Here is a 64,636-nt window from a genome sequence, read left to right as displayed (position 1 = left end):
ACTGTTTCTCGCCCTCTGTTTCAGCCCCTGTGTTTCAGCCCCTCTGTTTCTGCCCCTCTGTTTCAGCCCCTCTGTTTCTCGCCCTCTGTTTCAGCCCCTCTGTTTCAGCCCCTCTGTTTCAGCTCCTCTGTTTCAGCCCCTCTGTTTCAGCCCCTCTGTTTCTCGCTCTCTGTTTCTCGCCCTCTGTTTCTCGCCCTCTGTTTCAGCCCCTCTGTTTCTCGCCCTCTGTTTCAGCCCCTCTGTTTCAGCCCCTCTGTTTCAGCCCCTCTGTTTCAGCCCCTGTGTTTCTCGCCCTCTGTTTCTCGCCCTCTGTTTCTCGCCCTCAGTTTCTCGATGTCTGTTTCTCGCCCTCTGTTTCAGCCCCTCTGTTTGTCGCCCACTGTTTCAGCCCCTCTGTTTCTCGCCATCTGTTTCAGCCCCTCTGTTTCAGCCTCTCTGTTTCTCGCCCTCTGTTTCAGCCCCTCTGTTTCAGCCCCTCTGTTTCAGCCCCTCTGTTTCAGCCCCTCTGTTTCAGCACCTCTGTTTCTCGCCCTTTGTTTCTCGCGCTCTGTTTCAGCCCCTCTGTTTCTCGCCCTCTGTTTCAGCCCCTCTGTTTCAGCCCCTCTGTTTCTCGCCCTCTGTTTCAGCCCCTCAGTTTCATCCCCTCTGTTTCTCGCCCTCAGTTTCAGCCCCTCTGTTTCAGCCCCTCTGTTTCAGCCACTCTGTTTCAGCCCCTCTGTTTCTCGCCCTCTGTTTCAGCCCCTCTGTTTCAGCCCCTCTGTTTCAGCCCCTCTGCTTCAGCCCCACTGTTTCTCGCCCTCTGTTTCTCGCCCTCTGTTTCTCGCTCTCTGTTTCTCGCCCTCTGTTTCTCGCCCTCTGTTTCAGCCCCTCTGTTTCAGCCCCTCTGTTTCAGCCCCTCTGTTTCAGCCCCTCTGTTTCAGCCCCTCTGTATCAGCCCCTCTGTTTCACGCCAACGGTTTCTCGCCCTCTGTTTCTCGCCCACTGTTTCTCGCTCTCTTTTTCTCGCCCTCTGTTTCTCGCCCTCTGTTTCAGCCCCTCTGTTTCAGCACCTCTGTTTCAGCCCCTCTGTTTCAGCCCCTCTGTTTCAGCCCCTCTGTTTCTCGCCCTCTGTTTCAGCCCCTCTGTTTCAGCCCCTCTGTTTCAGCTCCTCTGTTTCAGCCCCTCTGTTTCAGCCCCTCTGTCTCTCGCCCTCTGTTTCTCGCCCTCGGTTTCAGCCCCTCTGTTTCTCGCCCTCTGTTTCAGCCCCTCTGTTTCTCGCACTCTGCTTCAGTCCCTCTGTTTCAGCCCCTCTGTTTCAGCCCCTCTGTTTCAGCCCTTCTGTTTCAGCCCCTCTGTTTCAGCCCCTCTGTTTCTCGCCCTCTGTTTCAGCCCCTCTGTTTCAGCCCATCTGTTTCAGCCCCTCTGTTTCAGCCCCTCTGTTTCAACCCCTCTGTTTCAGCCCCTCTGTTTCTCGCTCTCTGTTTCAGCCCCTCTGTTTCAGCCCCTCTGTTTAGGCCCTCTGTTTCAGCCACTCTGTTTCAGCCCCTCTGTTTCTCGCCCTCTGTTTCTCGCCCTCTGTTTCAGCCCCTCTGTTTCAGCCCCGCTGTTTCAGCCCCTCTGTTTCTCGCCCTCTGTTTCTCGCCCTCTGTTTCTCGCCCTCTGTTTCTCGCTCTCTGTTTCTCGCCCTCTGTTTCTCGCCCTCTGTTTCAGCCCCTCTGTTTGAGCCCCTCTGTTTCAGCCCCTCTGTTTCAGCCCCTCTGTTTCAGCCGCTCTGTTTCTCGCCCTCGGTTTCTAGCTCTCTGTTTCTCGCCCTCTGTTTCTCGCCCTCTGTTTCTCGCCCTCTGTTTCTCGCTCTCTGTTTCTCGCCCTCTGTTTCTCGCCCTCTGTTTCAGCCCCTCTGTTTCAGCCCCTCTGTTTCAGCCCCGCTGTTCCAGCCCCTCTGTTTCTCGCCCTCTGTTTCAGCCCCTCTGTTTCTCGCCCTCTGTTTCAGCCCCTCTGTTTCAGCCCCTCTGTATCAGCACCTCTGTTTCAGCCCCTCTGTTTCTCGCCCTCTGTATCTCGCCCTATGTTTCAGCCCCTCTGTTTCAGCCCCTCTGTTTCAGCTCCTCTGTTCCAGCCCCTCTGTTTCTCGCCCTCGGTTTCTCGCCCTCTGTTTCTCGCCCTCTGTTTCTCGCTCTCAGTTTCTCGCCCTCTGTTTCAGCCCCTCTGTTTCAGCCCCTCTGTTTCAGCCCCTGTGTTTCTCGCCCTCTGTTTCAGCCCCTCTGTTTCAGCCGCTCTGTTTCAGCCCCTCTGTCTCTCGCCCTCTGTTTCAGCCCCTCTGTTCCTCGTCCTCTGCTTCAGTCCCTCTGTTTCAGCCCCTCTGTTTCAGCCCCTCTGTTTCAGCCCTTCTGTTTCAGCCCCTCTGTTTCAGCCCCTCTGTTTCTCGCCCTCTGTTTCTCGCCCTCTGTTTCTCGCCCTCTGTTTCTCGATGTCTGTTTCTCGCCCGCTGTTTCAGCCCCTCTGTTTCTCGCCCACTGTTTCAGCCCCTCTGTTTCTCGCCATCTGTTTCAGCCCCTGTGTTTCAGCCCCACTGTTTCTCGTCCTCTGTTTCAGCCCCTCTGTTTCAACCCCTCTGTTTCAGCCCCTCTGTTTCAGCCCCTCTGTTTCAGCACCTCTGTTTCTCGCCCTTTGTTTCTCCCCCTCTGTTTCAGCCCCTCTGTTTCTCGCCCTCTGTTTCATCCCCTCTGTTTCTCGCCCTCTGTTTCAGCCCTTGTGTTTCAGCCCCTCTGTATCAGCCCCTCTGTTTCAGCCCCTCTGTCTCTCGCCCTCTGTTTCTCGCCCTCGGTTTCAGCCCCTCTGTTTCTCGCCCTCTGTTTCAGCCCCTCTGTTTCTCGCCCTCTGCTTCAGTCCCTCTGTTTCAGCCCCTCTGTTTCAGCCCCTCTGTCTCTCGCCCTCTGTTTCTCGCCCTCGGTTTCAGCCCCTCTGTTTCTCGCCCTCTGTTTCAGCCCCTCTATTTCAGCCCCTCTGTTTCAGCCCCTCTGTTTCAGCCCCTGTGTTTCTCGCCCTCAGTTTCAGCCCCTCTGTTTCAGCACCTCTGTTTCAGCTCCTCTGTTTCAGCCCCTCTGTTTCAGCCCCTCTGTCTCTCGCCCTCTGTTTCTCGCCCATGGTTTCAGCCCCTCTGTTTCTCGCCCTCTGTTTCAGCCCCTCTGTTTCTCGCCCTCTGCTTCAGTCCCTCTGTTTCAGCCCCTCTGTTTCAGCCCCTCTGTTTCAGCCCTTCTGTTTCAGCCCCTCTGTTTCAGCCCCTCTGTTTCTCGCCCTCTGTTTCTCGCCCTCTGTTTCTCGCCCTCTGTTTCTCGATGTCTGTTTCTCGCCCTCTGTTTCAGCCCCTCTGTTTCTCGCCCACTGTTTCAGTCCCTCTGTTTCTCACCATCTGTTTCAGCCCCTCTGTTTCAGCCCCTCTGTTTCACGCCCTCTGTTTCAGCCCCTCTGTTTCAGCCCCTCTGTTTCATCCCCTCTGTTTCTCGCCCTCTGTTTCAGCCCCTCTGTTTCAGCCCCTCTGTTTCAGCCACTCTGTTTCAGCCCCTCTGTTTCTAGCCCTCTGTTTCTCGCCCTCTGTTTAAGCCCCTCTGTTTCAGCCCCGCTGTTTCAGCCCCACTGTTTCTCGCCCTCTGTTTCTCGCCCTCTGTTTCTCGCCCTCTGTTTCTCGCTCTCTGTTTCTCGCCCTCTGTTTTTCGCCCTCTGTTTCAGCCCCTCTGTTTCAGCCCCTCTGTTTCAGCCCCTCTGTTTCTCGTCCTCGGTTTCTCGCCCTCTGTTTCTCGCCCTCTGTTTCTCGCTCTCTGTTTCTCGCCATCTGTTTCTCGCCCTCTGTTTCAGCCCCTCTGTTTCAGCCCCTCTGTTTCAGCCCCTCTGTTTCTCGCCCTCTGTTTCAGCCCCTCTGTTTCAGCCCCTCTGTTTCAGCCCCTCTGTTTCAGCCCCTCTATTTCAGCCCCTCTGTTTCTCGCCCTCTGTTTCAGCCCCTCTGTTTCATCCCGTCTGTTTCTCGCCCTCTGTTTCAGCCCCTCTGTTTCAGCCCCTCTGTTTCAGCCACTCTGTTTCAGCCCCTCTGTTTCTAGCCCTCTGTTTCTCGCCCTCTGTTTAAGCCCCTCTGTTTCAGCCCCGCTGTTTCAGCCCCACTGTTTCTCGCCCTCTGTTTCTCGCCCTCTGTTTCTCGCCCTCTGTTTCTCGCTCTCTGTTTCTCGCCCTCTGTTTTTCGCCCTCTGTTTCAGCCCCTCTGTTTCAGCCCCTCTGTTTCAGCCCCTCTGTTTCTCGTCCTCGGTTTCTCGCCCTCTGTTTCTCGCCCTCTGTTTCTCGCACTCTGTTTCTCGCCATCTGTTTCTCGCCCTCTGTTTCAGCCCCTCTGTTTCAGCCCCTCTGTTTCAGCCCCTCTGTTTCTCGCCCTCTGTATCTCGCTCACTGTTTCTCGCCCTCTGTTTCAGCCCCTGTGTTTCAGCCCCTCTGTTTCAGCCCCTCTGTTTCAGCCCCTCTGTTTCTCGCGCTCTGTTTCAGCCCCTCTGTTTCAGCCCCTCTGTTTCAGCTCCTCTGTTTCAGCCCCTCTGTTTCAGCCCCTCTGTTTCTCGCTCTCTGTTTCTCGCCCTCTGTTTCTCGCCCTCTGTTTCAGCCCCTCTGTTTCTCGCCCTCTGTTTCAGCCCCTCTGTTTCAGCCCCTCTGTTTCAGCCCCTCTGTTTCAGCCCCTGTGTTTCTCGCCCTCTGTTTCTCGCCCTCTGTTTCTCGCCCTCAGTTTCTCGATGTCTGTTTCTCGCCCTCTGTTTCAGCCCCTCTGTTTGTCGCCCACTGTTTCAGCCCCTCTGTTTCTCGCCATCTGTTTCAGCCCCTCTGTTTCAGCCTCTCTGTTTCTCGCCCTCTGTTTCAGCCCCTCTGTTTCAGCCCCTCTGTTTCAGCCCCTCTGTTTCAGCCCCTCTGTTTCAGCACCTCTGTTTCTCGCCCTTTGTTTCTCGCGCTCTGTTTCAGCCCCTCTGTTTCAGTCCCTCTGTTTCAGCCCCTCTGTTTCAGCCCCTCTGTTTCTCGCCCTCTGTTTCAGCCCCTCAGTTTCATCCCCTCTGTTTCTCGCCCTCAGTTTCAGCCCCTCTGTTTCAGCCCCTCTGTTTCAGCCACTCTGTTTCAGCCCCTCTGTTTCTCGCCCTCTGTTTCAGCCCCTCTGTTTCAGCCCCTCTGTTTCAGCCCCTCTGCTTCAGCCCCTCTGTTTCTCGCCCTCTGTTTCTCGCCCTCTGTTTCTCGCTCTCTGTTTCTCGCCCTCTGTTTCTCGCCCTCTGTTTCAGCCCCTCTGTTTCAGCCCCTCTGTTTCAGCCCCTCTGTTTCAGCCCCTCTGTTTCAGCCCCTCTGTATCAGCCCCTCTGTTTCACGCCAACGGTTTCTCGCCCTCTGTTTCTCGCCCACTGTTTCTCGCTCTCTTTTTCTCGCCCTCTGTTTCTCGCCCTCTGTTTCAGCCCCTCTGTTTCAGCCCCTCTGTTTCAGCCCCTCTGTTTCAGCCCCTCTGTTTCTCGCCCTCTGTTTCAGCCCCTCTGTTTCAGCCCCTCTGTTTCAGCTCCTCTGTTTCAGCCCCTCTGTTTCAGCCCCTCTGTCTCTCGCCCTCTGTTTCTCGCCCTCGGTTTCAGCCCCTCTGATTCTCGCCCTCTGTTTCAGCCCCTCTGTTTCTCGCACTCTGCTTCAGTCCCTCTGTTTCAGCCCCTCTGTTTCAGCCCCTCTGTTTCAGCCCTTCTGTTTCAGCCCCTCTGTTTCAGCCCCTCTGTTTCTCGCCCTCTGTTTCAGCCCCTCTGTTTCAGCCCATCTGTTTCAGCCCCTCTGTTTCAGCCCCTCTGTTTCAACCCCTCTGTTTCAGCCCCTCTGTTTCTCGCTCTCTGTTTCAGCCCCTCTGTTTCAGCCCCTCTGTTTAGGCCCTCTGTTTCAGCCACTCTGTTTCAGCCCCTCTGTTTCTCGCACTCTGTTTCTCGCCCTCTGTTTCAGCCCCTCTGTTTCAGCCCCGCTGTTTCAGCCCCTCTGTTTCTCGCCCTCTGTTTCTCGCCCTCTGTTTCTCGCCCTCTGTTTCTCGCTCTCTGTTTCTCGCCCTCTGTTTCTCGCCCTCTGTTTCAGCCCCTCTGTTTGAGCCCCTCTGTTTCAGCCCCTCTGTTTCAGCCCCTCTGTTTCAGCCCCTCTGTTTCTCGCCCTCGGTTTCTAGCTCTCTGTTTCTCGCCCTCTGTTTCTCGCCCTCTGTTTCTCGCCCTCTGTTTCTCGCTCTCTGTTTCTCGCCCTCTGTTTCTCGCCCTCTGTTTCAGCCCCTCTGTTTCAGCCCCTCTGTTTCAGCCCCGCTGTTCCAGCCCCTCTGTTTCTCGCCCTCTGTTTCAGCCCCTCTGTTTCTCGCCCTCTGTTTCAGCCCCTCTGTTTCAGCCCCTCTGTATCAGCACCTCTGTTTCAGCCCCTCTGTTTCTCGCCCTCTGTATCTCGCCCTATGTTTCAGCCCCTCTGTTTCAGCCCCTCTGTTTCAGCCCCTCTGTTCCAGCCCCTCTGTTTCTCGCCCTCGGTTTCTCGCCCTCTGTTTCTCGCCCTCTGTTTCTCGCTCTCAGTTTCTCGCCCTCTGTTTCAGCCCCTCTGTTTCAGCCCCTCTGTTTCAGCCCCTGTGTTTCTCGCCCTCTGTTTCAGCCCCTCTGTTTCAGCCGCTCTGTTTCAGCTCCTCTGTTTCAGCCCCTCTGTTTCAGCCCCTCTGTCTCTCGCCCTCTGTTTCAGCCCCTCTGTTCCTCGTCCTCTGCTTCAGTCCCTCTGTTTCAGCCCCTCTGTTTCAGCCCCTCTGTTTCAGCCCTTCTGTTTCAGCCCCTCTGTTTCAGCCCCTCTGTTTCTCGCCCTCTGTTTCTCGCCCTCTGTTTCTCGCCCTCTGTTTCTCGATGTCTGTTTCTCGCCCTCTGTTTCAGCCCCTCTGTTTCTCGCCCACTGTTTCAGCCCCTCTGTTTCTCGCCATCTGTTTCAGCCCCTGTGTTTCAGCCCCACTGTTTCTCGTCCTCTGTTTCAGCCCCTCTGTTTCAGCCCCTCTGTTTCAGCCCCTCTGTTTCAGCCCCTCTGTTTCAGCACCTCTGTTTCTCGCCCTTTGTTTCTCCCCCTCTGTTTCAGCCCCTCTGTTTCTCGCCCTCTGTTTCATCCCCTCTGTTTCTCGCCCTCTGTTTCAGCCCTTGTGTTTCAGCCCCTCTGTATCAGCCCCTCTGTTTCAGCCCCTCTGTCTCTCGCCCTCTGTTTCTCGCCCTCGGTTTCAGCCCCTCTGTTTCTCGCCCTCTGTTTCAGCCCCTCTGTTTCTCGCCCTCTGCTTCAGTCCCTCTGTTTCAGCCCCTCTGTTTCAGCCCCTCTGTCTCTCGCCCTCTGTTTCTCGCCCTCGGTTTCAGCCCCTCTGTTTCTCGCCCTCTGTTTCAGCCCCTCTATTTCAGCCCCTCTGTTTCAGCCCCTCTGTTTCAGCCCCTGTGTTTCTCGCCCTCTGTTTCAGCCCCTCTGTTTCAGCACCTCTGTTTCAGCTCCTCTGTTTCAGCCCCTCTGTTTCAGCCCCTCTGTCTCTCGCCCTCTGTTTCTCGCCCATGGTTTCAGCCCCTCTGTTTCTCGCCCTCTGTTTCAGCCCCTCTGTTTCTCGCCCTCTGCTTCAGTCCCTCTGTTTCAGCCCCTCTGTTTCAGCCCCTCTGTTTCAGCCCTTCTGTTTCAGCCCCTCTGTTTCAGCCCCTCTGTTTCTCGCCCTCTGTTTCTCGCCCTCTGTTTCTCGCCCTCTGTTTCTCGATGTCTGTTTCTCGCCCTCTGTTTCAGCCCCTCTGTTTCTCGCCCACTGTTTCAGTCCCTCTGTTTCTCACCATCTGTTTCAGCCCCTCTGTTTCAGCCCCTCTGTTTCACGCCCTCTGTTTCAGCCCCTCTGTTTCAGCCCCTCTGTTTCAGCCCCACTGTTTCTCGCCCTCTGTTTCAGCCCCTCTGTTTCTCGCCCTCTGTTTCAGCCCCTCTGTTTCAGCCCCTCTGTTTCAGCCCCTCTGTTTCAGCCCCTCTATTTCAGCCCCTCTGTTTCTCGCCCTCTGTTTCAGCCCCTCTGTTTCATCCCCTCTGTTTCTCGCCCTCTGTTTCAGCCTCTCTGTTTCAGCCCCTCTGTTTCAGCCACTCTGTTTCAGCCCCTCTGTTTCTAGCCCTCTGTTTCTCGCCCTCTGTTTAAGCCCCTCTGTTTCAGCCCCGCTGTTTCAGCCCCACTGTTTCTCGCCCTCTGTTTCTCGCCCTCTGTTTCTCGCCCTCTGTTTCTCGCTCTCTGTTTCTCGCCCTCTGTTTTTCGCCCTCTGTTTCAGCCCCTCTGTTTCAGCCCCTCTGTTTCAGCCCCTCTGTTTCTCGTCCTCGGTTTCTCGCCCTCTGTTTCTCGCCCTCTGTTTCTCGCTCTCTGTTTCTCGCCATCTGTTTCTCGCCCTCTGTTTCAGCCCCTCTGTTTCAGCCCCTCTGTTTCAGCCCCTCTGTTTCTCGCCCTCTGTTTCTCGCTCACTGTTTCTCGCCCTCTGTTTCAGCCCCTGTGTTTCAGCCCCACTGTTTCAGCCCCTCTGTTTCAGCCCCTCTGTTTCTCGCCCTCTGTTTCAGCCCCTCTGTTTCAGCCCCTCTGTTTCAGCTCCTCTGTTTCAGCCCCTCTGTTTCAGCCCCTCTGTTTCTCGCTCTCTGTTTCTCGCCCTCTGTTTCTCGCCCTCTGTTTCAGCCCCTCTGTTTCTCGCCCTCTGTTTCAGCCCCTCTGTTTCAGCCCCTCTGTTTCAGCCCCTCTGTTTCAGCCCCTTTGTTTCTCGCCCTCTGTTTCTCGCCCTCTGTTTCGCGCCCTCAGTTTCTCGATGTCTGTTTCTCGCCCTCTGTTTCAGCCCCTCTGTTTGTCGCCCACTGTTTCAGCCCCTCTGTTTCTCGCCATCTGTTTCAGCCCCTCTGTTTCAGCTTCTCTGTTTCTCGCCCTCTGTTTCAGCCCCTCTGTTTCAGCCCCTCTGTTTCAGCCCCTCTGTTTCAGCCCCTCTGTTTCAGCACCTCTGTTTCTCGCCCTTTGTTTCTCGCGCTCTGTTTCAGCCCCTCTGTTTCAGTCCCTCTGTTTCAGCCCCTCTGTTTCAGCCCCTCTGTTTCAGCCCCTCTGTTTCTCGCCCTCTGTTTCAGCCCCTCAGTTTCATCCCCTCTGTTTCTCGCCCTCAGTTTCAGCCCCTCTGTGTCAGCCCCTCTGTTTCAGCCACTCTGTTTCAGCCCCTCTGTTTCTCGCCCTCTGTTTCAGCCCCTCTGTTTCAGCCCCTCTGTTTCAGCCCCTCTGTTTCAGCCCCTCTGTTTCTCGCCCTCTGTTCCTCGCCCTCTGTTTCTCGCTCTCTGTTTCTCGCCCTCTGTTTCTCGCCCTCTGTTTCAGCCCCTCTGTTTCAGCCCCTCTGTTTCAGCCCCTCTGTTTCAGCCCCTCTGTTTCAGCCCCTCTGTATCAGCCCCTCTGTTTCACGCCAACGGTTTCTATCCCTCTGTTTCTCGCCCACTGTTTCTCGCTCTCTTTTTCTCGCCTTCTGTTTCTCGCCCTCTGTTTCAGCCCCTCTGTTTCAGCCCCTCTGTTTCAGCCCCTCTGTTCCAGCCCCTCTGTTTCTCGCCCTCGGTTTCTCGCCCTCTGTTTCTCGCCCTCTGTTTCTCGCTCTCTGTTTCTCGCCCTCTGTTTCAGCCCCTCTGTTTCAGCCCCTCTGTTTCAGCCCCTGTGTTTCTCGCCCTCTATTTCAGCCCCTCTGTTTCAGCCGCTCTGTTTCAGCTCCTCTGTTTCAGCCCCTCTGTTTCAGCCCCTCTGTCTCTCGCCCTCTGTTTCTCGCCCTCGGTTTCAGCCCCTCTGTTTCTCGCCCTCTGTTTCAGCCCCTCTGTTCCTCGCCCTCTGCTTCAGTCCCTCTGTTTCAGCCCCTCTGTTTCAGTCCCTCTGTTTCAGCCCTTCTGTTTCAGCCCCTCTGTTTCAGCCCCTCTGTTTCTCGCCCTCTGTTTCTCGCCCTCTGTTTCTCGCCCTCTGTTTCTCGATGTCTGTTTCTCGCCCTCTGTTTCAGCCACTCTGTTTCTCGCCCACTGTTTCAGCCCCTCTGTTTCTCGCCATCTGTTTCAGCCCCTCTGTTTCAGCCCCACTGTTTCTCGTCCTCTGTTTCAGCCCCTCTGCTTCAGTCCCTCTGTTTCAGCCCCTCTGTTTCAGCCCCTCTGTTTCAGCACCTCTGTTTCACGCCCTTTGTTTCTCCCCCTCTGTTTCAGCCCCTCTGTTTCTCGCCCTCTGTTTCTCGCTCTCTGTTTCTCGCCCTCTGTTTCTCGCCCTCGGTTTCAGCCCCTCTGTTTCTCGCCCTCTGTTTCAGCCCCTCTGTTTCTCGCCCTCTGCTTCAGTCCCTCTGTTTCAGCCCCTCTGTTTCAGCCCCTCTGTCTCTCGCCCTCTGTTTCTCGCCCTCGGTTTCAGCCCCTCTGTTTCTCGCCCTCTGTTTCAGCCCCTCTGTTTCAGCCCCTCTGTTTCAGCCCCTCTGTTTCAGCCCCTGTGTTTCTCGCCCTCTGTTTCAGCCCCTCTGTTTCAGCACCTCTGTTTCAGCTCCTCTGTTTCAGCCCCTCTGTTTCAGCCCCTCTGTCTCTCGCCCTCTGTTTCTCGCCCTCGGTTTCAGCCCCTCTGTTTCTCGCCCTCTGTTTCAGCCCCTCTGTTTCTCGCCCTCTGCTTCAGTCCCTCTGTTTCAGCCCCTCTGTTTCAGCCCTTCTGTTTCAGCCCCTCTGTTTCAGCCCCTCTGTTTCTCGCCCTCTGTTTCTCGCCCTCTGTTTCAGCCCCTCTGTTTCTCGCCCACTGTTTCAGTCCCTCTGTTTCTCACCATCTGTTTCAGCCCCTCTGTTTCAGCCCCTCTGTTTCTCGCCCTCTGTTTCAGCCCCTCTGTTTCAGCCCCTCTGTTTCAGCCCCTCTGTTTCTCGCCCTCTGTTTCATCCCCTCTGTTTCTCGCCCTCTGTTTCAGCCCCTCTGTTTCAGCCCCTCTGTTTCAGCCCCTCTGTTTCAGCCCCTCTGTTTCAGCCCCTCTGTTTCATCCCCTCTGTTTCTCGCCCTCTGTTTCAGCCCCTCTGTTTCAGCCCCTCTGTTTCAGCCACTCTGTTTCAGCCCCTCTGTTTCAGCCCCTCTGTTTCAGCCCCGCTGTTCCAGCCCCTCTGTTTCTCGCCCTCTGTTTCAGCCCCTCTGTTTCTCGCCCTCTGTTTCAGCCCCTCTGTTTCAGCCCCTCTGTATCAGCACCTCTGTTTCAGCCCCTCTGTTTCTCGCCCTCTGTATCTCGCCCTATGTTTCAGCCCCTCTGTTTCAGCCCCTCTGTTTCAGCCCCTCTGTTCCAGCCCCTCTGTTTCTCGCCCTCGGTTTCTCGCCCTCTGTTTCTCGCCCTCTGTTTCTCGCTCTCAGTTTCTCGCCCTCTGTTTCAGCCCCTCTGTTTCAGCCCCTCTGTTTCAGCCCCTGTGTTTCTCGCCCTCTGTTTCAGCCCCTCTGTTTCAGCCGCTCTGTTTCAGCTCCTCTGTTTCAGCCCCTCTGTTTCAGCCCCTCTGTCTCTCGCCCTCTGTTTCAGCCCCTCTGTTCCTCGTCCTCTGCTTCAGTCCCTCTGTTTCAGCCCCTCTGTTTCAGCCCCTCTGTTTCAGCCCTTCTGTTTCAGCCCCTCTGTTTCAGCCCCTCTGTTTCTCGCCCTCTGTTTCTCGCCCTCTGTTTCTCGCCCTCTGTTTCTCGATGTCTGTTTCTCGCCCTCTGTTTCAGCCCCTCTGTTTCTCGCCCACTGTTTCAGCCCCTCTGTTTCTCGCCATCTGTTTCAGCCCCTGTGTTTCAGCCCCACTGTTTCTCGTCCTCTGTTTCAGCCCCTCTGTTTCAGCCCCTCTGTTTCAGCCCCTCTGTTTCAGCCCCTCTGTTTCAGCACCTCTGTTTCTCGCCCTTTGTTTCTCCCCCTCTGTTTCAGCCCCTCTGTTTCTCGCCCTCTGTTTCATCCCCTCTGTTTCTCGCCCTCTGTTTCAGCCCTTGTGTTTCAGCCCCTCTGTATCAGCCCCTCTGTTTCAGCCCCTCTGTCTCTCGCCCTCTGTTTCTCGCCCTCGGTTTCAGCCCCTCTGTTTCTCGCCCTCTGTTTCAGCCCCTCTGTTTCTCGCCCTCTGCTTCAGTCCCTCTGTTTCAGCCCCTCTGTTTCAGCCCCTCTGTCTCTCGCCCTCTGTTTCTCGCCCTCGGTTTCAGCCCCTCTGTTTCTCGCCCTCTGTTTCAGCCCCTCTATTTCAGCCCCTCTGTTTCAGCCCCTCTGTTTCAGCCCCTGTGTTTCTCGCCCTCAGTTTCAGCCCCTCTGTTTCAGCACCTCTGTTTCAGCTCCTCTGTTTCAGCCCCTCTGTTTCAGCCCCTCTGTCTCTCGCCCTCTGTTTCTCGCCCATGGTTTCAGCCCCTCTGTTTCTCGCCCTCTGTTTCAGCCCCTCTGTTTCTCGCCCTCTGCTTCAGTCCCTCTGTTTCAGCCCCTCTGTTTCAGCCCCTCTGTTTCAGCCCTTCTGTTTCAGCCCCTCTGTTTCAGCCCCTCTGTTTCTCGCCCTCTGTTTCTCGCCCTCTGTTTCTCGCCCTCTGTTTCTCGATGTCTGTTTCTCGCCCTCTGTTTCAGCCCCTCTGTTTCTCGCCCACTGTTTCAGTCCCTCTGTTTCTCACCATCTGTTTCAGCCCCTCTGTTTCAGCCCCTCTGTTTCACGCCCTCTGTTTCAGCCCCTCTGTTTCAGCCCCTCTGTTTCATCCCCTCTGTTTCTCGCCCTCTGTTTCAGCCCCTCTGTTTCAGCCCCTCTGTTTCAGCCACTCTGTTTCAGCCCCTCTGTTTCTAGCCCTCTGTTTCTCGCCCTCTGTTTAAGCCCCTCTGTTTCAGCCCCGCTGTTTCAGCCCCACTGTTTCTCGCCCTCTGTTTCTCGCCCTCTGTTTCTCGCCCTCTGTTTCTCGCTCTCTGTTTCTCGCCCTCTGTTTTTCGCCCTCTGTTTCAGCCCCTCTGTTTCAGCCCCTCTGTTTCAGCCCCTCTGTTTCTCGTCCTCGGTTTCTCGCCCTCTGTTTCTCGCCCTCTGTTTCTCGCTCTCTGTTTCTCGCCATCTGTTTCTCGCCCTCTGTTTCAGCCCCTCTGTTTCAGCCCCTCTGTTTCAGCCCCTCTGTTTCTCGCCCTCTGTTTCAGCCCCTCTGTTTCAGCCCCTCTGTTTCAGCCCCTCTGTTTCAGCCCCTCTATTTCAGCCCCTCTGTTTCTCGCCCTCTGTTTCAGCCCCTCTGTTTCATCCCGTCTGTTTCTCGCCCTCTGTTTCAGCCCCTCTGTTTCAGCCCCTCTGTTTCAGCCACTCTGTTTCAGCCCCTCTGTTTCTAGCCCTCTGTTTCTCGCCCTCTGTTTAAGCCCCTCTGTTTCAGCCCCGCTGTTTCAGCCCCACTGTTTCTCGCCCTCTGTTTCTCGCCCTCTGTTTCTCGCCCTCTGTTTCTCGCTCTCTGTTTCTCGCCCTCTGTTTTTCGCCCTCTGTTTCAGCCCCTCTGTTTCAGCCCCTCTGTTTCAGCCCCTCTGTTTCTCGTCCTCGGTTTCTCGCCCTCTGTTTCTCGCCCTCTGTTTCTCGCACTCTGTTTCTCGCCATCTGTTTCTCGCCCTCTGTTTCAGCCCCTCTGTTTCAGCCCCTCTGTTTCAGCCCCTCTGTTTCTCGCCCTCTGTTTCTCGCTCACTGTTTCTCGCCCTCTGTTTCAGCCCCTGTGTTTCAGCCCCTCTGTTTCAGCCCCTCTGTTTCAGCCCCTCTGTTTCTCGCGCTCTGTTTCAGCCCCTCTGTTTCAGCCCCTCTGTTTCAGCTCCTCTGTTTCAGCCCCTCTGTTTCAGCCCCTCTGTTTCTCGCTCTCTGTTTCTCGCCCTCTGTTTCTCGCCCTCTGTTTCAGCCCCTCTGTTTCTCGCCCTCTGTTTCAGCCCCTCTGTTTCAGCCCCTCTGTTTCAGCCCCTCTGTTTCAGCCCCTGTGTTTCTCGCCCTCTGTTTCTCGCCCTCTGTTTCTCGCCCTCAGTTTCTCGATGTCTGTTTCTCGCCCTCTGTTTCAGCCCCTCTGTTTGTCGCCCACTGTTTCAGCCCCTCTGTTTCTCGCCATCTGTTTCAGCCCCTCTGTTTCAGCCTCTCTGTTTCTCGCCCTCTGTTTCAGCCCCTCTGTTTCAGCCCCTCTGTTTCAGCCCCTCTGTTTCAGCCCCTCTGTTTCAGCACCTCTGTTTCTCGCCCTTTGTTTCTCGCGCTCTGTTTCAGCCCCTCTGTTTCAGTCCCTCTGTTTCAGCCCCTCTGTTTCAGCCCCTCTGTTTCTCGCCCTCTGTTTCAGCCCCTCAGTTTCATCCCCTCTGTTTCTCGCCCTCAGTTTCAGCCCCTCTGTTTCAGCCCCTCTGTTTCAGCCACTCTGTTTCAGCCCCTCTGTTTCTCGCCCTCTGTTTCAGCCCCTCTGTTTCAGCCCCTCTGTTTCAGCCCCTCTGCTTCAGCCCCTCTGTTTCTCGCCCTCTGTTTCTCGCCCTCTGTTTCTCGCTCTCTGTTTCTCGCCCTCTGTTTCTCGCCCTCTGTTTCAGCCCCTCTGTTTCAGCCCCTCTGTTTCAGCCCCTCTGTTTCAGCCCCTCTGTTTCAGCCCCTCTGTATCAGCCCCTCTGTTTCACGCCAACGGTTTCTCGCCCTCTGTTTCTCGCCCACTGTTTCTCGCTCTCTTTTTCTCGCCCTCTGTTTCTCGCCCTCTGTTTCAGCCCCTCTGTTTCAGCCCCTCTGTTTCAGCCCCTCTGTTTCAGCCCCTCTGTTTCAGCCCCTCTGTTTCTCGCCCTCTGTTTCAGCCCCTCTGTTTCAGCCCCTCTGTTTCAGCTCCTCTGTTTCAGCCCCTCTGTTTCAGCCCCTCTGTCTCTCGCCCTCTGTTTCTCGCCCTCGGTTTCAGCCCCTCTGTTTCTCGCCCTCTGTTTCAGCCCCTCTGTTTCTCGCACTCTGCTTCAGTCCCTCTGTTTCAGCCCCTCTGTTTCAGCCCCTCTGTTTCAGCCCTTCTGTTTCAGCCCCTCTGTTTCAGCCCCTCTGTTTCTCGCCCTCTGTTTCAGCCCCTCTGTTTCAGCCCATGTGTTTCAGCCCCTCTGTTTCAGCCCCTCTGTTTCAACCCCTCTGTTTCAGCCCCTCTGTTTCTCGCTCTCTGTTTCAGCCCCTCTGTTTCAGCCCCTCTGTTTAGGCCCTCTGTTTCAGCCACTCTGTTTCAGCCCCTCTGTTTCAGCCCCGCTGTTTCAGCCCCTCTGTTTCTCGCCCTCTGTTTCTCGCCCTCTGTTTCTCGCCCTCTGTTTCTCGCTCTCTGTTTCTCGCCCTCTGTTTCTCGCCCTCTGTTTCAGCCCCTCTGTTTGAGCCCCTCTGTTTCAGCCCCTCTGTTTCAGCCCCTCTGTTTCAGCCCCTCTGTTTCTCGCCCTCGGTTTCTAGCTCTCTGTTTCTCGCCCTCTGTTTCTCGCCCTCTGTTTCTCGCCCTCTGTTTCTCGCTCTCTGTTTCTCGCCCTCTGTTTCTCGCCCTCTGTTTCAGCCCCTCTGTTTCAGCCCCTCTGTTTCAGCCCCGCTGTTCCAGCCCCTCTGTTTCTCGCCCTCTGTTTCAGCCCCTCTGTTTCTCGCCCTCTGTTTCAGCCCCTCTGTTTCAGCCCCTCTGTATCAGCACCTCTGTTTCAGCCCCTCTGTTTCTCGCCCTCTGTATCTCGCCCTATGTTTCAGCCCCTCTGTTTCAGCCCCTCTGTTTCAGCCCCTCTGTTCCAGCCCCTCTGTTTCTCGCCCTCGGTTTCTCGCCCTCTGTTTCTCGCCCTCTGTTTCTCGCTCTCAGTTTCTCGCCCTCTGTTTCAGCCCCTCTGTTTCAGCCCCTCTGTTTCAGCCCCTGTGTTTCTCGCCCTCTGTTTCAGCCCCTCTGTTTCAGCCGCTCTGTTTCAGCTCCTCTGTTTCAGCCCCTCTGTTTCAGCCCCTCTGTCTCTCGCCCTCTGTTTCAGCCCCTCTGTTCCTCGTCCTCTGCTTCAGTCCCTCTGTTTCAGCCCCTATGTTTCAGCCCCTCTGTTTCAGCCCCTCTGTTTCAGCCCCTCTGTTCCAGCCCCTCTGTTTCTCGCCCTCGGTTTCTCGCCCTCTGTTTCTCGCCCTCTGTTTCTCGCTCTCAGTTTCTCGCCCTCTGTTTCAGCCCCTCTGTTTCAGCCCCTCTGTTTCAGCCCCTGTGTTTCTCGCCCTCTGTTTCAGCCCCTCTGTTTCAGCCGCTCTGTTTCAGCCCCTCTGTTTCAGCCCCTCTGTTTAGGCCCTCTGTTTCAGCCACTCTGTTTCAGCCCCTCTGTTTCTCGCCCTCTGTTTCTCGCCCTCTGTTTCAGCCCCTCTGTTTCAGCCCCGCTGTTTCAGCCCCTCTGTTTCTCGCCCTCTGTTTCTCGCCCTCTGTTTCTCGCCCTCTGTTTCTCGCTCTCTGTTTCTCGCCCTCTGTTTCTCGCCCTCTGTTTCAGCCCCTCTGTTTGAGCCCCTCTGTTTCAGCCCCTCTGTTTCAGCCCCTCTGTTTCAGCCGCTCTGTTTCTCGCCCTCGGTTTCTAGCTCTCTGTTTCTCGCCCTCTGTTTCTCGCCCTCTGTTTCTCGCCCTCTGTTTCTCGCTCTCTGTTTCTCGCCCTCTGTTTCTCGCCCTCTGTTTCAGCCCCTCTGTTTCAGCCCCTCTGTTTCAGCCCCGCTGTTCCAGCCCCTCTGTTTCTCGCCCTCTGTTTCAGCCCCTCTGTTTCTCGCCCTCTGTTTCAGCCCCTCTGTTTCAGCCCCTCTGTATCAGCACCTCTGTTTCAGCCCCTCTGTTTCTCGCCCTCTGTATCTCGCCCTATGTTTCAGCCCCTCTGTTTCAGCCCCTCTGTTTCAGCTCCTCTGTTCCAGCCCCTCTGTTTCTCGCCCTCGGTTTCTCGCCCTCTGTTTCTCGCCCTCTGTTTCTCGCTCTCAGTTTCTCGCCCTCTGTTTCAGCCCCTCTGTTTCAGCCCCTCTGTTTCAGCCCCTGTGTTTCTCGCCCTCTGTTTCAGCCCCTCTGTTTCAGCCGCTCTGTTTCAGCCCCTCTGTCTCTCGCCCTCTGTTTCAGCCCCTCTGTTCCTCGTCCTCTGCTTCAGTCCCTCTGTTTCAGCCCCTCTGTTTCAGCCCCTCTGTTTCAGCCCTTCTGTTTCAGCCCCTCTGTTTCAGCCCCTCTGTTTCTCGCCCTCTGTTTCTCGCCCTCTGTTTCTCGCCCTCTGTTTCTCGATGTCTGTTTCTCGCCCGCTGTTTCAGCCCCTCTGTTTCTCGCCCACTGTTTCAGCCCCTCTGTTTCTCGCCATCTGTTTCAGCCCCTGTGTTTCAGCCCCACTGTTTCTCGTCCTCTGTTTCAGCCCCTCTGTTTCAACCCCTCTGTTTCAGCCCCTCTGTTTCAGCCCCTCTGTTTCAGCACCTCTGTTTCTCGCCCTTTGTTTCTCCCCCTCTGTTTCAGCCCCTCTGTTTCTCGCCCTCTGTTTCATCCCCTCTGTTTCTCGCCCTCTGTTTCAGCCCTTGTGTTTCAGCCCCTCTGTATCAGCCCCTCTGTTTCAGCCCCTCTGTCTCTCGCCCTCTGTTTCTCGCCCTCGGTTTCAGCCCCTCTGTTTCTCGCCCTCTGTTTCAGCCCCTCTGTTTCTCGCCCTCTGCTTCAGTCCCTCTGTTTCAGCCCCTCTGTTTCAGCCCCTCTGTCTCTCGCCCTCTGTTTCTCGCCCTCGGTTTCAGCCCCTCTGTTTCTCGCCCTCTGTTTCAGCCCCTCTATTTCAGCCCCTCTGTTTCAGCCCCTCTGTTTCAGCCCCTGTGTTTCTCGCCCTCAGTTTCAGCCCCTCTGTTTCAGCACCTCTGTTTCAGCTCCTCTGTTTCAGCCCCTCTGTTTCAGCCCCTCTGTCTCTCGCCCTCTGTTTCTCGCCCATGGTTTCAGCCCCTCTGTTTCTCGCCCTCTGTTTCAGCCCCTCTGTTTCTCGCCCTCTGCTTCAGTCCCTCTGTTTCAGCCCCTCTGTTTCAGCCCCTCTGTTTCAGCCCTTCTGTTTCAGCCCCTCTGTTTCAGCCCCTCTGTTTCTCGCCCTCTGTTTCTCGCCCTCTGTTTCTCGCCCTCTGTTTCTCGATGTCTGTTTCTCGCCCTCTGTTTCAGCCCCTCTGTTTCTCGCCCACTGTTTCAGTCCCTCTGTTTCTCACCATCTGTTTCAGCCCCTCTGTTTCAGCCCCTCTGTTTCACGCCCTCTGTTTCAGCCCCTCTGTTTCAGCCCCTCTGTTTCATCCCCTCTGTTTCTCGCCCTCTGTTTCAGCCCCTCTGTTTCAGCCCCTCTGTTTCAGCCACTCTGTTTCAGCCCCTCTGTTTCTAGCCCTCTGTTTCTCGCCCTCTGTTTAAGCCCCTCTGTTTCAGCCCCGCTGTTTCAGCCCCACTGTTTCTCGCCCTCTGTTTCTCGCCCTCTGTTTCTCGCCCTCTGTTTCTCGCTCTCTGTTTCTCGCCCTCTGTTTTTCGCCCTCTGTTTCAGCCCCTCTGTTTCAGCACCTCTGTTTCAGCCCCTCTGTTTCTCGTCCTCGGTTTCTCGCCCTCTGTTTCTCGCCCTCTGTTTCTCGCTCTCTGTTTCTCGCCATCTGTTTCTCGCCCTCTGTTTCAGCCCCTCTGTTTCAGCCCCTCTGTTTCAGCCCCTCTGTTTCTCGCCCTCTGTTTCAGCCCCTCTGTTTCAGCCCCTCTGTTTCAGCCCCTCTGTTTCAGCCCCTCTATTTCAGCCCCTCTGTTTCTCGCCCTCTGTTTCAGCCCCTCTGTTTCATCCCGTCTGTTTCTCGCCCTCTGTTTCAGCCCCTCTGTTTCAGCCCCTCTGTTTCAGCCACTCTGTTTCAGCCCCTCTGTTTCTAGCCCTCTGTTTCTCGCCCTCTGTTTAAGCCCCTCTGTTTCAGCCCCGCTGTTTCAGCCCCACTGTTTCTCGCCCTCTGTTTCTCGCCCTCTGTTTCTCGCCCTCTGTTTCTCGCTCTCTGTTTCTCGCCCTCTGTTTTTCGCCCTCTGTTTCAGCCCCTCTGTTTCAGCCCCTCTGTTTCAGCCCCTCTGTTTCTCGTCCTCGGTTTCTCGCCATCTGTTTCTCGCCCTCTGTTTCTCGCACTCTGTTTCTCGCCATCTGTTTCTCGCCCTCTGTTTCAGCCCCTCTGTTTCAGCCCCTCTGTTTCAGCCCCTCTGTTTCTCGCCCTCTGTATCTCGCTCACTGTTTCTCGCCCTCTGTTTCAGCCCCTGTGTTTCAGCCCCTCTGTTTCAGCCCCTCTGTTTCAGCCCCTCTGTTTCTCGCGCTCTGTTTCAGCCCCTCTGTTTCAGCCCCTCTGTTTCAGCTCCTCTGTTTCAGCCCCTCTGTTTCAGCCCCTCTGTTTCTCGCTCTCTGTTTCTCGCCCTCTGTTTCTCGCCCTCTGTTTCAGCCCCTCTGTTTCTCGCCCTCTGTTTCAGCCCCTCTGTTTCAGCCCCTCTGTTTCAGCCCCTCTGTTTCAGCCCCTGTGTTTCTCGCCCTCTGTTTCTCGCCCTCTGTTTCTCGCCCTCAGTTTCTCGATGTCTGTTTCTCGCCCTCTGTTTCAGCCCCTCTGTTTGTCGCCCACTGTTTCAGCCCCTCTGTTTCTCGCCATCTGTTTCAGCCCCTCTGTTTCAGCCTCTCTGTTTCTCGCCCTCTGTTTCAGCCCCTCTGTTTCAGCCCCTCTGTTTCAGCCCCTCTGTTTCAGCCCCTCTGTTTCAGCACCTCTGTTTCTCGCCCTTTGTTTCTCGCGCTCTGTTTCAGCCCCTCTGTTTCAGTCCCTCTGTTTCAGCCCCTCTGTTTCAGCCCCTCTGTTTCTCGCCCTCTGTTTCAGCCCCTCAGTTTCATCCCCTCTGTTTCTCGCCCTCAGTTTCAGCCCCTCTGTTTCAGCCCCTCTGTTTCAGCCACTCTGTTTCAGCCCCTCTGTTTCTCGCCCTCTGTTTCAGCCCCTCTGTTTCAGCCCCTCTGTTTCAGCCCCTCTGCTTCAGCCCCTCTGTTTCTCGCCCTCTGTTTCTCGCCCTATGTTTCTCGCTCTCTGTTTCTCGCCCTCTGTTTCTCGCCCTCTGTTTCAGCCCCTCTGTTTCAGCCCCTCTGTTTCAGCCCCTCTGTTTCAGCCCCTCTGTTTCAGCCCCTCTGTATCAGCCCCTCTGTTTCACGCCAACGGTTTCTCGCCCTCTGTTTCTCGCCCACTGTTTCTCGCTCTCTTTTTCTCGCCCTCTGTTTCTCGCCCTCTGTTTCAGCCCCTCTGTTTCAGCCCCTCTGTTTCAGCCCCTCTGTTTCAGCCCCTCTGTTTCTCGCCCTCTGTTTCAGCCCCTCTGTTTCAGCCCCTCTGTTTCAGCTCCTCTGTTTCAGCCCCTCTGTTTCAGCCCCTCTGTCTCTCGCCCTCTGTTTCTCGCCCTCGGTTTCAGCCCCTCTGTTTCTCGCCCTCTGTTTCAGCCCCTCTGTTTCTCGCACTCTGCTTCAGTCCCTCTGTTTCAGCCCCTCTGTTTCAGCCCCTCTGTTTCAGCCCTTCTGTTTCAGCCCCTCTGTTTCAGCCCCTCTGTTTCTCGCCCTCTGTTTCAGCCCCTCTGTTTCAGCCCATCTGTTTCAGCCCCTCTGTTTCAGCCCCTCTGTTTCAACCCCTCTGTTTCAGCCCCTCTGTTTCTCGCTCTCTGTTTCAGCCCCTCTGTTTCAGCCCCTCTGTTTAGGCCCTCTGTTTCAGCCACTCTGTTTCAGCCCCTCTGTTTCTCGCACTCTGTTTCTCGCCCTCTGTTTCAGCCCCTCTGTTTCAGCCCCGCTGTTTCAGCCCCTCTGTTTCTCGCCCTCTGTTTCTCGCCCTCTGTTTCTCGCCCTCTGTTTCTCGCTCTCTGTTTCTCGCCCTCTGTTTCTCGCCCTCTGTTTCAGCCCCTCTGTTTGAGCCCCTCTGTTTCAGCCCCTCTGTTTCAGCCCCTCTGTTTCAGCCCCTCTGTTTCTCGCCCTCGGTTTCTAGCTCTCTGTTTCTCGCCCTCTGTTTCTCGCCCTCTGTTTCTCGCCCTCTGTTTCTCGCTCTCTGTTTCTCGCCCTCTGTTTCTCGCCCTCTGTTTCAGCCCCTCTGTTTCAGCCCCTCTGTTTCAGCCCCGCTGTTCCAGCCCCTCTGTTTCTCGCCCTCTGTTTCAGCCCCTCTGTTTCTCGCCCTCTGTTTCAGCCCCTCTGTTTCAGCCCCTCTGTATCAGCACCTCTGTTTCAGCCCCTCTGTTTCTCGCCCTCTGTATCTCGCCCTATGTTTCAGCCACTCTGTTTCAGCCCCTCTGTTTCTCGCACTCTGTTTCTCGCCCTCTGTTTCAGCCCCTCTGTTTCAGCCCCTGTGTTTCTCGCCCTCTGTTTCAGCCCCTCTGTTTCAGCCGCTCTGTTTCAGCTCCTCTGTTTCAGCCCCTCTGTTTCAGCCCCTCTGTCTCTCGCCCTCTGTTTCAGCCCCTCTGTTCCTCGTCCTCTGCTTCAGTCCCTCTGTTTCAGCCCCTCTGTTTCAGCCCCTCTGTTTCAGCCCTTCTGTTTCAGCCCCTCTGTTTCAGCCCCTCTGTTTCTCGCCCTCTGTTTCTCGCCCTCTGTTTCTCGCCCTCTGTTTCTCGATGTCTGTTTCTCGCCCTCTGTTTCAGCCCCTCTGTTTCTCGCCCACTGTTTCAGCCCCTCTGTTTCTCGCCATCTGTTTCAGCCCCTGTGTTTCAGCCCCACTGTTTCTCGTCCTCTGTTTCAGCCCCTCTGTTTCAGCCCCTCTGTTTCAGCCCCTCTGTTTCAGCCCCTCTGTTTCAGCACCTCTGTTTCTCGCCCTTTGTTTCTCCCCCTCTGTTTCAGCCCCTCTGTTTCTCGCCCTCTGTTTCATCCCCTCTGTTTCTCGCCCTCTGTTTCAGCCCTTGTGTTTCAGCCCCTCTGTATCAGCCCCTCTGTTTCAGCCCCTCTGTCTCTCGCCCTCTGTTTCTCGCCCTCGGTTTCAGCCCCTCTGTTTCTCGTCCTCTGTTTCAGCCCCTCTGTTTCTCGCCCTCTGCTTCAGTCCCTCTGTTTCAGCCCCTCTGTTTCAGCCCCTCTGTCTCTCGCCCTCTGTTTCTCGCCCTCGGTTTCAGCCCCTCTGTTTCTCGCCCTCTGTTTCAGCCCCTCTATTTCAGCCCCTCTGTTTCAGCCCCTCTGTTTCAGCCCCTGTGTTTCTCGCCCTCTGTTTCAGCCCCTCTGTTTCAGCACCTCTGTTTCAGCTCCTCTGTTTCAGCCCCTCTGTTTCAGCCCCTCTGTCTCTCGCCCTCTGTTTCTCGCCCATGGTTTCAGCCCCTCTGTTTCTCGCCCTCTGTTTCAGCCCCTCTGTTTCTCGCCCTCTGCTTCAGTCCCTCTGTTTCAGCCCCTCTGTTTCAGCCCCTCTGTTTCAGCCCTTCTGTTTCAGCCCCTCTGTTTCAGCCCCTCTGTTTCTCGCCCTCTGTTTCTCGCCCTCTGTTTCTCGCCCTCTGTTTCTCGATGTCTGTTTCTCGCCCTCTGTTTCAGCCCCTCTGTTTCTCGCCCACTGTTTCAGTCCCTCTGTTTCTCACCATCTGTTTCAGCCCCTCTGTTTCAGCCCCTCTGTTTCACGCCCTCTGTTTCAGCCCCTCTGTTTCAGCCCCTCTGTTTCAGCCCCACTGTTTCTCGCCCTCTGTTTCAGCCCCTCTGTTTCTCGCCCTCTGTTTCAGCCCCTCTGTTTCAGCCCCTCTGTTTCAGCCCCTCTGTTTCAGCCCCTCTATTTCAGCCCCTCTGTTTCTCGCCCTCTGTTTCAGCCCCTCTGTTTCATCCCCTCTGTTTCTCGCCCTCTGTTTCAGCCCCTCTGTTTCAGCCCCTCTGTTTCAGCCACTCTGTTTCAGCCCCTCTGTTTCTAGCCCTCTGTTTCTCGCCCTCTGTTTAAGCCCCTCTGTTTCAGCCCCGCTGTTTCAGCCCCACTGTTTCTCGCCCTCTGTTTCTCGCCCTCTGTTTCTCGCCCTCTGTTTCTCGCTCTCTGTTTCTCGCCCTCTGTTTTTCGCCCTCTGTTTCAGCCCCTCTGTTTCAGCCCCTCTGTTTCAGCCCCTCTGTTTCTCGTCCTCGGTTTCTCGCCCTCTGTTTCTCGCCCTCTGTTTCTCGCTCTCTGTTTCTCGCCATCTGTTTCTCGCCCTCTGTTTCAGCCCCTCTGTTTCAGCCCCTCTGTTTCAGCCCCTCTGTTTCTCGCCCTCTGTTTCTCGCTCACTGTTTCTCGCCCTCTGTTTCAGCCCCTGTGTTTCAGCCCCACTGTTTCAGCCCCTCTGTTTCAGCCCCTCTGTTTCTCGCCCTCTGTTTCAGCCCCTCTGTTTCAGCCCCTCTGTTTCAGCTCCTCTGTTTCAGCCCCTCTGTTTCAGCCCCTCTGTTTCTCGCTCTCTGTTTCTCGCCCTCTGTTTCTCGCCCTCTGTTTCAGCCCCTCTGTTTCTCGCCCTCTGTTTCAGCCCCTCTGTTTCAGCCCCTCTGTTTCAGCCCCTCTGTTTCAGCCCCTTTGTTTCTCGCCCTCTGTTTCTCGCCCTCTGTTTCGCGCCCTCAGTTTCTCGATGTCTGTTTCTCGCCCTCTGTTTCAGCCCCTCTGTTTGTCGCCCACTGTTTCAGCCCCTCTGTTTCTCGCCATCTGTTTCAGCCCCTCTGTTTCAGCTTCTCTGTTTCTCGCCCTCTGTTTCAGCCCCTCTGTTTCAGCCCCTCTGTTTCAGCCCCTCTGTTTCAGCCCCTCTGTTTCAGCACCTCTGTTTCTCGCCCTTTGTTTCTCGCGCTCTGTTTCAGCCCCTCTGTTTCAGTCCCTCTGTTTCAGCCCCTCTGTTTCAGCCCCTCTGTTTCAGCCCCTCTGTTTCTCGCCCTCTGTTTCAGCCCCTCAGTTTCATCCCCTCTGTTTCTCGCCCTCAGTTTCAGCCCCTCTGTGTCAGCCCCTCTGTTTCAGCCACTCTGTTTCAGCCCCTCTGTTTCTCGCCCTCTGTTTCAGCCCCTCTGTTTCAGCCCCTCTGTTTCAGCCCCTCTGTTTCAGCCCCTCTGTTTCTCGCCCTCTGTTCCTCGCCCTCTGTTTCTCGCTCTCTGTTTCTCGCCCTCTGTTTCTCGCCCTCTGTTTCAGCCCCTCTGTTTCAGCCCCTCTGTTTCAGCCCCTCTGTTTCAGCCCCTCTGTTTCAGCCCCTCTGTATCAGCCCCTCTGTTTCACGCCAACGGTTTCTATCCCTCTGTTTCTCGCCCACTGTTTCTCGCTCTCTTTTTCTCGCCTTCTGTTTCTCGCCCTCTGTTTCAGCCCCTCTGTTTCAGCCCCTCTGTTTCAGCCCCTCTGTTTCAGCCCCTCTGTTTCAGCCCCTCTGTTTCTCGCCCTCTGTTTCAGCCCCTCTGTTTCAGCCCCTCTGTTTCAGCTCCTCTGTTTCAGCCCCTCTGTTTCAGCCCCTCTGTCTCTCGCCCTCTGTTTCTCGCCCTCGGTTTCAGCCCCTCTGTTTCTCGCCCTCTGTTTCAGCCCCTCTGTTTCTCGCACTCTGCTTCAGTCCCTCTGTTTCAGCCCCTCTGTTTCAGCCCCTCTGTTTCAGCCCTTCTGTTTCAGCCCCTCTGTTTCAGCCCCTCTGTTTCTCGCCCTCTGTTTCAGCCCCTCTGTTTCAGCCCATCTGTTTCAGCCCCTCTGTTTCAGCCCCTCTGTTTCAACCCCTCTGTTTCAGCCCCTCTGTTTCTCGCTCTCTGTTTCAGCCCCTCTGTTTCAGTCCCTCTTTTTCAGCCCCTCTGTTTCAGCCCCTCTGTTTCATCCCCTCTGTTTCTCGCCCTCTGTTTCAGCCCCTCTGTTTCAGCCCCTCTGTTTCAGCCACTCTGTTTCAGCCCCTCTGTTTCTCGCCCTCTGTTTCTCGCCCTCTGTTTCAGCCCCTCTGTTTCAGCCCCGCTGTTTCAGCCCCTCTGTTTCTCGCCCTCTGTTTCTCGCCCTCTGTTTCTCGCCCTCTGTTTCTCGCTCTCTGTTTCTCGCCCTCTGTTTCTCGCCCTCTGTTAAAGCCCCTCTGTTTGAGCCCCTCTGTTTCAGCCCCTCTGTTTCAGCCCCTCTGTTTCAGCCCCTCTGTTTCTCGCCCTCGGTTTCTAGCCCTCTGTTTCTCGCCCTCTGTTTCTCGCTCTCTGTTTCTCGCCCTCTGTTTCTCGCCCTCTGTTTCAGCCCCTCTGTTTCAGCCCCTCTGTTTCAGCCCCTCTGTTTCTCGCCCTCTGTTTCTCGCCCACTGTTTCTCGCCCTCTGTTTCAGCCCCTCTGTTTCAGCCCCTCTGTTTCAGCCCCTCTGTTTCTGGCCCTCTGTTTCTCGCCCTCTGTTTCAGCCCCTCTGTTTCAGCCCCTCTGTTTCAGCTCCTCTGTTTCAGCCCCTCTCTTTCAGCCCCTCTGTCTCTCGCCCTCTGTTTCTCGCCCTCGGTTTCAGCCCCTCTGTTTCTCGCCCTCTATTTTTCGCCCTCTGTTTCTCGCTCTCTGTTTCTCGCCCTCTCTTTCTCGCCCTCTGTTTCAGCCCCTCCGTTTCTGCCCCTCTGTTTCAGCCCCTCTGTTTCAGCCCCTCTGTTTCAGCCCCTCTGTTTCAGCCCCTCTGTTTTTCGCCCTCGGTTTCTCGCCCTCTGTTTCTCGCCCTCTGTTTCTCGCTCTCTGTTTCTCGCCCTCTGTTTCTCGCCATCTGTTTCAGCCCCTCTGTTTCAGCCCCTCTGTTTCAGCCCCTCTGTTTCTCGCCATCTGTTTCTCGCCCACTGTTTCTCGCCCTCTGTTTCAGCCCCTCTGTTTCTGCCCCTCTGTTTCAGCCCCTCTGTTTCAGCCCCTCTGTTTCTCGCCCTCTGTTAAAGACCCTCTGTTTCAGCCCCTCTGTTTCAGCTCCTCTGTTTCAGCCCCTCTGTTTCAGCCCCTCTGTCTCTCTCCCTCTGTTTCTCGCCCTCTGTTTCAGCCCCTCTGTTTCTCGCCCTCTGTTTCAGCCCCTCTGTTTCTCGCCCTCTGCTTCAGTCACTATGTTTCAGCCCCTCTGTTTCAGCCCCTCTGTTTCAGCCCTTCTGTTTCAGCCCCTCTGTTTCAGCCCCTCTGTTTCTCGCCCTCTGTTTCAGCCCCTCTGTTTCTCGCCCTCTGTTTCAGACCCTCTGTTTCTGCCCCTCAGTATCAGCTCATCTGTTTCAACCCCTCTGTTTCACGCCCTCTGATTCTCGCCCTCTGTTTCTCGCCCTCTGTTTCTCGCCCACTGTTTCAGCCCCTCTGTTTCAGCCCCTCTGTTTCAGCCCATCTGTTTCAGCCCCTCTGTTTCAGCCCCTCTGTTTCAGCCCCTCTGTTTCAGCCCCTCTGTTTCTCGCCCTCTGTTTCTCTTTCTCTTTTTCTCGCCCTCTGTTTCACCCCCTCTGTTTCTCGCCCACTGTTTCAGCCCCTCTGTTTCTCGCCATCTGTTTCAGCCCCTCTGTTTCAGCCCCTCTGTTTCTCGCCCTCTGTTTCAGCCCCTCTGTTTCAGCCCCTCTGTTTCAGCCCCTCTGTTTCAGCACCTCTGTTTCTCTCCCTTTGTTTCTCGCCCTCTGTTTCAGCCCCTCTGTTTCTCGCCCTCTCTTTCAGCCCCTCTGTTTCAGCCCCTCTGTTTCAGCACCTCTGTTTCAGCCCCTCTGTTTCTCGCCATCTGTTTCAGCCCCTCTGTTTCAGCCCCTCTGTTTCTCGCCCTCTGTTTCAGCCCCTATGTTTCAACCGCTCTGTTTCAGCCCGTCTGTTTCAGCACCTCTGTTTCTCGCCCTTTGTTTCTCGCCCTCTGTCTCTCGCCCTCTGTTTCTCGCCCTCGGTTTCAGCCCCTCTGTTTCTCGCCCTCTGTTTCAGCCCCTCTGTTTCTCGCCCTCTGCTTCAGTCCCTCTGTTTCAGCCCCTCTGTTTCAGCCCCTCTGTCTCTCGCCCTCTGTTTCTCGCCCTCGGTTTCAGCCCCTCTGTTTCTCGCCCTCTGTTTCAGCCCCTCTATTTCAGCCCCTCTGTTTCAGCCCCTCTGTTTCAGCCCCTGTGTTTCTCGCCCTCAGTTTCAGCCCCTCTGTTTCAGCACCTCTGTTTCAGCTCCTCTGTTTCAGCCCCTCTGTTTCAGCCCCTCTGTCTCTCGCCCTCTGTTTCTCGCCCATGGTTTCAGCCCCTCTGTTTCTCGCCCTCTGTTTCAGCCCCTCTGTTTCTCGCCCTCTGCTTCAGTCCCTCTGTTTCAGCCCCTCTGTTTCAGCCCCTCTGTTTCAGCCCTTCTGTTTCAGCCCCTCTGTTTCAGCCCCTCTGTTTCTCGCCCTCTGTTTCTCGCCCTCTGTTTCTCGCCCTCTGTTTCTCGATGTCTGTTTCTCGCCCTCTGTTTCAGCCCCTCTGTTTCTCGCCCACTGTTTCAGTCCCTCTGTTTCTCACCATCTGTTTCAGCCCCTCTGTTTCAGCCCCTCTGTTTCACGCCCTCTGTTTCAGCCCCTCTGTTTCAGCCCCTCTGTTTCATCCCCTCTGTTTCTCGCCCTCTGTTTCAGCCCCTCTGTTTCAGCCCCTCTGTTTCAGCCACTCTGTTTCAGCCCCTCTGTTTCTAGCCCTCTGTTTCTCGCCCTCTGTTTAAGCCCCTCTGTTTCAGCCCCGCTGTTTCAGCCCCACTGTTTCTCGCCCTCTGTTTCTCGCCCTCTGTTTCTCGCCCTCTGTTTCTCGCTCTCTGTTTCTCGCCCTCTGTTTTTCGCCCTCTGTTTCAGCCCCTCTGTTTCAGCCCCTCTGTTTCAGCCCCTCTGTTTCTCGTCCTCGGTTTCTCGCCCTCTGTTTCTCGCCCTCTGTTTCTCGCTCTCTGTTTCTCGCCATCTGTTTCTCGCCCTCTGTTTCAGCCCCTCTGTTTCAGCCCCTCTGTTTCAGCCCCTCTGTTTCTCGCCCTCTGTTTCAGCCCCTCTGTTTCAGCCCCTCTGTTTCAGCCCCTCTGTTTCAGCCCCTCTATTTCAGCCCCTCTGTTTCTCGCCCTCTGTTTCAGCCCCTCTGTTTCATCCCGTCTGTTTCTCGCCCTCTGTTTCAGCCCCTCTGTTTCAGCCCCTCTGTTTCTCGCCCTCTGTTTCAGCCCCTCTGTTTCTCGCCCTCTGTTTCAGCCCCTCTGTTTCAGCCCCTCTGTTTCAGCCCCTCTGTTTCAGCCCCTCTGTTTCAGCCCCTCTGTTTCATCCCCTCTGTTTCTCGCCCTCTGTTTCAGCCCCTCTGTTTCAGCCCCTCTGTTTCAGCCACTCTGTTTCAGCCCCTCTGTTTCAGCCCCTCTGTTTCAGCCCCGCTGTTCCAGCCCCTCTGTTTCTCGCCCTCTGTTTCAGCCCCTCTGTTTCTCGCCCTCTGTTTCAGCCCCTCTGTTTCAGCCCCTCTGTATCAGCACCTCTGTTTCAGCCCCTCTGTTTCTCGCCCTCTGTATCTCGCCCTATGTTTCAGCCCCTCTGTTTCAGCCCCTCTGTTTCAGCCCCTCTGTTCCAGCCCCTCTGTTTCTCGCCCTCGGTTTCTCGCCCTCTGTTTCTCGCCCTCTGTTTCTCGCTCTCAGTTTCTCGCCCTCTGTTTCAGCCCCTCTGTTTCAGCCCCTCTGTTTCAGCCCCTGTGTTTCTCGCCCTCTGTTTCAGCCCCTCTGTTTCAGCCGCTCTGTTTCAGCTCCTCTGTTTCAGCCCCTCTGTTTCAGCCCCTCTGTCTCTCGCCCTCTGTTTCAGCCCCTCTGTTCCTCGTCCTCTGCTTCAGTCCCTCTGTTTCAGCCCCTCTGTTTCAGCCCCTCTGTTTCAGCCCTTCTGTTTCAGCCCCTCTGTTTCAGCCCCTCTGTTTCTCGCCCTCTGTTTCTCGCCCTCTGTTTCTCGCCCTCTGTTTCTCGATGTCTGTTTCTCGCCCTCTGTTTCAGCCCCTCTGTTTCTCGCCCACTGTTTCAGCCCCTCTGTTTCTCGCCATCTGTTTCAGCCCCTGTGTTTCAGCCCCACTGTTTCTCGTCCTCTGTTTCAGCCCCTCTGTTTCAGCCCCTCTGTTTCAGCCCCTCTGTTTCAGCCCCTCTGTTTCAGCACCTCTGTTTCTCGCCCTTTGTTTCTCCCCCTCTGTTTCAGCCCCTCTGTTTCTCGCCCTCTGTTTCATCCCCTCTGTTTCTCGCCCTCTGTTTCAGCCCTTGTGTTTCAGCCCCTCTGTATCAGCCCCTCTGTTTCAGCCCCTCTGTCTCTCGCCCTCTGTTTCTCGCCCTCGGTTTCAGCCCCTCTGTTTCTCGCCCTCTGTTTCAGCCCCTCTGTTTCTCGCCCTCTGCTTCAGTCCCTCTGTTTCAGCCCCTCTGTTTCAGCCCCTCTGTCTCTCGCCCTCTGTTTCTCGCCCTCGGTTTCAGCCCCTCTGTTTCTCGCCCTCTGTTTCAGCCCCTCTATTTCAGCCCCTCTGTTTCAGCCCCTCTGTTTCAGCCCCTGTGTTTCTCGCCCTCAGTTTCAGCCCCTCTGTTTCAGCACCTCTGTTTCAGCTCCTCTGTTTCAGCCCCTCTGTTTCAGCCCCTCTGTCTCTCGCCCTCTGTTTCTCGCCCATGGTTTCAGCCCCTCTGTTTCTCGCCCTCTGTTTCAGCCCCTCTGTTTCTCGCCCTCTGCTTCAGTCCCTCTGTTTCAGCCCCTCTGTTTCAGCCCCTCTGTTTCAGCCCTTCTGTTTCAGCCCCTCTGTTTCAGCCCCTCTGTTTCTCGCCCTCTGTTTCTCGCCCTCTGTTTCTCGCCCTCTGTTTCTCGATGTCTGTTTCTCGCCCTCTGTTTCAGCCCCTCTGTTTCTCGCCCACTGTTTCAGTCCCTCTGTTTCTCACCATCTGTTTCAGCCCCTCTGTTTCAGCCCCTCTGTTTCACGCCCTCTGTTTCAGCCCCTCTGTTTCAGCCCCTCTGTTTCATCCCCTCTGTTTCTCGCCCTCTGTTTCAGCCCCTCTGTTTCAGCCCCTCTGTTTCAGCCACTCTGTTTCAGCCCCTCTGTTTCTAGCCCTCTGTTTCTCGCCCTCTGTTTAAGCCCCTCTGTTTCAGCCCCGCTGTTTCAGCCCCACTGTTTCTCGCCCTCTGTTTCTCGCCCTCTGTTTCTCGCCCTCTGTTTCTCGCTCTCTGTTTCTCGCCCTCTGTTTTTCGCCCTCTGTTTCAGCCCCTCTGTTTCAGCCCCTCTGTTTCAGCCCCTCTGTTTCTCGTCCTCGGTTTCTCGCCCTCTGTTTCTCGCCCTCTGTTTCTCGCTCTCTGTTTCTCGCCATCTGTTTCTCGCCCTCTGTTTCAGCCCCTCTGTTTCAGCCCCTCTGTTTCAGCCCCTCTGTTTCTCGCCCTCTGTTTCAGCCCCTCTGTTTCAGCCCCTCTGTTTCAGCCCCTCTGTTTCAGCCCCTCTATTTCAGCCCCTCTGTTTCTCGCCCTCTGTTTCAGCCCCTCTGTTTCATCCCGTCTGTTTCTCGCCCTCTGTTTCAGCCCCTCTGTTTCAGCCCCTCTGTTTCAGCCACTCTGTTTCAGCCCCTCTGTTTCTAGCCCTCTGTTTCTCGCCCTCTGTTTAAGCCCCTCTGTTTCAGCCCCGCTGTTTCAGCCCCACTGTTTCTCGCCCTCTGTTTCAGCCCCTCTGTTTCTCGCCCTCTGTTTCTCGCTCTCTGTTTCTCGCCCTCTGTTTTTCGCCCTCTGTTTCAGCCCCTCTGTTTCAGCCCCTCTGTTTCAGCCCCTCTGTTTCTCGTCCTCGGTTTCTCGCCCTCTGTTTCTCGCCCTCTGTTTCTCGCACTCTGTTTCTCGCCATCTGTTTCTCGCCCTCTGTTTCAGCCCCTCTGTTTCAGCCCCTCTGTTTCAGCCCCTCTGTTTCTCGCCCTCTGTTTCTCGCTCACTGTTTCTCGCCCTCTGTTTCAGCCCCTGTGTTTCAGCCCCTCTGTTTCAGCCCCTCTGTTTCAGCCCCTCTGTTTCTCGCGCTCTGTTTCAGCCCCTCTGTTTCAGCCCCTCTGTTTCAGCTCCTCTGTTTCAGCCCCTCTGTTTCAGCCCCTCTGTTTCTCGCTCTCTGTTTCTCGCCCTCTGTTTCTCGCCCTCTGTTTCAGCCCCTCTGTTTCTCGCCCTCTGTTTCAGCCCCTCTGTTTCAGCCCCTCTGTTTCAGCCCCTCTGTTTCAGCCCCTGTGTTTCTCGCCCTCTGTTTCTCGCCCTCTGTTTCTCGCCCTCAGTTTCTCGATGTCTGTTTCTCGCCCTCTGTTTCAGCCCCTCTGTTTGTCGCCCACTGTTTCAGCCCCTCTGTTTCTCGCCATCTGTTTCAGCCCCTCTGTTTCAGCCTCTCTGTTTCTCGCCCTCTGTTTCAGCCCCTCTGTTTCAGCCCCTCTGTTTCAGCCCCTCTGTTTCAGCCCCTCTGTTTCAGCACCTCTGTTTCTCGCCCTTTGTTTCTCGCGCTCTGTTTCAGCCCCTCTGTTTCAGTCCCTCTGTTTCAGCCCCTCTGTTTCAGCCCCTCTGTTTCTCGCCCTCTGTTTCAGCCCCTCAGTTTCATCCCCTCTGTTTCTCGCCCTCAGTTTCAGCCCCTCTGTTTCAGCCCCTCTGTTTCAGCCACTCTGTTTCAGCCCCTCTGTTTCTCGCCCTCTGTTTCAGCCCCTCTGTTTCAGCCCCTCTGTTTCAGCCCCTCTGCTTCAGCCCCTCTGTTTCTCGCCCTCTGTTTCTCGCCCTCTGTTTCTCGCTCTCTGTTTCTCGCCCTCTGTTTCTCGCCCTCTGTTTCAGCCCCTCTGTTTCAGCCCCTCTGTTTCAGCCCCTCTGTTTCAGCCCCTCTGTTTCAGCCCCTCTGTATCAGCCCCTCTGTTTCACGCCAACGGTTTCTCGCCCTCTGTTTCTCGCCCACTGTTTCTCGCTCTCTTTTTCTCGCCCTCTGTTTCTCGCCCTCTGTTTCAGCCCCTCTGTTTCAGCCCCTCTGTTTCAGCCCCTCTGTTTCAGCCCCTCTGTTTCAGCCCCTCTGTTTCTCGCCCTCTGTTTCAGCCCCTCTGTTTCAGCCCCTCTGTTTCAGCTCCTCTGTTTCAGCCCCTCTGTTTCAGCCCCTCTGTCTCTCGCCCTCTGTTTCTCGCCCTCGGTTTCAGCCCCTCTGTTTCTCGCCCTCTGTTTCAGCCCCTCTGTTTCTCGCACTCTGCTTCAGTCCCTCTGTTTCAGCCCCTCTGTTTCAGCCCCTCTGTTTCAGCCCTTCTGTTTCAGCCCCTCTGTTTCAGCCCCTCTGTTTCTCGCCCTCTGTTTCAGCCCCTCTGTTTCAGCCCATGTGTTTCAGCCCCTCTGTTTCAGCCCCTCTGTTTCAACCCCTCTGTTTCAGCCCCTCTGTTTCTCGCTCTCTGTTTCAGCCCCTCTGTTTCAGCCCCTCTGTTTAGGCCCTCTGTTTCAGCCACTCTGTTTCAGCCCCTCTGTTTCAGCCCCGCTGTTTCAGCCCCTCTGTTTCTCGCCCTCTGTTTCTCGCCCTCTGTTTCTCGCCCTCTGTTTCTCGCTCTCTGTTTCTCGCCCTCTGTTTCTCGCCCTCTGTTTCAGCCCCTCTGTTTGAGCCCCTCTGTTTCAGCCCCTCTGTTTCAGCCCCTCTGTTTCAGCCCCTCTGTTTCTCGCCCTCGGTTTCTAGCTCTCTGTTTCTCGCCCTCTGTTTCTCGCCCTCTGTTTCTCGCCCTCTGTTTCTCGCTCTCTGTTTCTCGCCCTCTGTTTCTCGCCCTCTGTTTCAGCCCCTCTGTTTCAGCCCCTCTGTTTCAGCCCCGCTGTTCCAGCCCCTCTGTTTCTCGCCCTCTGTTTCAGCCCCTCTGTTTCTCGCCCTCTGTTTCAGCCCCTCTGTTTCAGCCCCTCTGTATCAGCACCTCTGTTTCAGCCCCTCTGTTTCTCGCCCTCTGTATCTCGCCCTATGTTTCAGCCCCTCTGTTTCAGCCCCTCTGTTTCAGCCCCTCTGTTCCAGCCCCTCTGTTTCTCGCCCTCGGTTTCTCGCCCTCTGTTTCTCGCCCTCTGTTTCTCGCTCTCAGTTTCTCGCCCTCTGTTTCAGCCCCTCTGTTTCAGCCCCTCTGTTTCAGCCCCTGTGTTTCTCGCCCTCTGTTTCAGCCCCTCTGTTTCAGCCGCTCTGTTTCAGCTCCTCTGTTTCAGCCCCTCTGTTTCAGCCCCTCTGTCTCTCGCCCTCTGTTTCAGCCCCTCTGTTCCTCGTCCTCTGCTTCAGTCCCTCTGTTTCAGCCCCTCTGTTTCAGCCCCTCTGTTTCAGCCCTTCTGTTTCAGCCCCTCTGTTTCAGCCCCTCTGTTTCTCGCCCTCTGTTTCTCGCCCTCTGTTTCTCGCCCTCTGTTTCTCGATGTCTGTTTCTCGCCCTCTGTTTCAGCCCCTCTGTTTCTCGCCCACTGTTTCAGCCCCTCTGTTTCTCGCCATCTGTTTCAGCCCCTGTGTTTCAGCCCCACTGTTTCTCGTCCTCTGTTTCAGCCCCTCTGTTTCAGCCCCTCTGTTTCAGCCCCTCTGTTTCAGCCCCTCTGTTTCAGCACCTCTGTTTCTCGCCCTTTGTTTCTCCCCCTCTGTTTCAGCCCCTCTGTTTCTCGCCCTCTGTTTCATCCCCTCTGTTTCTCGCCCTCTGTTTCAGCCCTTGTGTTTCAGCCCCTCTGTATCAGCCCCTCTGTTTCAGCCCCTCTGTCTCTCGCCCTCTGTTTCTCGCCCTCGGTTTCAGCCCCTCTGTTTCTCGCCCTCTGTTTCAGCCCCTCTGTTTCTCGCCCTCTGCTTCAGTCCCTCTGTTTCAACCCCTCTGTTTCAGCCCCTCTGTCTCTCGCCCTCTGTTTCTCGCCCTCGGTTTCAGCCCCTCTGTTTCTCGCCCTCTGTTTCAGCCCCTCTATTTCAGCCCCTCTGTTTCAGCCCCTCTGTTTCAGCCCCTGTGTTTCTCGCCCTCTGTTTCAGCCCCTCTGTTTCAGCACCTCTGTTTCAGCTCCTCTGTTTCAGCCCCTCTGTTTCAGCCCCTCTGTCTCTCGCCCTCTGTTTCTCGCCCATGGTTTCAGCCCCTCTGTTTCTCGCCCTCTGTTTCAGCCCCTCTGTTTCTCGCCCTCTGCTTCAGTCCCTCTGTTTCAGCCCCTCTGTTTCAGCCCCTCTGTTTCAGCCCTTCTGTTTCAGCCCCTCTGTTTCAGCCCCTCTGTTTCTCGCCCTCTGTTTCTCGCCCTCTGTTTCTCGCCCTCTGTTTCTCGATGTCTGTTTCTCGCCCTCTGTTTCAGCCCCTCTGTTTCTCGCCAACTGTTTCAGTCCCTCTGTTTCTCACCATCTGTTTCAGCCCCTCTGTTTCAGCCCCTCTGTTTCACGCCCTCTGTTTCAGCCCCTCTGTTTCAGCCCCTCTGTTTCAGCCCCACTGTTTCTCGCCCTCTGTTTCAGCCCCTCTGTTTCTCGCCCTCTGTTTCAGCCCCTCTGTTTCAGCCCCTCTGTTTGAGCCCCTCTGTTTCAGCCCCTCTATTTCAGCCCCTCTGTTTCTCGCCCTCTGTTTCAGCCCCTCTGTTTCATCCCCTCTGTTTCTCGCCCTCTGTTTCAGCCCCTCTGTTTCAGCCCCTCTGTTTCAGCCACTCTGTTTCAGCCCCTCTGTTTCTAGCCCTCTGTTTCTCGCCCTCTGTTTAAGCCCCTCTGTTTCAGCCCCGCTGTTTCAGCCCCACTGTTTCTCGCCCTCTGTTTCTCGCCCTCTGTTTCTCGCCCTCTGTTTCTCGCTCTCTGTTTCTCGCCCTCTGTTTTTCGCCCTCTGTTTCAGCCCCTCTGTTTCAGCCCCTCTGTTTCAGCCCCTCTGTTTCTCGTCCTCGGTTTCTCGCCCTCTGTTTCTCGCCCTCTGTTTCTCGCTCTCTGTTTCTCGCCATCTGTTTCTCGCCCTCTGTTTCAGCCCCTCTGTTTCAGCCCCTCTGTTTCAGCCCCTCTGTTTCTCGCCCTCTGTTTCTCGCTCACTGTTTCTCGCCCTCTGTTTCAGCCCCTGTGTTTCAGCCCCACTGTTTCAGCCCCTCTGTTTCAGCCCCTCTGTTTCTCGCCCTCTGTTTCAGCCCCTCTGTTTCAGCCCCTCTGTTTCAGCTCCTCTGTTTCAGCCCCTCTGTTTCAGCCCCTCTGTTTCTCGCTCTCTGTTTCTCGCCCTCTGTTTCTCGCCCTCTGTTTCAGCCCCTCTGTTTCTCGCCCTCTGTTTCAGCCCCTCTGTTTCAGCCCCTCTGTTTCACCCCCTCTGTTTCAGCCCTTTTGTTTCTCGCCCTCTGTTTCTCGCCCTCTGTTTCTCGCCCTCAGTTTCTCGATGTCTGTTTCTCGCCCTCTGTTTCAGCCCCTCTGTTTGTCGCCCACTGTTTCAGCCCCTCTGTTTCTCGCCATCTGTTTCAGCCCCTCTGTTTCAGCTTCTCTGTTTCTCGCCCTCTGTTTCAGCCCCTCTGTTTCAGCCCCTCTGTTTCAGCCCCTCTGTTTCAGCCCCTCTGTTTCAGCACCTCTGTTTCTCGCCCTTTGTTTCTCGCGCTCTGTTTCAGCCCCTCTGTTTCAGTCCCTCTGTTTCAGCCCCTCTGTTTCAGCCCCTCTGTTTCAGCCCCTCTGTTTCTCGCCCTCTGTTTCAGCCCCTCAGTTTCATCCCCTCTGTTTCTCGCCCTCAGTTTCAGCCCCTCTGTGTCAGCCCCTCTGTTTCAGCCACTCTGTTTCAGCCCCTCTGTTTCTCGCCCTCTGTTTCAGCCCCTCTGTTTCAGCCCCTCTGTTTCAGCCCCTCTGTTTCAGCCCCTCTGTTTCTCGCCCTCTGTTCCTCGCCCTCTGTTTCTCGCTCTCTGTTTCTCGCCCTCTGTTTCTCGCCCTCTGTTTCAGCCCCTCTGTTTCAGCCCCTCTGTTTCAGCCCCTCTGTTTCAGCCCCTCTGTTTCAGCCCCTCTGTATCAGCCCCTCTGTTTCACGCCAACGGTTTCTCGCCCTCTGTTTCTCGCCCACTGTTTCTCGCTCTCTTTTTCTCGCCCTCTGTTTCTCGCCCTCTGTTTCAGCCCCTCTGTTTCAGCCCCTCTGTTTCAGCCCCTCTGTTTCAGCCCCTCTGTTTCAGCCCCTCTGTTTCTCGCCCTCTGTTTCAGCCCCTCTGTTTCAGCCCCTCTGTTTCAGCTCCTCTGTTTCAGCCCCTCTGTTTCAGCCCCTCTGTCTCTCGCCCTCTGTTTCTCGCCCTCGGTTTCAGCCCCTCTGTTTCTCGCCCTCTGTTTCAGCCCCTCTGTTTCTCGCACTCTGCTTCAGTCCCTCTGTTTCAGCCCCTCTGTTTCAGCCCCTCTGTTTCAGCCCTTCTGTTTCAGCCCCTCTGTTTCAGCCCCTCTGTTTCTCGCCCTCTGTTTCAGCCCCTCTGTTTCAGCCCATCTGTTTCAGCCCCTCTGTTTCAGCCCCTCTGTTTCAACCCCTCTGTTTCAGCCCCTCTGTTTCTCGCTCTCTGTTTCAGCCCCTCTGTTTCAGTCCCTCTTTTTCAGCCCCTCTGTTTCAGCCCCTCTGTTTCATCCCCTCTGTTTCTCGCCCTCTGTTTCAGCCCCTCTGTTTCAGCCCCTCTGTTTCAGCCACTCTGTTTCAGCCCCTCTGTTTCTCGCCCTCTGTTTCTCGCCCTCTGTTTCAGCCCCTCTGTTTCAGCCCCGCTGTTTCAGCCCCTCTGTTTCTCGCCCTCTGTTTCTCGCCCTCTGTTTCTCGCCCTCTGTTTCTCGCTCTCTGTTTCTCGCCCTCTGTTTCTCGCCCTCTGTTAAAGCCCCTCTGTTTGAGCCCCTCTGTTTCAGCCCCTCTGTTTCAGCCCCTCTGTTTCAGCCCCTCTGTTTCTCGCCCTCGGTTTCTAGCCCTCTGTTTCTCGCCCTCTGTTTCTCGCTCTCTGTTTCTCGCCCTCTGTTTCTCGCCCTCTGTTTCAGCCCCTCTGTTTCAGCCCCTCTGTTTCAGCCCCTCTGTTTCTCGCCCTCTGTTTCTCGCCCACTGTTTCTCGCCCTCTGTTTCAGCCCCTCTGTTTCAGCCCCTCTGTTTCAGCCCCTCTGTTTCTGGCCCTCTGTTTCTCGCCCTCTGTTTCAGCCCCTCTGTTTCAGCCCCTCTGTTTCAGCTCCTCTGTTTCAGCCCCTCTCTTTCAGCCCCTCTGTCTCTCGCCCTCTGTTTCTCGCCCTCGGTTTCAGCCCCTCTGTTTCTCGCCCTCTATTTTTCGCCCTCTGTTTCTCGCTCTCTGTTTCTCGCCCTCTCTTTCTCGCCCTCTGTTTCAGCCCCTCCGTTTCTGCCCCTCTGTTTCAGCCCCTCTGTTTCAGCCCCTCTGTTTCAGCCCCTCTGTTTCAGCCCCTCTGTTTCTCGCCCTCGGTTTATCGCCCTCTGTTTCTCGCCCTCTGTTTCTCGCTCTCTGTTTCTCGCCCTCTGTTTCTCGCCATCTGTTTCAGCCCCTCTGTTTCAGCCCCTCTGTTTCAGCCCCTCTGTTTCTCGCCATCTGTTTCTCGCCCACTGTTTCTCGCCCTCTGTTTCAGCCCCTCTGTTTCTGCCCCTCTGTTTCAGCCCCTCTGTTTCAGCCCCTCTGTTTCTCGCCCTCTGTTAAAGACCCTCTGTTTCAGCCCCTCTGTTTCAGCTCCTCTGTTTCAGCCCCTCTGTTTCAGCCCCTCTGTCTCTCTCCCTCTGTTTCTCGCCCTCTGTTTCAGCCCCTCTGTTTCTCGCCCTCTGTTTCAGCCCCTCTGTTTCTCGCCCTCTGCTTCAGTCACTATGTTTCAGCCCCTCTGTTTCAGCCCCTCTGTTTCAGCCCTTCTGTTTCAGCCCCTCTGTTTCAGCCCCTCTGTTTCTCGCCCTCTGTTTCAGCCCCTCTGTTTCTCGCCCTCTGTTTCAGACCCTCTGTTTCTGCCCCTCAGTATCAGCTCATCTGTTTCAACCCCTCTGTTTCACGCCCTCTGTTTCTCGCCCTCTGTTTCTCGCCCTCTGTTTCTCGCCCACTGTTTCAGCCCCTCTGTTTCAGCCCCTCTGTTTCAGCCCATCTGTTTCAGCCCCTCTGTTTCAGCCCCTCTGTTTCAGCCCCTCTGTTTCAGCCCCTCTGTTTCTCGCCCTCTGTTTCTCTTTCTCTTTTTCTCGCCCTCTGTTTCACCCCCTCTGTTTCTTGCCCACTGTTTCAGCCCCTCTGTTTCTCGCCATCTGTTTCAGCCCCTCTGTTTCAGCCCCTCTGTTTCTCGCCCTCTGTTTCAGCCCCTCTGTTTCAGCCCCTCTGTTTCAGCCCCTCTGTTTCAGCACCTCTGTTTCTCTCCCTTTGTTTCTCGCCCTCTGTTTCAGCCCCTCTGTTTCTCGCCCTCTCTTTCAGCCCCTCTGTTTCAGCCCCTCTGTTTCAGCACCTCTGTTTCAGCCCCTCTGTTTCTCGCCATCTGTTTCAGCCCCTCTGTTTCAGCCCCTCTGTTTCTCGCCCTCTGTTTCAGCCCCTCTGTTTCAACCCCTCTGTTTCAGCCCCTCTGTTTCAGCACCTCTGTTTCTCGCCCTTTGTTTCTCGCCCTCTGTTTCTCGCCCTCTGTTTCTCGCCCTCTGTTTCAGCCCCTCAGTTTCTCGCAATCTGTTTCCGCCCCTCTGTTTCAGTCCCTCTGTTTCAGCCCCTCTGTTTCAGCCCCTCCGTTTCAGCCCCTCTGTTTCCCGCCCTCTGTTTCAGCCCCTCTGTTTCAGCCCCTCTGTTTCTCGCCCTCTGTTTCAGCCCCTCTGTTTCAGCCCCTCTGTATCAGCCCCTCTGTTTCACCCCCTCTGTTTCAGCCCCTCTGTTTCAGCCCCTCTGTTTCTCGCCCTCTGTTTCTCGCCCTCTGTTTCTCGCCCTCTGTTTCTCGCTCTCTGTTTCTCGCCCTCTGTTTCTCGCCCTCTGTTTCAGCCCCTCTGTTTCAGCCCCTCTGTTTCAGCCCCGCTGTTTCAGCCCCTCTGTTTCTCGCCCTCTGTTTCAGCCCCTCTGTTTCTCGCCCTCTGTTTCAGCCCCTCTGTTTCAGCCCCTCTGTATCAGCACCTCTGTTTCAGCCCCTCTGTTTCTCGCCCTCTGTATCTCGCCCTATGTTTCAGCCCCTCTGTTTCAGCCCCTCTGTTTCAGCCCCTCTGTTCCAGCCCCTCTGTTTCTCGCCCTCGGTTTCTCGCCCTCTGTTTCTCGCCCTCTGTTTCTCGCTCTCTGTTTCTCGCCCTCTGTTTCAGCCCCTCTGTTTCAGCCCCTCTGTTTCAGCCCCTGTGTTTCTCGCCCTCTATTTCAGCCCCTCTGTTTCAGCCGCTCTGTTTCAGCTCCTCTGTTTCAGCCCCTCTGTTTCAGCCCCTCTGTCTCTCGCCCTCTGTTTCTCGCCCTCGGTTTCAGCCCCTCTGTTTCTCGCCCTCTGTTTCAGCCCCTCTGTTCCTCGCCCTCTGCTTCAGTCCCTCTGTTTCAGCCCCTCTGTTTCAGTCCCTCTGTTTCAGCCCTTCTGTTTCAGCACCTCTGTTTCAGCCCCTCTGTTTCTCGCCCTCTGTTTCTCGCCCTCTGTTTCTCGCCCTCTGTTTCTCGATGTCTGTTTCTCGCCCTCTGTTTCAGCCACTCTGTTTCTCGCCCACTGTTTCAGCCCCTCTGTTTCTCGCCATCTGTTTCAGCCCCTCTGTTTCAGCCCCACTGTTTCTCGTCCTCTGTTTCAGCCCCTCTGCTTCAGTCCCTCTGTTTCAGCCCCTCTGTTTCAGCCCCTCTGTTTCAGCACCTCTGTTTCTCGCCCTTTGTTTCTCCCCCTCTGTTTCAGCCCCTCTGTTTCTCGCCCTCTGTTTCATCCCCTCTGTTTCTCGCCCTCTGTTTCAGCCCTTGTGTTTCAGCCCCTCTGTATCAGCCCCTCTGTTTCAGCCCCTCTGTCTCTCGCCCTCTGTTTCTCGCCCTCGGTTTCAGCCCCTCTGTTTCTCGCCCTCTGTTTCAGCCCCTCTGTTTCTCGCCCTCTGCTTCAGTCCCTCTGTTTCAGCCCCTCTGTTTCAGCCCCTCTGTCTCTCGCCCTCTGTTTCTCGCCCTCGGTTTCAGCCCCTCTGTTTCTCGCCCTCTGTTTCAGCCCCTCTGTTTCAGCCCCTCTGTTTCAGCCCCTCTGTTTCAGCCCCTGTGTTTCTCGCCCTCTGTTTCAGCCCCTCTGTTTCAGCACCTCTGTTTCAGCTCCTCTGTTTCAGCCCCTCTGTTTCAGCCCCTCTGTCTCTCGCCCTCTGTTTCTCGCCGTCGGTTTCAGCCCCTCTGTTTCTCGCCCTCTGTTTCAGCCCCTCTGTTTCTCGCCCTCTGCTTCAGTCCCTCTGTTTCAGCCCCTCTGTTTCAGCCCCTCTGTTTCAGCCCTTCTGTTTCAGCCCCTCTGTTTCAGCCCCTCTGTTTCTCGCCCTCTGTTTCTCGCCCTCTGTTTCAGCCCCTCTGTTTCTCGCCCACTGTTTCAGTCCCTCTGTTTCTCACCATCTGTTTCAGCCCCTCTGTTTCAGCCCCTCTGTTTCTCGCCCTCTGTTTCAGCCCCTCTGTTTCAGCCCCTCTGTTTCAGCCCCTCTGTTTCTCGCCCTCTGTTTCAGCCCCTCTGTTTCTCGCCCTCTGTTTCAGCCCCTCTGTTTCAGCCCCTCTGTTTCAGCCCCTCTGTTTCAGCCCCTCTGTTTCAGCCCCTCTGTTTCATCCCCTCTGTTTCTCGCCCTCTGTTTCAGCCCCTCTGTTTCAGCCCCTCTGTTTCAGCCACTCTGTTTCAGCCCCTCTGTTTCTAGCCCTCTGTTTCTCGCCCTCTGTTTAAGCCCCTCTGTTTCAGCCCCGCTGTTTCAGCCCCACTGTTTCTCGCCCTCTGTTTCTCGCCCTCTGTTTCTCGCCCTCTGTTTCTCGCTCTCTGTTTCTCGCCCTCTGTTTCAGCCCCTCTGTTTCTCGCCCACTGTTTCAGTCCCTCTGTTTCTCACCATCTGTTTCAGCCCCTCTGTTTCAGCCCCTCTGTTTCTCGCCCTCTGTTTCAGCCCCTCTGTTTCAGCCCCTCTGTTTCAGCCCCTCTGTTTCTCGCCCTCTGTTTCAGCCACTCTGTTTCTCACCCTCTGTTTCAGCCCCTCTGTTTCAGCCCCTCTGTTTCAGCCCCTCTGTTTCAGCCCCTCTGTTTCAGCCCCTCTGTTTCATCCCCTCTGTTTCTCGCCCTCTGTTTCAGCCCCTCTGTTTCAGCCCCTCTGTTTCAGCCACTCTGTTTCAGCCCCTCTGTTTCTAGCCCTCTGTTTCTCGCCCTCTGTTTAAGCCCCTCTGTTTCAGCCCCGCTGTTTCAGCCCCACTGTTTCTCGCCCTCTGTTTCTCGCCCTCTGTTTCTCGCCCTCTGTTTCTCGCTCTCTGTTTCTCGCCCTCTGTTTTTCGCCCTCTGTTTCAGCCCCTCTGTTTCAGCCCCTCTGTTTCAGCACCTCTGTTTCAGCCCCTCTGTTTCAGCCCGTCTGTTTCTCGTCCTCGGTTTCTCGCCCTCTGTTTCTCGCCCTCTGTTTCTCGCTCTCTGTTTCTCGCCATCTGTTTCTCGCCCTCTGTTTCAGCCCCTCTGTTTCAGCCCCTCTGTTTCAGCCCCTCTGTTTCTCGCCCTCTGTTTCTCGCTCACTGTTTCTCGCCCTCTGTTTCAGCCCCTGTGTTTCAGCCCCTCTGTTTCAGCCCCTCTGTTTCAGCCCCTCTGTTTCTCGCCCTCTGTTTCAGCCCCTCTGTTTCAGCCCCTCTGTTTCAGTTCCTCTGTTTCAGCCCCTCTGTTTCAGCCCCTCTGTTTCTCGCTCTCTGTTTCTCGCCCTCTGTTTCTCGCCCTCTGTTTCAGCCCCTCTGTTTCAGCCCCTCAGTATCAGCTCCTCTGTTTCAACCCCTCTGTTTCACGCCCTCTGTTTCTCGCCCTCTGTTTCTCGCCCTCTGTTTCTCGCCCACTGTTTCAGCCCCTCTGTTTCAGCCCCTCTGTTTCAGCCCATCTGTTTCAGCCCCTCTGTTTCAGCCCCTCTGTTTCAGCCCCTCTGTTTCAGCCCCTCTGTTTCTCGCCCTCTGTTTCTCTTTCTCTGTTTCTCGCCCTCTGTTTCACCCCCTCTGTTTCTCGCCCACTGTTTCAGCCCCTCTGTTTCTCGCCATCTGTTTCAGCCCCTCTGTTTGAGCCCCTCTGTTTCTCGCCCTCTGTTTCAGCCCCTCTGTTTCAGCCCCTCTGTTTCAGCCCCTCTGTTTCAGCACCTCTGTTTCTCTCCCTTTGTTTCTCGCCCTCTGTTTCAGCCCCTCTGTTTCTCGCCCTCTGTTTCAGCCCCTCTGTTTCAGCCCCTCTGTTTCAGCACCTCTGTTTCAGCCCCTCTGTTTCTCGCCATCTGTTTCAGCCCCTCTGTTTCAGCCCCGCTGTTTCTCGCCCTCTGTTTCAGCCCCTCTGTTTCAACCCCTCTGTTTCAGCCCCTCTGTTTCAGCACCTCTGTTTCTCGCCCTTTGTTTCTCGCCCTCTGTTCTTGCCCTCTGTTTCTCGCCCTCTGTTTCAGCCCCTCTGTTTCTCGCAATCTGTTTCCGCCCCTCTGTTTCAGTCCCTCTGTTTCAGCCCTTCTGTTTCAGCCCCTCCGTTTCAGCCCCTCTGTTTCCCGCCCTCTGTTTCAGCCCCTCTGTTTCAGCCCCTCTGTTTCTCGCCCTCTGTTTCAGCCCCTCTGTTTCAGCCCCTCTGTATCAGCCCCTCTGTTTCACCCCCTCTGTTTCAGCCCCTCTGTTTCAGCCCCTCTGTTTCTCGCCCTCTGTTTCTCGCCCTCTGTTTCTCGCCCTCTGTTTCTCGCTCTCTGTTTCTCGCCCTCTGTTTCTCGCCCTCTGTTTCAGCCCCTCTGTTTCTCGCCCTCTGTTTCAGCCCCTCTGTTTCAGCCCCTCTGTATCAGCACCTCTGTTTCAGCCCCTCTGTTTCTCGCCCTCTGTATCTCGCCCTATGTTTCAGCCCCTCTGTTTCAGCCCCTCTGTTTCAGCCCCTCTGTTCCAGCCCCTCTGTTTCTCGCCCTCGGTTTCTCGCCCTCTGTTTCTCGCCCTCTGTTTCTCGCTCTCTGTTTCTCGCCCTCTGTTTCAGCCCGTCTGTTTCAGCCCCTCTGTTTCAGCCCCTGTGTTTCTCGCCCTCTGTTTCAGCCCCTCTGTTTCAGCGGCTCTGTTTCAGCTCCTCTGTTTCAGCCCCTCTGTTTCAGCCCCTCTGTCTCTCGCCCTCTGTTTCTCGCCCTCGATTTCAGCCCCTCTGTTTCTCGCCCTCTGTTTCAGCCCCTCTGTTCCTCGCCCTCTGCTTCAGTCCCTCTGTTTCACCCCTCTGTTTCAGCCCCTCTGTTTCAGCCCTCCTGTTTCAGCCCCTCTGTTTCAGCCCCTCTGTTTCTCGCCCTCTGTTTCTCGCCCTCTGTTTCTCGCCCTCTGTTTCTCGATGTCTGTTTCTCGCCCTCTGTTTCAGCCCCTCTGTTTCTCGCCCACTGTTTCAGCCCCTCTGTTTCTCGCCATCTGTTTCAGCCCCTCTGTTTCAGCCCCACTGTTTCTCGTCCTCTGTTTCAGCCCCTCTGTTTCAGCCCCTCTGTTTCAGCCCCTCTGTTTCAGCCCCTCTGTTTCAGCACCTCTGTTTCTCGCCCTTTGTTTCTCCCCCTCTGTTTCAGCCCCTCTGTTTCTCGCCCTCTGTTTCATCCCCTCAGTTTCTCGCCCTCTGTTTCAGCCCTTGTGTTTCAGCCCCTCTGTATCAGCCCCTCTGTTTCAGCCCCTCTGTCTCTCGCCCTCTGTTTCTCGCCGTCGGTTTCAGCCCCTCTGTTTCTCGCCCTCTGTTTCAGCCCCTCTGTTTCTCGCCCTCTGCTTCAGTCCTTCTGTTTCAGCCCCTCTGTTTCAGCCCCTCTGTCTCTCGCCCTCTGTTTCTCGCCCTCGGTTTCAGCCCCTCTGTTTCTCGCCCTCTGTTTCAGCCCCTCTGTTTCAGCCCCTCTGTTTCAGCCCCTCTGTTTCAGCCCCTGTGTTTCTCGCCCTCTGTTTCAGCCCCTCTGTTTCAGCACCTCTGTTTCAGCTCCTCTGTTTCAGCCCCTCTGTTTCAGCCCCTCTGTCTCTCGACCTCTTTTTCTCGCCCTTGGTTTCAGCCCCTCTGTTTCTCGCCCTCTGTTTCAGCCCCTCTGTTTCTCGCCCTCTGCTTCAGTCCCTCTGTTTCAGCCCCTCTGTTTCAGCCCCTCTGTTTCAGCCCTTCTGTTTCAGCCCCTCTGTTTCAGCCCCTCTGTTTCTCGCCCTCTGTTTCTCGCCCTCTGTTTCTCGCCCTCTGTTTCTCGATGTCTGTTTCTCGCCCTCTGTTTCAGCCCCTCTGTTTCTCGCCCACTGTTTCAGTCCCTCTGTTTCTCACCATCTGTTTCAGCCCCTCTGTTTCAGCCCCTCTGTTTCTCGCCCTCTGTTTCAGCCCCTCTGTTTCAGCCCCTCTGTTTCAGCCCCTCTGTTTCTCGCCCTCTGTTTCAGCCCCTCTGTTTCTCGCCCTCTGTTTCAGCCCCTCTGTTTCAGCCCCTCTGTTTCAGCCCCTCTGTTTCAGCCCCTCTGTTTCAGCCCCTCTGTTTCTCGCCCTCTGTTTCAGCCCCTCTGTTTCATCCCCTCTGTTTCTCGCCCTCTGTTTCAGCCCCTCTGTTTCAGCCCCTCTGTTTTAGCCACTCTGTTTCAGCCCCTCTGTTTCTAGCCCTCTGTTTCTCGCCCTCTGTTTAAGCCCCTCTGTTTCAGCCCCGCTGTTTCAGCCCCACTGTTTCTCGCCCTCTGTTTCTCGCCCTCTGTTTCTCGCCCTCTGTTTCTCGCTCTCTGTTTCTCGCCCTCTGTTTTTCGCCCTCTGTTTCAGCCCCTCTGTTTCAGCCCCTCTGTTTCAGCACCTCTGTTTCAGCCCCTCTGTTTCAGCCCCTCTGTTTCTCGTCCTCGGTCTCTCGCCCTCTGTTTCTCGCCCTCTGTTTCTCGCTCTCTGTTTCTCGCCATCTGTTTCTCGCCCTCTGTTTCAGCCCCTCTGTTTCAGCCCCTCTGTTTCAGCCCCTCTGTTTCTCGCCCTCTGTTTCTCGCTCACTGTTTCTCGCCCTCTGATTCAGCCCCTGTGTTTCAGCCCCTCTGTTTCAGCCCCTCTGTTTCAGCCCCTCTGTTTCTCGCCCTCTGTTTCAGCCCCTCTGTTTCAGCCCCTCTGTTTCAGCTCCTCTGTTTCAGCCCCTCTGTTTCAGCCCCTCTGTTTCTCGCTCTCTGTTTCTCGCCCTCTGTTTCTCGCCCTCTGTTTCAGCCCCTCTGTTAAAGCCCCTCTGTTTCAGCCCCTCTGTTTCAGCCCCTTTGTTTCTCGCCCTCTGTTTCTCGCCCTCTGTTTCTCGCCCTCAGTTTCTCGATGTCTGTTTCTCGCCCTCTGTTTCAGCCCCTCTGTTTGTCGCCCACTGTTTCAGCCCCTCTGTTTCTCGCCATCTGTTTCAGCCCCTCTGTTTCAGCCTCTCTGTTTCTCGCCCTCTGTTTCAGCCCCTCTGTTTCAGCCCCTCTGTTTCAGCCCCTCTGTTTCAGCCCCTCTGTTTCAGCACCTCTGTTTCTCGCCCTTTGTTTCTCGCCCTCTGTTTCAGCCCCTCTGTTTCTCGCCCTCTGTTTCAGCCCCTCTGTTTCTCGCCCTCTGTTTCAGCCCCTCTGTTTCAGTCCCTCTGTTTCAGCCCCTCTGTTTCAGCCCCTCTGTTTCAGCCCCTCTGTTTCTCGCCCTCTGTTTCAGCCCCTCAGTTTCATCCCCTCTGTTTCTCGCCCTCAGTTTCACCCTCTCTGTTTCAGCCCCTCTGTTTCAGCCACTCTGTTTCAGCCCCTCTGTTTCTCGCCCTCTGTTTCAGCACCTCTGTTTCAGCCCCTCTGTTTCAGCCCCTCTGTTTCAGCCCCTCTGTTTCTCGCCCTCTGTTTCTCGCCCTCTGTTTCTCGCTCTCAGTTTCTCGCCCTCTGTTTCTCGCCCTCTGTTTCAGCCCCTCTGTTTCAGCCCCTCTGTTTCAGCCCCTCTGTTTCAGCCCCTCTGTTTCAGCCCCTCTGTATCAGCCCCTCTGTTTCTCGCCAACGGTTTCTCGCCCTCTGTTTCTCGCCCACTGTTTCTCGCTCTCTTTTTCTCGCCCTCTGTTTCTCGCCCTCTGTTTCAGCCCCGCTGTTTCAGCCCCTCTGTTTCAGACCCTCTGTTTCAGCCCCTCTGTTTCAGCCCCTCTGTTTCTCGCCCTCTGTTTCAGCCCCTCTGTTTCAGCCCCTCTGTTTCAGCTCCTCTGTTTCAGCCCCTCTGTTTCAGCCCCTCTGTCTCTCGCCCTCTGTTTCTCGCCCTCGGTTTCAGCCCCTCTGTTTCTCGCCCGCTGTTTCAGCCCCTCTGTTTCTCGCTCTCTGCTTCAGTCCCTCTGTTTCAGCCCCTCTGTTTCAGCCCCTCTGTTTCAGCCCTTCTGTTTCAGCCCCTCTGTTTCAGCCCCTCTGTTTCTCGCCCTCTGTTTCAGCCCCTCTGTTTCAGCCCATCTGTTTCAGCCCCTCTGTTTCAGCCCCTCTGTTTCAGCCCCTCTGTTTCAGCCCCTCTGTTTCTCGCCCTCTGTTTCTCTTTCTCTGTTTCTCGCCCTCTGTTTCAGCCCCTCTGTTTCTCGCCCACTGTTTCAGACCCTCTGTTTCTCGCCATCTTTTTCAGCCCCTCTGTTTCAGCCCCTCTTTTTCTCGCCCTCTGTTTCAGCCCCTCTGTTTCAGCCCCTCTGTTTCAGCCCCTCTGTTTCAGCACCTCTGTTTCTCGCCCTTTGTTTCTCGCCGTCTGTTACAGCCCCTCTGTTTCTCGCCCTCTGTTTCAGCCCCTCTGTTTCTCGCCCTCTGTTTCAGCCCCTCTGTTTCAGTCCCTCTGTTTCAGCCCCTCTGTTTCAGCCCCTCTGTTTCAGCCCCTCTGTTTCTCGCCCTCTGTTTCAGCCCCTCTGTTTCAGCCCCTCTGTTTCTCGCCCTCTGTTTCAGCCCCTCTGTTTCAGCCCCTCTGTATCAGCCCCTCTGTTTCAGCCCCTCTGTTTCAGCCCCTCTGTTTCAGCCCCTCTGTTTCTCGCCCTCTGTTTCTCGCCCTCTGTTTCTCGCCCTCTGTTTCTCGCTCTCTGTTTCTCACCCTCTGTTTCTCGCCCTCTGTTTCAGCCCCTCTCTTTCAGCCCCTCTGTTTCACCCCCTCTGTTTCAGCCCCTCTGTTTCTCGCCCTCTGTTTCAGCCCCTCTGTTTCTCGCCCTCTGTTTCAGCCCCTCTGTTTCAGCCCCTCAGTATCAGCACCTCTGTTTCAGCCCGTCTGTTTCTCGCCCTCTGTTTCTCGCCCTCTGTTTCAGCCCCTCTGTTTCAGCCCCTCTGTTTCAGCTCCTCTGTTTCAGCCCCTCTGTTTCTCGCCCTCTGTTTCTCGTCCGCTGTTTCTCGCTCTCTGTTTCTCGCCCTCTGTTTCTCGCCCTCTGTTTCAGCCCCTCTGTTTCAGCCCATCTGTTTCTCGCCCTCTGTTTCAGCCCCTCTGTTTCAGCCCCTCTGTTTCAGCCCCTCTGTTTCTCGCCCTCTGTTTCAGCCCCTCTGTTTCAGCCCCTCTGTTTCAGCCCCTCTGTTTCTCGCCCTCTGTTTCAGCCCCTCTGTTTCAGCCCCTCTTTTTCTCGCCCTCTGTTACAGCCCCTCTGTTTCAGCCCCTCTGTTTCTCGCCCTCTGTTTCAGCCCCTCTGTTTCAGCCCCTCTGTATCAGCACCTCTGTTTCAGCCCGTCTGTTTCTCGCCCTCTGTTTCTCGCCCTCTGTTTCAGCCCCTCAGTTTCATCCCCTCTGTTTCTCGCCCTCAGTTTCACCCTCTCTGTTTCAGCCCCTCTGTTTCAGCCACTCTGTTTCAGCCCCTCTGTTTCTCGCCCTCTGTTTCAGCACCTCTGTTTCAGCCCCTCTGTTTCAGCCCCTCTGTTTCAGCCCCTCTGTTTCTCGCCCTCTGTTTCTCGCCCTCTGTTTCTCGCTCTCAGTTTCTCGCCCTCTGTTTCTCGCCCTCTGTTTCAGCCCCTCTGTTTCAGCCCCTCTGTTTCAGCCCCTCTGTTTCAGCCCCTCTGTTTCAGCCCCTCTGTATCAGCCCCTCTGTTTCTCGCCAACGGTTTCTCGCCCTCTGTTTCTCGCCCACTGTTTCTCGCTCTCTTTTTCTCGCCCTCTGTTTCTCGCCCTCTGTTTCAGCCCCGCTGTTTCAGCCCCTCTGTTTCAGACCCTCTGTTTCAGCCCCTCTGTTTCAGCCCCTCTGTTTCTCGCCCTCTGTTTCAGCCCCTCTGTTTCAGCCCCTCTGTTTCAGCTCCTCTGTTTCAGCCCCTCTGTTTCAGCCCCTCTGTCTCTCGCCCTCTGTTTCTCGCCCTCGGTTTCAGCCCCTCTGTTTCTCGCCCGCTGTTTCAGCCCCTCTGTTTCTCGCTCTCTGCTTCAGTCCCTCTGTTTCAGCCCCTCTGTTTCAGCCCCTCTGTTTCAGCCCTTCTGTTTCAGCCCCTCTGTTTCAGCCCCTCTGTTTCTCGCCCTCTGTTTCAGCCCCTCTGTTTCAGCCCATCTGTTTCAGCCCCTCTGTTTCAGCCCCTCTGTTTCAGCCCCTCTGTTTCAGCCCCTCTGTTTCTCGCCCTCTGTTTCTCTTTCTCTGTTTCTCGCCCTCTGTTTCAGCCCCTCTGTTTCTCGCCCACTGTTTCAGACCCTCTGTTTCTCGCCATCTTTTTCAGCCCCTCTGTTTCAGCCCCTCTTTTTCTCGCCCTCTGTTTCAGCCCCTCTGTTTCAGCCCCTCTGTTTCAGCCCCTCTGTTTCAGCACCTCTGTTTCTCGCCCTTTGTTTCTCGCCGTCTGTTACAGCCCCTCTGTTTCTCGCCCTCTGTTTCAGCCCCTCTGTTTCTCGCCCTCTGTTTCAGCCCCTCTGTTTCAGTCCCTCTGTTTCAGCCCCTCTGTTTCAGCCCCTCTGTTTCAGCCCCTCTGTTTCTCGCCCTCTGTTTCAGCCCCTCTGTTTCAGCCCCTCTGTTTCTCGCCCTCTGTTTCAGCCCCTCTGTTTCAGCCCCTCTGTATCAGCCCCTCTGTTTCAGCCCCTCTGTTTCAGCCCCTCTGTTTCAGCCCCTCTGTTTCTCGCCCTCTGTTTCTCGCCCTCTGTTTCTCGCCCTCTGTTTCTCGCTCTCTGTTTCTCACCCTCTGTTTCTCGCCCTCTGTTTCAGCCCCTCTCTTTCAGCCCCTCTGTTTCACCCCCTCTGTTTCAGCCCCTCTGTTTCTCGCCCTCTGTTTCAGCCCCTCTGTTTCTCGCCCTCTGTTTCAGCCCCTCTGTTTCAGCCCCTCAGTATCAGCACCTCTGTTTCAGCCCGTCTGTTTCTCGCCCTCTGTTTCTCGCCCTCTGTTTCAGCCCCTCTGTTTCAGCCCCTCTGTTTCAGCTCCTCTGTTTCAGCCCCTCTGTTTCTCGCCCTCTGTTTCTCGTCCGCTGTTTCTCGCTCTCTGTTTCTCGCCCTCTGTTTCTCGCCCTCTGTTTCAGCCCCTCTGTTTCAGCCCATCTGTTTCTCGCCCTCTGTTTCAGCCCCTCTGTTTCAGCCCCTCTGTTTCAGCCCCTCTGTTTCTCGCCCTCTGTTTCAGCCCCTCTGTTTCAGCCCCTCTGTTTCAGCCCCTCTGTTTCTCGCCCTCTGTTTCAGCCCCTCTGTTTCAGCCCCTCTTTTTCTCGCCCTCTGTTACAGCCCCTCTGTTTCAGCCCCTCTGTTTCTCGCCCTCTGTTTCAGCCCCTCTGTTTCAGCCCCTCTGTATCAGCACCTCTGTTTCAGCCCGTCTGTTTCTCGCCCTCTGTTTCTCGCCCTCTGTTTCAGCCCCTCTTTTTCAGCCCCTCTGTTTCAGCCCCTCTGTTTCAGCCCCTCTGTTTCAGCCCCTCTGTTTCTCGCCCTCTGTTTCTCGCCCACTGTTTCTCGCCCTCTGTTTCTCGCTCTCTGATTCTCGCCCTCTGTTTCATCCCCTCTGTTTCTCGCCCACTGTTTCAGCCCCTCTGTTTATGGCCATCTGTTTCAGCCCCTCTGTTTCCGCACCTCTGTTTCTCGCCCTCTGTTTCAGCCCCTCTGTTTCAGCCCCTCTGTTTCAGCCCCTCTCTTTCAGCCCCTCTGTTTCAGCACCTCTGTTTCTCGCCCTTTATTTCTCGCCCTCAGTTTCAGCCCCTCTGTTTCTCGCCCTCTGTTTCAGCCCCTCTGTTTCTCGCCCTCTGTTTCAGCCCCTCTATTTCAGTCCCTCTGCTTCAGCCCCTCTGTTTCAGCCCCTCTGTTTCTCGCCCTCTGTTTCAGCCCCTCTGTTTCAGCCCCTCTGTTTCTCGCCCTCTGTTTCAGCCCCTCTGTTTCAGCCCCTCTGTTTCAGCCCCTCTGTTTCAGCCCCTCTGTTTCTCGCCCTCTGTTTCTCGCCCTCTGTTTCAGCCCCTCTGTTTCAGCCCCTCTGTTTCAGCCCCTCTGTTTCTCGCCCTCTGTTTCTCGCCCTCTGTTTCTCGCCCTCTGTTTCTCGCTCTCTGTTTCTCGCCCTCTGTTTCCCCCCTCTGTTTCAGCCCCTGTGTTTCAGCCCCTCTGTTTCAGCTCCTCTGTTTCAGCCCCTCTGCTTCTCGCCCTCTGTTTCAGCCCCTCTGTTTCTCGCCCTCTGTTTCAGCCCCTCTGTTTCAGCCCCTCTGTATCAGCCCCTCTGTTTCAGACCCTCTGTTTCTCGCCCTCTGTTTCTCGCCCTCTGTTTCAGCCCCTCTGTTTCAGCCCCTCTGTTTCAGCCCCTCTGTTTCAGCCCCTCTGTTTCTCCCCCTCTGTTTCTCGCCCTCTGTTTCTCGCCCTCAGTTTCTCGCTCTCTGTTTCTCGCCCGCTGTTTCTCGCCATCTGTTTCAGGCCCTCTGTTTCAGCCCCTCTGTGTCAGCCCCTCTGTTTCTCGCCCTCTGTTTCTCGCCCACTGTTTCTCGCCCTCTGTTTCAGCCCCTCTGTTTCAGCCCCTCTGTTTCAGCCCCTCTGTTTCAGCCACTCTGTTTCAGCCACTCTGTTTCTCGCCCTCTGTTTCTCACCCTCTGTTTCAGCCCCTCTGTTTCAGCCCCTCTGTTTCAGCCCCTCTGTTTCAGCCCCTCTATTTCTCGCCCTCTGTTTCTCGCCCTCTGTTTCTCGCTCTCTGTTTCTCGCCCTCTGTTTCTCGCCCTCTGTTTCAGCCCCTCTGTTTCAGCCTCTCTTTTTCAGCCCCTCTGTTTCAGCCCCACTGTTTCTCGCCCTCTGTTTCAGCCCCTCTGTTTCAGCCCCTCTGTTTCATCCCCTCTGTTTCAGCCCCTCTGTCCCTCGCCCTCTGTTTCTCGCCCTCGGTTTCAGCCCCTCTGTTTTTCGCCCTCCGTTTCAGCCCCTCTGTTTCTCGCCCACTGTTTCTCGCCCTCTGTTTCAGCCCCTGTGTTTCAGCCCCTCTGTTTCAGCCCCTTTGTTTCAGCCCCCCTGTTTCTCGCCCTCTGTTTCAGCCCCTCTGTTTCAGCCCCTCTGTTTCAGCTCCTCTGTTTCAGCCCCTCTGTTTCAGCCCCTCTGTCTCTCGCCCTCTGTTTCTCGCCCTCGGTTTCAGACCCTCTGTTTCTCGCCCTCTGTTTCTCGCCCTCTGTTTCTCGCTCTCTGTTTCTCGCCCTCTGTTTCTCGCCCTCTGTTTCAGCCCCTCTGTTTCTCGCCCTCTGTTTCAGCCCCTCTGTTTCAGCCCCTCTGTTTCACCCCCTCTGTTTCAGCCCCTTTGTTTCTCGCCCTCTGTTTCTCGCCCTCTGTTTCTCGCCCTCTGTTTCTCGATGTCAGTTTCTCGCCCTCTGTTTCAGCCCCTCTGTTTGTCGCCCACTGTTTCAGCCCCTCTGTTTCTCGCCCTCTGTTTCAGCCCCTCTGTTTCAGCCCCTCTGTATCAGCACCTCTGTTTCAGCCCGTCTGTTTCTCGCCCTCTGTTTCTCGCCCTCTGTTTCAGCCCCTCTTTTTCAGCCCCTCTGTTTCAGCCCCTCTGTTTCAGCCCCTCTGTTTCAGCCCCTCTGTTTCTCGCCCTCTGTTTCTCGCCCACTGTTTCTCGCCCTCTGTTTCTCGCTCTCTGATTCTCGCCCTCTGTTTCATCCCCTCTGTTTCTCGCCCACTGTTTCAGCCCCTCTGTTTATGGCCATCTGTTTCAGCCCCTCTGTTTCCGCACCTCTGTTTCTCGCCCTCTGTTTCAGCCCCTCTGTTTCAGCCACTCTGTTTCAGCCCCTCTCTTTCAGCCCCTCTGTTTCAGCACCTCTGTTTCTCGCCCTTTGTTTCTCGCCCTCAGTTTCAGCCCCTCTGTTTCTCGCCCTCTGTTTCAGCCCCTCTGTTTCTCGCCCTCTGTTTCAGCCCCTCTATTTCAGTCCCTCTGCTTCAGCCCCTCTGTTTCAGCCCCTCTGTTTCTCGCCCTCTGTTTCAGCCCCTCTGTTTCAGCCCCTCTGTTTCTCGCCCTCTGTTTCAGCCCCTCTGTTTCAGCCCCTCTGTTTCAGCCCCTCTGTTTCAGCCCCTCTGTTTCTCGCCCTCTGTTTCTCGCCCTCTGTTTCAGCCCCTCTGTTTCAGCCCCTCTGTTTCAGCCCCTCTGTTTCTCGCCCTCTGTTTCTCGCCCTCTGTTTCTCGCCCTCTGTTTCTCGCTCTCTGTTTCTCGCCCTCTGTTTCCCCCCCTCTGTTTCAGCCCCTGTGTTTCAGCCCCTCTGTTTCAGCTCCTCTGTTTCAGCCCCTCTGCTTCTCGCCCTCTGTTTCAGCCCCTCTGTTTCTCGCCCTCTGTTTCAGCCCCTCTGTTTCAGCCCCTCTGTATCAGCCCCTCTGTTTCAGACCCTCTGTTTCTCGCCCTCTGTTTCTCGCCCTCTGTTTCAGCCCCTCTGTTTCAGCCCCTCTGTTTCAGCCCCTCTGTTTCAGCCCCTCTGTTTCTCGCCATCTGTTTCAGCCCCTCTGTTTCAGCCCCGCTGTTTCTCGCCCTCTGTTTCAGCCCCTCTGTTTCAACCCCTCTGTTTCAGCCCCTCTGTTTCAGCACCTCTGTTTCTCGCCCTTTGTTTCTCGCCCTCTGTTCTTGCCCTCTGTTTCTCGCCCTCTGTTTCAGCCCCTCTGTTTCTCGCAATCTGTTTCCGCCCCTCTGTTTCAGTCCCTCTGTTTCAGCCCTTCTGTTTCAGCCCCTCCGTTTCAGCCCCTCTGTTTCACGCCCTCTGTTTCAGCCCCTCTGTTTCAGCCCCTCTGTTTCTCGCCCTCTGTTTCAGCCCCTCTGTTTCAGCCCCTCTGTATCAGCCCCTCTGTTTCACCCCCTCTGTTTCAGCCCCTCTGTTTCAGCCCCTCTGTTTCTCGCCCTCTGTTTCTCGCCCTCTGTTTCTCGCCCTCTGTTTCTCGCTCTCTGTTTCTCGCCCTCTGTTTCTCGCCCTCTGTTTCAGCCCCTCTGTTTCTCGCCCTCTGTTTCAGCCCCTCTGTTTCAGCCCCTCTGTATCAGCACCTCTGTTTCAGCCCCTCTGTTTCTCGCCCTCTGTATCTCGCCCTATGTTTCAGCCCCTCTGTTTCAGCCCCTCTGTTTCAGCCCCTCTGTTCCAGCCCCTCTGTTTCTCGCCCTCGGTTTCTCGCCCTCTGTTTCTCGCCCTCTGTTTCTCGCTCTCTGTTTCTCGCCCTCTGTTTCAGCCCCTCTGTTTCAGCCCCTCTGTTTCAGCCCCTGTGTTTCTAGCCCTCTGTTTCAGCCCCTCTGTTTCAGCGGCTCTGTTTCAGCTCCTCTGTTTCAGCCCCTCTGTTTCAGCCCCTCTGTCTCTCGCCCTCTGTTTCTCGCCCTCGATTTCAGCCCCTCTGTTTCTCGCCCTCTGTTTCAGCCCCTCTGTTCCTCGCCCTCTGCTTCAGTCCCTCTGTTTCACCCCTCTGTTTCAGCCCCTCTGTTTCAGCCCTCCTGTTTCAGCCCCTCTGTTTCAGCCCCTCTGTTTCTCGCCCTCTGTTTCTCGCCCTCTGTTTCTCGCCCTCTGTTTCTCGATGTCTGTTTCTCGCCCTCTGTTTCAGCCCCTCTGTTTCTCGCCCACTGTTTCAGCCCCTCTGTTTCTCGCCATCTGTTTCAGCCCCTCTGTTTCAGCCCCACTGTTTCTCGTCCTCTGTTTCAGCCCCTCTGTTTCAGCCCCTCTGTTTCAGCCCCTCTGTTTCAGCCCCTCTGTTTCAGCACCTCTGTTTCTCGCCCTTTGTTTCTCCCCCTCTGTTTCAGCCCCTCTGTTTCTCGCCCTCTGTTTCATCCCCTCTGTTTCTCGCCCTCTGTTTCAGCCCTTGTGTTTCAGCCCCTCTGTATCAGCCCCTCTGTTTCAGCCCCTCTGTCTCTCGCCCTCTGTTTCTCGCCGTCGGTTTCAGCCCCTCTGTTTCTCGCCCTCTGTTTCAGCCCCTCTGTTTCTCGCCCTCTGCTTCAGTCCTTCTGTTTCAGCCCCTCTGTTTCAGCCCCTCTGTCTCTCGCCCTCTGTTTCTCGCCCTCGGTTTCAGCCCCTCTGTTTCTCGCCCTCTGTTTCAGCCCCTCTGTTTCAGCCCCTCTGTTTCAGCCCCTCTGTTTCAGCCCCTGTGTTTCTCGCCCTCTGTTTCAGCCCCTCTGTTTCAGCACCTCTGTTTCAGCTCCTCTGTTTCAGCCCCTCTGTTTCAGCCCCTCTGTCTCTCGCCCTCTTTTTCTCGCCCTTGGTTTCAGCCCCTCTGTTTCTCGCCCTCTGTTTCAGCCCCTCTGTTTCTCGCCCTCTGCTTCAGTCCCTCTGTTTCAGCCCCTCTGTTTCAGCCCCTCTGTTTCAGCCCTTCTGTTTCAGCCCCTCTGTTTCAGCCCCTCTGTTTCTCGCCCTCTGTTTCTCGCCCTCTGTTTCTCGCCCTCTGTTTCTCGATGTCTGTTTCTCGCCCTCTGTTTCAGCCCCTCTGTTTCTCGCCCACTGTTTCAGTCCCTCTGTTTCTCACCATCTGTTTCAGCCCCTCTGTTTCAGCCCCTCTGTTTCTCGCCCTCTGTTTCAGCCCCTCTGTTTCAGCCCCTCTGTTTCAGCCCCTCTGTTTCTCGCCCTCTGTTTCAGCCCCTCTGTTTCTCGCCCTCTGTTTCAGCCCCTCTGTTTCAGCCCCTCTGTTTCAGCCCCTCTGTTTCAGCCCCTCTGTTTCAGCCCCTCTGTTTCTCGCCCTCTGTTTCAGCCCCTCTGTTTCATCCCCTCTGTTTCTCGCCCTCTGTTTCAGCCCCTCTGTTTCAGCCCCTCTGTTTTAGCCACTCTGTTTCAGCCCCTCTGTTTCTAGCCCTCTGTTTCTCGCCCTCTGTTTAAGCCCCTCTGTTTCAGCCCCGCTGTTTCAGCCCCACTGTTTCTCGCCCTCTGTTTCTCGCCCTCTGTTTCTCGCCCTCTGTTTCTCGCTCTCTGTTTCTCGCCCTCTGTTTTTCGCCCTCTGTTTCAGCCCCTCTGTTTCAGCCCCTCTGTTTCAGCACCTCTGTTTCAGCCCCTCTGTTTCAGCCCCTCTGTTTCTCGTCCTCGGTTTCTCGCCCTCTGTTTCTCGCCCTCTGTTTCTCGCTCTCTGTTTCTCGCCATCTGTTTCTCGCCGTCTGTTTCAGCCCCTCTGTTTCAGCCCCTCTGTTTCAGCCCCTCTGTTTCTCGCCCTCTGTTTCTCGCTCACTGTTTCTCGCCCTCTGTTTCAGCCCCTGTGTTTCAGCCCCTCTGTTTCAGCCCCTCTGTTTCAGCCCCTCTGATTCTCGCCCTCTGTTTCAGCCCCTCTGTTTCAGCCCCTCTGTTTCAGCTCCTCTGTTTCAGCCCCTCTGTTTCAGCCCCTCTGTTTCTCGCTCTCTGTTTCTCGCCCTCTGTTTCTCGCCCTCTGTTTCAGCCCCTCTGTTAAAGCCCCTCTGTTTCAGCCCCTCTGTTTCAGCCCCTTTGTTTCTCGCCCTCTGTTTCTCGCCCTCTGTTTCTCGCCCTCAGTTTCTCGATGTCTGTTTCTCGCCCTCTGTTTCAGCCCCTCTGTTTGTCGCCCACTGTTTCAGCCCCTCTGTTTCTCGCCATCTGTTTCAGCCCCTCTGTTTCAGCCTCTCTGTTTCTCGCCCTCTGTTTCAGCCCCTCTGTTTCAGCCCCTCTGTTTCAGCCCCTCTGTTTCAGCCCCTCTGTTTCAGCACCTCTGTTTCTCGCCCTTTGTTTCTCGCCCTCTGTTTCAGCCCCTCTGTTTCTCGCCCTCTGTTTCAGCCCCTCTGTTTCTCGCCCTCTGTTTCAGCCCCTCTGTTTCAGTCCCTCTGTTTCAGCCCCTCTGTTTCAGCCCCTCTGTTTCAGCCCCTCTGTTTCTCGCCCTCTGTTTCAGCCCCTCAGTTTCATCCCTTCTGTTTCTCGCCCTCAGTTTCACCCTCTCTGTTTCAGCCCCTCTGTTTCAGCCACTCTGTTTCAGCCCCTCTGTTTCTCGCCCTCTGTTTCAGCACCTCTGTTTCAGCCCCTCTGTTTCAGCCCCTCTGTTTCAGCCCCTCTGTTTCTCGCCCTCTGTTTCTCGCCCTCTGTTTCTCGCTCTCAGTTTCTCGCCCTCTGTTTCTCGCCCTCTGTTTCAGCCCCTCTGTTTCAGCCCCTCTGTTTCAGCCCCTCTGTTTCAGCCCCTCTGTTTCAGCCCCTCTGTATCAGCCCCTCTGTTTCTCGCCAACGGTTTCTCGCCCTCTGTTTCTCGCCCACTGTTTCTCGCTCTCTTTTTCTCGCCCTCTGTTTCTCGCCCTCTGTTTCAGCCCCGCTGTTTCAGCCCCTCTGTTTCAGACCCTCTGTTTCAGCCCCTCTGTTTCAGCCCCTCTGTTTCTCGCCCTCTGTTTCAGCCCCTCTGTTTCAGCCCCTCTGTTTCAGCTCCTCTGTTTCAGCCCCTCTGTTTCAGCCCCTCTGTCTCTCGCCCTCTGTTTCTCGCCCTCGGTTTCAGCCCCTCTGTTTCTCGCCCGCTGTTTCAGCCCCTCTGTTTCTCGCACTCTGCTTCAGTCCCTCTGTTTCAGCCCCTCTGTTTCAGCCCCTCTGTTTCAGCCCTTCTGTTTCAGCCCCTCTGTTTCAGCCCCTCTGTTTCTCGCCCTCTGTTTCAGCCCCTCTGTTTCAGCCCATCTGTTTCAGCCCCTCTGTTTCAGCCCCTCTGTTTCAGCCCCTCTGTTTCAGCCCCTCTGTTTCTCGCCCTCTGTTTCTCTTTCTCTGTTTCTCGCCCTCTGTTTCAGCCCCTCTGTTTCTCGCCCACTGTTTCAGACCCTCTGTTTCTCGCCATCTTTTTCAGCCCCTCTGTTTCAGCCCCTCTTTTTCTCGCCCTCTGTTTCAGCCCCTCTGTTTCAGCCCCTCTGTTTCAGCCCCTCTGTTTCAGCACCTCTGTTTCTCGCCCTTTGTTTCTCGCCGTCTGTTACAGCCCCTCTGTTTCTCGCCCTCTGTTTCAGCCCCTCTGTTTCTCGCCCTCTGTTTCAGCCCCTCTGTTTCAGTCCCTCTGTTTCAGCCCCTCTGTTTCAGCCCCTCTGTTTCAGCCCCTCTGTTTCTCGCCCTCTGTTTCAGCCCCTCTGTTTCAGCCCCTCTGTTTCTCGCCCTCTGTTTCAGCCCCTCTGTTTCAGCCCCTCTGTATCAGCCCCTCTGTTTCAGCCCCTCTGTTTCAGCCCCTCTGTTTCAGCCCCTCTGTTTCTCGCCCTCTGTTTCTCGCCCTCTGTTTCTCGCCCTCTGTTTCTCGCTCTCTGTTTCTCACCCTCTGTTTCTCGCCCTCTGTTTCAGCCCCTCTCTTTCAGCCCCTCTGTTTCACCCCCTCTGTTTCAGCCCCTCTGTTTCTCGCCCTCTGTTTCAGCCCCTCTGTTTCTCGCCCTCTGTTTCAGCCCCTCTGTTTCAGCCCCTCAGTATCAGCACCTCTGTTTCAGCCCGTCTGTTTCTCGCCCTCTGTTTCTCGCCCTCTGTTTCAGCCCCTCTGTTTCAGCCCCTCTGTTTCAGCTCCTCTGTTTCAGCCCCTCTGTTTCTCGCCCTCTGTTTCTCGTCCTCTGTTTCTCGCTCTCTGTTTCTCGCCCTCTGTTTCTCGCCCTCTGTTTCAGCCCCTCTGTTTCAGCCCATCTGTTTCTCGCCCTCTGTTTCAGCCCCTCTGTTTCAGCCCCTCTGTTTCAGCCCCTCTGTTTCTCGCCCTCTGTTTCAGCCCCTCTGTTTCAGCCCCTCTGTTTCAGCCCCTCTGTTTCTCGCCCTCTGTTTCAGCCCCTCTGTTTCAGCCCCTCTTTTTCTCGCCCTCTGTTACAGCCCCTCTGTTTCAGCCCCTCTGTTTCTCGCCCTCTGTTTCAGCCCCTCTGTTTCAGCCCCTCTGTATCAGCACCTCTGTTTCAGCCCGTCTGTTTCTCGCCCTCTGTTTCTCGCCCTCTGTTTCAGCCCCTCTTTTTCAGCCCCTCTGTTTCAGCCCCTCTGTTTCAGCCCCTCTGTTTCAGCCCCTCTGTTTCTCGCCCTCTGTTTCTCGCCCACTGTTTCTCGCCCTCTGTTTCTCGCTCTCTGATTCTCGCCCTCTGTTTCATCCCCTCTGTTTCTCGCCCACTGTTTCAGCCCCTCTGTTTATGGCCATCTGTTTCAGCCCCTCTGTTTCCGCACCTCTGTTTCTCGCCCTCTGTTTCAGCCCCTCTGTTTCAGCCCCTCTGTTTCAGCCCCTCTCTTTCAGCCCCTCTGTTTCAGCACCTCTGTTTCTCGCCCTTTATTTCTCGCCCTCAGTTTCAGCCCCTCTGTTTCTCGCCCTCTGTTTCAGCCCCTCTGTTTCTCGCCCTCTGTTTCAGCCCCTCTATTTCAGTCCCTCTGCTTCAGCCCCTCTGTTTCAGCCCCTCTGTTTCTCGCCCTCTGTTTCAGCCCCTCTGTTTCAGCCCCTCTGTTTCTCGCCCTCTGTTTCAGCCCCTCTGTTTCAGCCCCTCTGTTTCAGCCCCTCTGTTTCAGCCCCTCTGTTTCTCGCCCTCTGTTTCTCGCCCTCTGTTTCAGCCCCTCTGTTTCAGCCCCTCTGTTTCAGCCCCTCTGTTTCTCGCCCTCTGTTTCTCGCCCTCTGTTTCTCGCCCTCTGTTTATCGCTCTCTGTTTCTCGCCCTCTGTTTCCCCCCTCTGTTTCAGCCCCTGTGTTTCAGCCCCTCTGTTTCAGCTCCTCTGTTTCAGCCCCTCTGCTTCTCGACCTCTGTTTCAGCCCCTCTGTTTCTCGCCCTCTGTTTCAGCCCCTCTGTTTCAGCCCCTCTGTATCAGCCCCTCTGTTTCAGACCCTCTGTTTCTCGCCCTCTGTTTCTCGCCCTCTGTTTCAGCCCCTCTGTTTCAGCCCCTCTGTTTCAGCCCCTCTGTTTCAGCCCCTCTGTTTCTCCCCCTCTGTTTCTCGCCCTCTGTTTCTCGCCCTCTGTTTCTCGCTCTCTGTTTCTCGCCCGCTGTTTCTCGCCATCTGTTTCAGGCCCTCTGTTTCAGCCCCTCTGTGTCAGCCCCTCTGTTTCTCGCCCTCTGTTTCTCGCCCACTGTTTCTCGCCCTCTGTTTCAGCCCCTCTGTTTCAGCCCCTCTGTTTCAGCCCCTCTGTTTCAGCCACTCTGTTTCAGCCACTCTGTTTCTCGCCCTCTGTTTCTCACCCTCTGTTTCAGCCCCTCTGTTTCAGCCCCTCTGTTTCAGCCCCTCTGTTTCAGCCCCTCTATTTCTCGCCCTCTGTTTCTCGCCCTCTGTTTCTCGCTCTCTGTTTCTCGCCCTCTGTTTCTCGCCCTCTGTTTCAGCCCCTCTGTTTCTGCCTCTCTTTTTCAGCCCCTCTGTTTCAGCCCCACTGTTTCTCGCCCTCTGTTTCAGCCCCTCTGTTTCAGCCCCTCTGTTTCATCCCCTCTGTTTCAGCCCCTCTGTCCCTCGCCCTCTGTTTCTCGCCCTCGGTTTCAGCCCCTCTGTTTTTCGCCCTCCGTTTCAGCCCCTCTGTTTCTCGCCCACTGTTTCTCGCCCTCTGTTTCAGCCCCTGTGTTTCAGCCCCTCTGTTTCAGCCCCTTTGTTTCAGCCCCCCTGTTTCTCGCCCTCTGTTTCAGCCCCTCTGTTTCAGCCCCTCTGTTTCAGCTCCTCTGTTTCAGCCCCTCTGTTTCAGCCCCTCTGTCTCTCGCCCTCTGTTTCTCGCCCTCGGTTTCAGACCCTCTGTTTCTCGCCCTCTGTTTCTCGCCCTCTGTTTCTCGCTCTCTGTTTCTCGCCCTCTGTTTCAGCCCCTCAGTTTCATCCCCTCTGTTTCTCGCCCTCAGTTTCACCCTCTCTGTTTCAGCCCCTCTGTTTCAGCCACTCTGTTTCAGCCCCTCTGTTTCTCGCCCTCTGTTTCAGCACCTCTGTTTCAGCCCCTCTGTTTCAGCCCCTCTGTTTCAGCCCCTCTGTTTCTCGCCCTCTGTTTCTCGCCCTCTGTTTCTCGCTCTCAGTTTCTCGCCCTCTGTTTCTCGCCCTCTGTTTCAGCCCCTCTGTTTCAGCCCCTCTGTTTCAGCCCCTCTGTTTCAGCCCCTCTGTTTCAGCCCCTCTGTATCAGCCCCTCTGTTTCTCGCCAACGGTTTCTCGCCCTCTGTTTCTCGCCCACTGTTTCTCGCTCTCTTTTTCTCGCCCTCTGTTTCTCGCCCTCTGTTTCAGCCCCGCTGTTTCAGCCCCTCTGTTTCAGACCCTCTGTTTCAGCCCCTCTGTTTCAGCACCTCTGTTTCTCGCCCTCTGTTTCAGCCCCTCTGTTTCAGCCCCTCTGTTTCAGCTCCTCTGTTTCAGCCCCTCTGTTTCAGCCCCTCTGTCTCTCGCCCTCTGTTTCTCGCCCTCGGTTTCAGCCCCTCTGTTTCTCGCCCGCTGTTTCAGCCCCTCTGTTTCTCGCACTCTGCTTCAGTCCCTCTGTTTCAGCCCCTCTGTTTCAGCCCCTCTGTTTCAGCCCTTCTGTTTCAGCCCCTCTGTTTCAGCCCCTCTGTTTCTCGCCCTCTGTTTCAGCCCCTCTGTTTCAGCCCATCTGTTTCAGCCCCTCTGTTTCAGCCCCTCTGTTTCAGCCCCTCTGTTTCAGCCCCTCTGTTTCTCGCCCTCTGTTTCTCTTTCTCTGTTTCTCGCCCTCTGTTTCAGCCCCTCTGTTTCTCGCCCACTGTTTCAGACCCTCTGTTTCTCGCCATCTTTTTCAGCCCCTCTGTTTCAGCCCCTCTTTTTCTCGCCCTCTGTTTCAGCCCCTCTGTTTCAGCCCCTCTGTTTCAGCCCCTCTGTTTCAGCACCTCTGTTTCTCGCCCTTTGTTTCTCGCCGTCTGTTACAGCCCCTCTGTTTCTCGCCCTCTGTTTCAGCCCCTCTGTTTCTCGCCCTCTGTTTCAGCCCCTCTGTTTCAGTCCCTCTGTTTCAGCCCCTCTGTTTCAGCCCCTCTGTTTCAGCCCCTCTGTTTCTCGCCCTCTGTTTCAGCCCCTCTGTTTCAGCCCCTCTGTTTCTCGCCCTCTGTTTCAGCCCCTCTGTTTCAGCCCCTCTGTATCAGCCCCTCTGTTTCAGCCCCTCTGTTTCAGCCCCTCTGTTTCAGCCCCTCTGTTTCTCGCCCTCTGTTTCTCGCCCTCTGTTTCTCGCCCTCTGTTTCTCGCTCTCTGTTTCTCACCCTCTGTTTCTCGCCCTCTGTTTCAGCCCCTCTCTTTCAGCCCCTCTGTTTCACCCCCTCTGTTTCAGCCCCTCTGTTTCTCGCCCTCTGTTTCAGCCCCTCTGTTTCTCGCCCTCTGTTTCAGCCCCTCTGTTTCAGCCCCTCAGTATCAGCACCTCTGTTTCAGCCCGTCTGTTTCTCGCCCTCTGTTTCTCGCCCTCTGTTTCAGCCCCTCTGTATCAGCCCCTCTGTTTCAGCTCCTCTGTTTCAGCCCCTCTGTTTCTCGCCCTCTGTTTCTCGTCCTCTGTTTCTCGCTCTCTGTTTCTCGCCCTCTGTTTCTCGCCCTCTGTTTCAGCCCCTCTGTTTCAGCCCATCTGTTTCTCGCCCTCTGTTTCAGCCCCTCTGTTTCAGCCCCTCTGTTTCAGCCCCTCTGTTTCTCGCCCTCTGTTTCAGCCCCTCTGTTTCAGCCCCTCTGTTTCAGCCCCTCTGTTTCTCGCCCTCTGTTTCAGCCCCTCTGTTTCAGCCCCTCTTTTTCTCGCCCTCTGTTACAGCCCCACTGTTTCAGCCCCTCTGTTTCTCGCCCTCTGTTTCAGCCCCTCTGTTTCAGCCCCTCTGAATCAGCACCTCTGTTTCAGCCCGTCTGTTTCTCGCCCTCTGTTTCTCGCCCTCTGTTTCAGCCCCTCTTTTTCAGCCCCTCTGTTTCAGCCCCTCTGTTTCAGCCCCTCTGTTTCAGCCCCTCTGTTTCTCGCCCTCTGTTTCTCGCCCACTGTTTCTCGCCCTCTGTTTCTCGCTCTCTGATTCTCGCCCTCTGTTTCATCCCCTCTGTTTCTCGCCCACTGTTTCAGCCCCTCTGTTTATGGCCATCTGTTTCAGCCCCTCTGTTTCCGCACCTCTGTTTCTCGCCCTCTGTTTCAGCCCCTCTGTTTCAGCCCCTCTGTTTCAGCCCCTCTCTTTCAGCCCCTCTGTTTCAGCACCTCTGTTTCTCGCCCTTTATTTCTCGCCCTCAGTTTCAGCCCCTCTGTTTCTCGCCCTCTGTTTCAGCCCCTCTGTTTCTCGCCCTCTGTTTCAGCCCCTCTATTTCAGTCCCTCTGCTTCAGCCCCTCTGTTTCAGCCCCTCTGTTTCTCGCCCTCTGTTTCAGCCCCTCTGTTTCAGCCCCTCTGTTTCTCGCCCTCTGTTTCAGCCCCTCTGTTTCAGCCCCTCTGTTTCAGCCCCTCTGTTTCAGCCCCTCTGTTTCTCGCCCTCTGTTTCTCGCCCTCTGTTTCAGCCCCTCTGTTTCAGCCCCTCTGTTTCAGCCCCTCTGTTTCTCGCCCTCTGTTTCTCGCCCTCTGTTTCTCGCACTCTGTTTATCGCTCTCTGTTTCTCGCCCTCTGTTTCCCCCCTCTGTTTCAGCCCCTGTGTTTCAGCCCCTCTGTTTCAGCTCCTCTGTTTCAGCCCCTCTGCTTCTCGACCTCTGTTTCAGCCCCTCTGTTTCTCGCCCTCTGTTTCAGCCCCTCTGTTTCAGCCCCTCTGTATCAGCCCCTCTGTTTCAGACCCTCTGTTTCTCGCCCTCTGTTTCTCGCCCTCTGTTTCAGCCCCTCTGTTTCAGCCCCTCTGTTTCAGCCCCTCTGTTTCAGCCCCTCTGTTTCTCCCCCTCTGTTTCTCGCCCTCTGTTTCTCGCCCTCTGTTTCTCGCTCTCTGTTTCTCGCCCGCTGTTTCTCGCCATCTGTTTCAGGCCCTCTGTTTCAGCCCCTCTGTGTCAGCCCCTCTGTTTCTCGCCCTCTGTTTCTCGCCCACTGTTTCTCGCCCTCTGTTTCAGCCCCTCTGTTTCAGCCCCTCTGTTTCAGCCCCTCTGTTTCAGCCACTCTGTTTCAGCCACTCTGTTTCTCGCCCTCTGTTTCTCACCCTCTGTTTCAGCCCCTCTGTTTCAGCCCCTCTGTTTCAGCCCCTCTGTTTCAGCCCCTCTATTTCTCGCCCTCTGTTTCTCGCCCTCTGTTTCTCGCTCTCTGTTTCTCGCCCTCTGTTTCTCGCCCTCTGTTTCAGCCCCTCTGTTTCTGCCTCTCTTTTTCAGCCCCTCTGTTTCAGCCCCACTGTTTCTCGCCCTCTGTTTCAGCCCCTCTGTTTCAGCCCCTCTGTTTCATCCCCTCTGTTTCAGCCCCTCTGTCCCTCGCCCTCTGTTTCTCGCCCTCGGTTTCAGCCCCTCTGTTTTTCGCCCTCCGTTTCAGCCCCTCTGTTTCTCGCCCACTGTTTCTCGCCCTCTGTTTCAGCCCCTGTGTTTCAGCCCCTCTGTTTCAGCCCCTTTGTTTCAGCCCCCCTGTTTCTCGCCCTCTGTTTCAGCCCCTCTGTTTCAGCCCCTCTGTTTCAGCTCCTCTGTTTCAGCCCCTCTGTTTCAGCCCCTCTGTCTCTCGCCCTCTGTTTCTCGCCCTCGGTTTCAGACCCTCTGTTTCTCGCCCTCTGTTTCTCGCCCTCTGTTTCTCGCTCTCTGTTTCTCGCCCTCTGTTTCTCGCCCTCTGTTTCAGCCCCTCTGTTTCTCGCCCTCTGTTTCAGCCCCTCTGTTTCAGCCCCTCTGTTTCACCCCCTCTGTTTCAGCCCCTTTGTTTCTCGCCCTCTGTTTCTCGCCCTCTGTTTCTCGCCCTCTGTTTCTCGATGTCAGTTTCTCGCCCTCTGTTTCAGCCCCTCTGTTTGTCGCCCACTGTTTCAGCCCCTCTGTTTCTCGCCCTCTGTTTCAGCCCCTCTGTTTCAGCCCCTCTGTATCAGCACCTCTGTTTCAGCCCGTCTGTTTCTCGCCCTCTGTTTCTCGCCCTCTGTTTCAGCCCCTCTTTTTCAGCCCCTCTGTTTCAGCCCCTCTGTTTCAGCCCCTCTGTTTCAGCCACTCTGTTTCTCGCCCTCTGTTTCTCGCCCACTGTTTCTCGCCCTCTGTTTCTCGCTCTCTGATTCTCGCCCTCTGTTTCATCCCCTCTGTTTCTCGCCCACTGTTTCAGCCCCTCTGTTTATGGCCATCTGTTTCAGCCCCTCTGTTTCCGCACCTCTGTTTCTCGCCCTCTGTTTCAGCCCCTCTGTTTCAGCCCCTCTGTTTCAGCCCCTCTCTTTCAGCCCCTCTGTTTCAGCACCTCTGTTTCTCGCCCTTTGTTTCTCGCCCTCAGTTTCAGCCCCTCTGTTTCTCGCCCTCTGTTTCAGCCCCTCTGTTTCTCGCCCTCTGTTTCAGCCCCTCTATTTCAGTCCCTCTGCTTCAGCCCCTCTGTTTCAGCCCCTCTGTTTCTCGCCCTCTGTTTCAGCCCCTCTGTTTCAGCCCCTCTGTTTCTCGCCCTCTGTTTCAGCCCCTCTGTTTCAGCCCCTCTGTTTCAGCCCCTCTGTTTCAGCCCCTCTGTTTCTCGCCCTCTGTTTCTCGCCCTCTGTTTCAGCCCCTCTGTTTCAGCCCCTCTGTTTCAGCCCCTCTGTTTCTCGCCCTCTGTTTCTCGCCCTCTGTTTCTCGCCCGCTGTTTCTCGCTCTCTGTTTCTCGCCCTCTGTTTCCCCCCCTCTGTTTCAGCCCCTGTGTTTCAGCCCCTCTGTTTCAGCTCCTCTGTTTCAGCCCCTCTGCTTCTCGCCCTCTGTTTCAGCCCCTCTGTTTCTCGCCCTCTGTTTCAGCCCCTCTGTTTCAGCCCCTCTGTATCAGCCCCTCTGTTTCAGACCCTCTGTTTCTCGCCCTCTGTTTCTCG

The sequence above is a fragment of the Stegostoma tigrinum genome, chromosome 34, assembly GCF_030684315.1.
Source record: "Stegostoma tigrinum isolate sSteTig4 chromosome 34, sSteTig4.hap1, whole genome shotgun sequence".
Lineage (NCBI taxonomy): Eukaryota > Metazoa > Chordata > Chondrichthyes > Orectolobiformes > Stegostomatidae > Stegostoma > Stegostoma tigrinum.
The sequence above is the reverse complement of the archived record's forward strand: the minus strand, read 5'-3'. Positions refer to the sequence as shown.